Source organism: Solanum dulcamara, chromosome 10 (genome assembly GCF_947179165.1).
Source record: "Solanum dulcamara chromosome 10, daSolDulc1.2, whole genome shotgun sequence".
Classification (NCBI taxonomy): Eukaryota; Viridiplantae; Streptophyta; class Magnoliopsida; order Solanales; family Solanaceae; genus Solanum; species Solanum dulcamara.
Window position 1 is genome coordinate 7,724,651 of NC_077246.1, and position 72,089 is coordinate 7,796,739.

The 72,089-nt window shown below is 37.4% G+C and overlaps 1 protein-coding gene across 2 annotated transcripts; it reads left to right on the plus strand.

The window, feature by feature from the left end:
- Positions 1-5,740: 5,740 nt before the first annotated feature.
- LOC129870217 (protein SEEDLING PLASTID DEVELOPMENT 1-like) lies at positions 5,741-32,532 on the plus strand. 2 transcript variants are annotated; one of them, XM_055944890.1, is made up of 9 exons: positions 5,741-6,346; positions 7,211-7,425; positions 9,119-9,269; positions 9,515-9,706; positions 10,516-10,678; positions 10,813-11,045; positions 11,870-12,046; positions 12,212-12,334; positions 32,320-32,532. In XM_055944890.1, the coding sequence occupies exons 1-9, from the start codon at positions 5,933-5,935 to the stop codon at positions 32,371-32,373; spliced, it is 1,722 nt and encodes a 573-aa protein (XP_055800865.1). In that variant the 5' UTR covers positions 5,741-5,932; the 3' UTR covers positions 32,374-32,532. The 2 variants fall into 2 exon arrangements, with proteins under 2 accessions (XP_055800865.1, XP_055800864.1); XM_055944889.1 differs by lacking the exon at positions 32,320-32,532 and adding an exon at positions 16,306-16,912 and having other exon boundaries at positions 5,751-6,346.
- The last annotated feature ends 39,557 nt before the right edge of the window (positions 32,533-72,089 follow it).

Consider the following 72,089-nt stretch of genomic DNA (forward strand, 5'->3'; position numbering starts at 1 on the left):
TCAAAATGATTATTTATGTCGAGGAAATATTCATGTTTCAAAGTAATAAAACGCTTAAAGACATCAACTTGACTCCTTCTTAATGCATCCTCTTTTAAAACATTCAAAATCATGCTTTCAAACTCAACCAATGCAGTAAATATTAAATGCATTTAAAACATAATTTTAACTCCTCAACTCAATCTCAAAGTAGATGTTTTAGTGTAAAAATGCTCAACTCGTTTATACTCAATATACTTATGCTCAAAATAATAATTAAGAAACTTCTCAAACTCAACTCATGCTTAAACTCTTTCTAAATTAAAAATAAAAATAATCATTCTTTAAACTCAAAATAGTGCATAAATAATTTATGTAAAAACGTTCACAAATCATTTTTAAAACTCTTTTTCAAACAATCATTTATACTCAAAATCCTCATAAGACTCCAATCAAATCAAATTATGCAAATTATATCATGTAGTCACATTAGACTCTAATCCACTCCATCTAAAAACATCATCATCAACATTACCTCTTCATCAATAATTTTACTTTAAAAAAATAAATATCATTTATATCATCATCAAACATCTTGCTTCAAAATCCTCATTTAACTCTATGTTCAATTTCATCAATACTCATTAAAATATGCATCATCTCACTTTGAAAGCAATACTTTATTTATACATGGAAACCATCAATCTCAACCTCAAGACAAATTGTGACAAAAATGAAATCTCATCTTGAGTTCATGTGAATGAATACATGAATGTATACCTCAAAATACTTAACTCAAAGGCATCATCAATACATATGAATTTATATACAAAAACTCAATAGGATTTATAGATAACTCAAGAACTCAACTCATTAAAACCTCAAACTCAATCAACTCAACGAATAAAGATGTAGGGCACGAGGATGAACTCAATCCAATGTTATGAGTATCCTTACATACCTGAAATGAAGATTATCTCACAAAAAATCAAAGACATAGCTTGAAGATCTTGAATACTAGCTCTTCTCCTCCTCTCACATCTCTTTTCTCAAAAGTTCTAGGGGTGAATGAGAAGAAACCACCCCTAGGATACTGATATGGGGCGGATCTTAGCCCTAAAACATAGTGGGTTAGGTTGGAAAAAGTAGGAAAAGACCAAAAAGTACCTCCCAAAAATTAAAAACGGACAGAAATTTGAACTAGGGTGGAACAAGTCTACGTTGCGGAGTTGTCCTGTTACGCTCCGGGAAGGTACCCTAGACGTGGCCGGCACTCGAAAGCTATTTCTGACCTTCAAGCGAACCACTTGGTCCGGTCACACATTCATTCAGTTATATTCTATTAGCGGAAGACTCAATCATAAGGATACTATTCATCATTTAGGGCCAAAGGCCAAACAAATACCCAATCAATAACTAACTAGAATAACACTAGTCAAAACGGACAATTCAACACTTCCACACTCAAGTCTATGAAGCCTTTATCAAAAGTCTAGGAGGTGCAAATGACAAGTCCATGGCTACCAACAATCAAAATAAAGAAAATAAAACAAAGCTATAAAGATAATCTCGGTATCCTCCGAAAACTGGAGGACTCACCAACTAGCTGGAAGTAAGAAGATCTTCAACGGTGCGTCGGTTGATGATCTCTAGGACCTGTCTCTGCATCATAAAACGATGCAGGCCAAATGACGTCAGTATATAAAATATACGAGTATGTAAAATGGCCGAATGAAACAATCATCAAGGAAGAATCAATTCAACTCAAAATCCTAACTCAAGAGAAAGAATAACTCAATCAAGTGTCCTAAGTCTAAATAGGGATATGATTTAGACGGGACCAATCACATACAATTCAACCCAATCCGGCTCAGAGTACTATCAAGACCTATATGAGAGTTTCTCTTATTCGACAACTATCACTTATGAGCCAGTGATAGTACAACAAGCCGACGTTGTTGCCACGCCCTTCCATACCTTGCCAGGGTATGAACGAATCAACCAATCATGGATCCAATCCAACCAATTCCTATCATGTCAGGACAATAAAGTTTGGGGAAGTATCTGACTTTAACGGTTCAATCCCCTCCTATGTTTGGCGACGTAGTTATTGGATTCGAGTTATTTCTTACTCTTACTCAATTCGGTGCTCGATACTCCTCTCAATACTCAATTCTCATAAAACTCCATCCAATCAACTCAATCAAATCATATCGACAAGTCTCATTTGGAACCTTGTCAAATCATCAATTCTATCACAATCAAACCTCTCCCAATCATACTATCCGATCAATCCCAATCATATCTTTTAAGAGTAGTTTAAATATGCATTTATAACAACATACAAACCTATCCGATCATTTCTCTATTTATTTAATAAATCTTTGGGGACTCGTCAAAACTCCAAGATTCTAAATCAACAATTCAAGATGAGCAACATATTTAAGAAAATAAACATATTTAACATAGTTAACATAGTTAAGAAAATCAACAAAATATGTTCAACCTCTCATCTCAATCAATTCATACCAACATGTAGCACATCACTTTCTTGACTCCACAATATCAACATAATAAAAATTAGGTTAATAGATGAAAAAGACCTAGTTGGACATAAATCTTTCAACAAACTCCATTCTTATGAACAATCAATCTCAAAGAAGATGTAGGGCACATGGGTGGAATCAACCCATGCTTTGAGTAGCCTTACATACCTTGGTGAAGACTTTGAAGAAACCTTGATGTTAGGTCTTCAATGGAAGGCTTGAATTCTTGAAGTTCTTGAAGGCAATCCTTGTTGGAGATGGATTTAAAGGAAAAGAGAGTGGATTTTCTAGGGCTTTTAGAGAGAGGAAGGGACTGAAATAATGGTCCAAAACGTGACCAAATCAGTGTATATATAATTAGGGAAAATGTCTAATTTTCCCTTCTTCAAAAATTTGGAAAAACGGGCTAAAATCCTCCTGGCGCTATAGTGGTGCGCCGCGCCACTGCAGCGCCAAGTCGAATATAGGCTTAAAACCTGCACATCTGATAGTGGCGCGTCGCGCCAAGGACCAAACTAATGAGGCTATTTTCTGGCGCTATAGTGGCGCGTCGCGCCCTTACAGCGCCAAGCCTAAATTTTCTAGGTTCTGGAAAATAGGCTTAAAAACCCTGCAGGCCTAATAGTGGCGCGTCGCACCAGGGACCAAACTACTGAGGCTTATTCCTGGCTCTATAATGGCGCATCGCGCCACTGCGGCGCCAAGCCCAGGTTTCTTGCAGTTATAGCCCAGGCCTGAAATTCCTGCAGTGCTAGTCCGTCTTAAGATAGTCATAACTTTTGACTCCGAACTCCAAAGAATGCAATCTTGGTGGCGTTGGAAAGAAGACTCAAAGACCTTTAATTTAATAGGAAATGGGCCATCCAAATCGTCACATTCAAAAAGATATGGTCATTGGAAGTCGACCTTTATACGAACTCATTGGAAAACTTAGCCAAGACGAATTCTTTTTGACTTAGCTTGGTTTTAGGGATCCCTTATGACCCTAAATCACCTCTAACACTCTTCAATTACTTAGGAACTTATCCTAACTCATGCATACACTTCACAATAGTCGAGTTCGATCCTACCCATACCCGAAGAACAGTACGAATCTTAGTAAAAATTTTTGGGGGTGTTACATGTCCCCCATAGTTCATTTTTTTCGATATTTTAAGTTGAACCAAAATTGGCCAAGTCCGCGGGGCGGACTGGTCGCGTACCCTTCTGGTTAACTGGACATAACGTTTACTCCGAACTCCAAAAAATGCAATCTTGGTGGCGTTGGAAAGAAGACTCAAAGACATTTAATTTGATAGGTCATGAGCCACCCAATTCGTTATAATCTAGGAGATATGGTCGTTTGAAGTTGACCCTTATACGGTCACATACGAAAACTTAGCCGATAGAAATTCTTTGGGCTTGACTTGATGTTAGAGATCCCATACTTAGGAATTGATCCTAACTCATATATACAATTAGAAGTCATTCAGTTCGAGTCTATACGCATATGAAGAATGGTTCGAGTATTGATAAACAAAATTTGGAGTGTTACATTACTTTCACCAGTGACTTTGTTACTGCAGAAAAATTTAGCAAAGATTCTATGAAGTTCTTTTAGAACACATATTGGAGGAACAATAGCACATAGGATGTGGACAGGAACACTTTGCAAAACACTACTAATCAAAACTTCCTTTACTTCCATAGGCTAGTAGATTTCATTTTCAAGCCTGTAGTTTTGCTTTAACTCTTCTAATAAAATCAAGATAGTGTTTTTTTTCCTTTTCTGGAATGTGTAATAGGGCATACTACTAGCCTATGTTAAAACCTGTACACTCTTCCCACCAGTGAACTGTTAACACTACTTTCATTATGGTGAAGATAATAGGCACTCTTGTCTCTATTGATTTTTTGACCTGATTGAGTCTCATAGTTCTGCAAAACTTTCATAATATTCTTCAAGAAATATTTATGAACTGATGCAAATATGATAGTTTCATCTAGGTAGAGCAGATGATTTATTTTAGCACTCTATTTTAGCATCCCATAGATATCCCTGGAATTGATTATCCTCAAATAAGCATTTAGGGCCCTAGATAAACTTCAGCTGACAGTATAAAAAGTGCAGGGGATAATGGGTCTCCTTGTTTCACTCCTCTGGTATAGTGAAAGAAATCATGGGATTGGCCATTAATTAAAAATGAATACCAGTTATTAGCCAGTAGTCTCCATATCAGATCAACAAAATTTTCCTTATACATTAAAAAAGGATTCTGATTCCCATCTGATAATTAGTTTTGTCTCAGCACTTCCATAAAATCAACATTTTCAGCCTAGAAATTCAGAAACCTAAAAGCTTTTCTATGTCTACTCACCTCCTCTTTCATATGTAATAATATAAAAGCATGATCAGACCCTATTCTAGCAAGATGTTCAACCTTCATGTGATTGGAACAATTTTGCATCAGTTGATTGGATAAGATTCTATCTAATTTCTCAAAAATGCAGTCACTTTCAGTTCTTCCATTCCACCAGGTGAATGGACTTCCTTTAAATTGAACTTCTTCTTAATCACAACTTTGGATACAAATATCAAGATCTTCATGGTCGACATCTTGGACCGGACGACCACCAATTTTCTCTTCACCATTTAACACCACATTAAAATCACCACCTAGTAATCATGGACTGTCCATTTCTGCTGATAATTGATATATGTCTTCCCACGGTGTTAGTCCTTCCTCAGCATTACATTTAGTATAGACTAATGTAACAATAAGTCTGTGAGTCCGCTGTTGATGCTTTAAACATATTGTTAATTGTTGTTCCGTATCCTTGATCATTGTACAATCAAAATCTGAGTTTGACAAAACATCATATTTTGCCATTACAGTTTGCCTTTACCATAGGCTTCTTCATACTTCTTCTATAGCAGTTAATATGCCTCGTATGTTGAAAGGATTCCAACAAATTAATGAAAGAAAATTTATGAAAATTATGAAACATTTGCACTCTTTGGAAAGCTTGTTGCGATTTCACTGATCTAATGTTCCAAATAAGTGTTTTTATATTCTAACTTTTGGTTTATTCCTCTTTGGCAATACCTTGATAATACTCTCCACCCCATTTTCTTGAGTTTTTTGGTAGCTTTGTGGACGGATCAGCCTCAATATAGATAAATAATTCACTTCCTCTATAGGAAGTTCAACCTTTGGAACAGCTTGGCTTGATTTTCCTCTGAAACCACCACTAAATTGGGACGGAGGAAATATATAGTTTGAATCTAAAAAAAATATATAAAAAAGGGAATAAACAAAAAGAAAAAAAGAGGATAAGCAAAGGTAAACCGCTCATTTGCAGTCAAATTTCTGAATTTGCTAAAACATAGAGAACACCCTAAAGCAAGTTTTAGCGCCAAGAAAGCAATGCTCTCATTTGCTTTATACCATTCAGCTTCTTCTTCTTCACCAAACCCACAATTCCATTTTCCCCACCAAAATCAAATACCTCCATTTCAATCCCTCCCCTTTTCACCCTTTACTGTAATACCCACAAAATTGCTGAGTAAACCCCCGTTTTTCTTGCGCTTATCATCATCATCTTCGGCATCATCATCTTCTTTGATTGCTGATGATGAATTTCAAGTGGAATTGGGTCGGTTACTGTCTTTGCTGCCGGAGGAGATGCGGCGAGGAGTTGGCGAACACCCGGAGTTTTCCAATTTAATTGAGGTGGTTATGGACTTGGGTCGTAAGCCACTTGCTCGATTCCCTTCTGGAGATTTCATCTTGTCGGATCATCCGATAACTTTGGATGACCTTCACCAAGCTACCTCGCAGGTTAAAATTGAATAAATGTAGTTCCCAATTCAGCTTGAGCTATATACATGAGCGGAGCTAGGGTATCAGAAGGGGTTTGAAATCCTCTTCATCAAAAAATTACAGTGTATACATAAGGTTACAATAGATGTTGAATCCAACTTAGTAAAAATTCTGGCTCTACGATTTACTATATAATACTCACTCCGTGCCAATTTAGTGATGCGGTTTTAGCTGGAGATAAAGTTTAAGAAAGAAAGAAAGATGGACTTTTGAATATTTGTATGACTACAAATGTATTTCATTTAAGTGTAAAATGTGAAGTATAAAGTTAGGTTGTTTCTAATTATAGAAAGGTAATTCTTTTTGGACGGGCTAAAAGAGAAAGTGCATCACATAAATTGGGGAGGAGAGAGTAGAATGATTTGAAAAATACCATATACTTATGCTAAGTTCATAACCAGAGGAATTGTGGGTGTGATGATACTTGATACTTCCCATCCATGATTTTAAAATCCTGTATTGCTTCTTCCTGTAGGAGTAGTTTGATTTAAAGTTGCAATGGTAGCTTCAATTGAATTAGGAAGGTTTTGGTTCTGATCAGGGTCGGCCTTGGCCAACTCTCTTATACACGCACACACACTGAACCTTTAATTGAGTGGAAATGTTGAGGTTGTGCCTGATTGATTAACAAGTTTCTTTTTTTCAGTTGGTGTCTTAATGTGCTCAAAGACACTAGTGATTTAGTTTCAGACTCAATAGTAATTATGACCCTGGAAATGCAGTAACATAGCCGTTGATAACAATTTACCCGGGTTCAAGGCAAAAAGGTAGTGCTAGCAATAATTTGGTTAGCACTGTATTTAATGATTTCTCATGTTACAGGTTGGTGACTTTGCAGTTGACAATAGAGCTGGCATTAGCAGAACTTTACACCGAATTAGTGCTATTAGAAACCGGAAAGGTGCAATTATTGGTTTGACTTGTCGAGTTGGTCGTGCAATATCTGGAAGTGCAAACTCATTGCGAGATCTAGTTAAAGATGGTTCTTCTTTGTTGCTCATTGGTCCTCCTGGAGTAGGGAAAACAACTATTATCAGGTTGGTCATTAGATGTATTCTCATGTCATGCCCTCCGATCTTTGATGTGCAATAGCATGAAAGTAGAGGACATTTCTGCTGTTTATCCGTGATTAGTCTTCTCCTCCTTAAAGTTAATAATTGCCATTACATTTCTGGTTATGACATTAGAAAGATAGAAGTTTTCTTGTTGCTTCTCCGTTCGCCTCAATTTTGAGAATAGGAGTGAATAAACCTAATAACAAAGACACATAGAAGTCATACTTCAAATATGTCCAATTCCAATGCAAACTTGGTTTTATATTTTGGTAAGCTATACCACAGAGATGCTACCTAGCTCCTTCAAGGTTGGAAACAGGCAGTGGCTTTTCGTTGTGTGATGCATAGCTTGAAACCAGTGAGTAGTTTTTTTTATCAGGTCTTTGCCAACTCTCTGAAATTTTATTATTGGCGCTGTTAATTTGGTATCTAGACATGGCTTCCTGATGTCTTTTTCATTGAGAAATAAGCCGAGACCTCTTACTTATCTTTAAACTCAATTTTGTACATGTTTAATAGCCTCTATTTATTTGAGTCCGCAGCTTTCATGAAGTCATGGTTCATGGAACAAAACAGGTTTCTTGCAATTTGTGAAGACAACATCATACCCCAATATCAGTTTTTTTTGTTGGTAAAATTGCAAATCCTGGACATAGTCTATAATATTAAAGTTTTCTAGTTTCCTCGTGATGTAATTCTATTGCTTCAACTCTTCCTTTTTTTGGTCCTGTTCTTTTCTGAAGTCTTTGTGGGCTTATTTAGCTAAAAAATTGTCCCAGACTAGTTTAGACATTGCTGTTTGTTACTGTATCTAATGGAATGATGTTTATGAAGTGGTGGGGAAATTTTGTGGATTGGGCTCTTAGTTGGGGGTCGGTCTTGCATACTGGGCTCTTACAATTATTCAGTATGTCGTATACATCTATTGTATTTACTGCAAGAAGTGTATTTGTTAACATTTCTTATTCAGGGTATCCTTAGTTATGTATTTTGGCTGTTCCTTTTAGATGTTTGTTTCTTGCATTTCCTCCTCATTGTCCCTCATTATTGGTTACCAATGTGATGGAAATCTGTCTAACGTTTGATCACTTGATGTATGCCTGGCTTTATATTGTCTGTTATATGCCTGGCTTTACTGACCTATGTCTTGTTTTTCCTTGTTTCTCCTCCCTTGTTCTTCTCTCTTAAGCCGAGGGTCTTTCGGAAACAGCCGCCCTACCTTTTAAGGTGGGGGTTAGGTCTGCGTACACTCTACCCTCCCCAGACCCCACATGGTGGGACCACACTGGGTTCGTTGTTGTTGTTGTTTGATCACTTGATGTATCAAGGGTTCAGCTGTCTGTATGTGCTTATCGTTGTATCCCACACCATTACACATGCTTTCTCTTCTCATTTCTCCTTACACTAGGAAATAGGCTATGTTGCTCGGACTCTATAAAATGGCAACGAGTGTGTGTCGGACTCTTCAAAAGTAGTGCATTTTCGGAGAATTCGATACAGATGCGGCAACATTTTTAGAGAGTCCGAGCTACATATGATACACTTACAAAATCCTACAGTTAGAACATGGCATAAATAATTCCTCTACAATGTGCATGTATCTCCTACTATCACAATCAAGCTATTTCCATGAGATTTCGCAGACGAGTATATAAGGATTCATTTTTTGTCCTAGGGACATAGCCAGGATGCTTGCAAATGATTATGGGAAGCGTGTAATGATTGTTGACACCTCTAATGAAATTGGTGGGGATGGTGATATACCTCACGCAGGAATAGGTAATGCTCGGCGGATGCAAGTTCCACATAATGATATGCAACACAAGGTAGGGGCTTGACTTCCACTCTGTTAGCAAGATGAAAATAAAATTACTGTTTTGAAAAGGTGCTTCTATCTTACCCACATTTGTGAAAGCAAAACTGAGACTACATTTACTAGATGAATCGCTTTCCTGAGGATATACCTGTTGCTGGTTTTGGGTGGACCTGTCCTTCCCTTACTAGTGGCTCCAAACATAATCCTATTGATCATCGATCAATGAGGATTGGTATTTACTTTATATTTTTGTAGGTGCTGATGGAAGCAGTGGAAAATCATATGCCACAAGTGATTGTAATAGATGAGATCGGTACTAAACTTGAGGCAATGGCTGCAAGCACCATTGCACAACGAGGAATTCAGTTAGTTGCAACTGCTCATGGTGTAACAATAGAGAATTTAGTCATGAACCCTGCTTTAGAGATGCTGGTTGGAGGAGTACAGGTAGTTCTTGTTTTACAGAACTTTTTCAATAGTCAGTAAATGTTACAGTTATACCATTGGAGTTGATGGTTAGTAAATGTTGAGCAATGCTGTTATACTACAAATGGGTAAGTAAGGGAACTTTGTGATTTCCCAATGAAACTTCTCTTGTTTCTTCACATTTGTAGGTAATAGGACGTCTATTTCCAAAGAAGCTAGTAAAATGTCTAGGCCTCTATGGGCATCCCACCTTTCCTAGGTGTACCATAAGTGACTTCGTCTCTTTTTTCCTTTCACATCTCAGAAGTAGTATGCAAAACTAGTATCACTGCAATAAAGTGAACTAATGCACTACATAATCTATTCAATTGCAACACGAGCCGTGCATAAAGGGTGAAAAATAAAAATAATTTAATTAAAGGGAATCAATGCATTCTCTTTATTTTCTATGTAATTGCAACATGAGCTGTGCATGGAGGGACAAACGGTGAACAAAAAACAAAAATAAGCGAGAAACTGAAGATTAAAATAAGTAGTGCTTAAGGGAACCTAACTTGCTATAATGATGTTAATAGCTTATTTTAGTATCACATTCAACATCAATAAAACTTGGGAATCTTCTTAATTGCCTAAATATTTAGTCGTGGAGGTGTCTTGACATTGATATCTATAAGTGGAGAAGTTCTTAAAAGATGATATCAGGTCTAACTCTACTGTTCTAAAATGCGACTCTCTACTCTCGTGCACCATTGGACGACTAGCTATTTTTTGTTTTTGTTTTGAGGTTTATAACATAGATTTCATAATTTATTTAATTTATTTCTTGACAGAGTGTAACTCTTGGTGATGAAGAGGCAAGCAGGAGAGGCGTTCAGAAATCTGTACTGGAGAGGAAAGGTCCATCATCTTTTAGCTGTGGGGTTGAGATAATCTCCAAGGCAGAATTGAGAGTTCACCCTGATTTAGAAGCAACAGTAGATACTATTCTTGCAGGTCTTTTACTAGTTCTCCCTCCTAAGTCCTAGCAAATTGATTCTGCTGACAAATCATTTGCATATCATCCTGTTGGAAAGCTAATTGGATGTTGTTTAATTGTCTGCCATGGTGTTAATTTTCGTGTTGAGAAGGACGTTACCCGAAATATGAAATTCGCAAGATAAATCCAGGATCGCAAGATGGAATAATGGAAAGTTCATCCATCCAAGCACCATTTGATGAGAGAAATGAAGTTTTGGTTGAAGATATTATCCAGATGAATGGAGGTATACCTGATTCTACTGAGCTCATCTCAGCAAAAGATCCGCGCATGGAAGGAGGTTCCGGTGAAAGTGAGGATACCCTTTGCATTTTTCTTTATGGGGTAAGATGATATTGCCATTTAACTTATTCGGAAGGAAAAAAGAACGACATCACTACATTGAATATCTATTAAAATCCGAGTCTCAGAATCTATTTTCTTAGTTCAGATTTATCGCCGAGCTTTTATTCATATTGTTGAAGAGCGTTCAAAAGAGAATCAATTTCCAAAAGAGTGAATTACCTCCTAGTAGATGATGGTTCTGCATTCGCATGTTATTGTTATTTAACTTGCTGCAAAGCTTACTATCTTTTAATTGTGGATCTAATAAACCTAATTTGATGCTTCTCCAGTATCCTTAATTGTCCCCTCCTTTGCCTTTTCTCATGTTAAGGTCCCATAAACCCCCTCCCTCTGTAAAGTGCTTGGTGGCCCCAAAAATGAAGAGTAGAAGTATCAAGCAGGAATGATTTTTTTCTTTTGGCTGACTATTCAGATTCAAGCCCAGCAAATTTTAAAGTATTGCTGGATAAAAAAAGAACTTCTACTTGAGTCTTGTCACTCCTTGTATAGGTGGAAAAGAGGAGATTCTTCTTTGCTTTAGCTCATTAAGATTTTCCACATTAAAGTAATTGTCAAAGACTCAGTTTACAATTACAGAGCCTCCTCCTCGAACTTTATATCATTTTGATGAAGCATTTGAGTTAATCCACTCTCTGTTCCTTTTAGTGCTTTAAGGTTTTTAACTACCATGAGGGAAAGTAAGGCATAGAATAAGAGATTCTTGTGAAGGGAAAAAAAGAAGAGAGGAAAAAACACGATAAACCTTCCATCAGCTTCTATAGGAAAACATCTACGTGGAACTCATATTTGAGCAGGTATTGTAGATCTCAGAGGCAAGCGTGATGCAAGGGATAAAACAGCTAAACATTGACGATGCTGTTGAGTTTACTGATAATATCAGTGAAGCAGATGTTCTACTTGCTCTGCAGTCCAAGCTTAAGAAAAATTCTCGGATTCAAGCAGCTGCAAGATCTCACGGCATTCCTATTTATGTTACAAAGGTATTCTTCTGAGATAACTTGCAATATCTCCCCATTTGAATGGAAGTTCTGAAGAAAGAAGGGAAAAACAAGATGGTATTTTTTATGCATTATCTGCTGTCTTTGCGGAGTCCAAATTCACTATTCTTGTGCGACTTATGTGAAAAGTATCTTTTTTTTTTGCAGACAAACTCCTCAACGCAGTTGACAAAGGCTATGCAGGCATTAATCAGTGATTTTGCTGATGGTTTTGAGTTTCTCGAATCTGAAGCCAAGACAAATGAGACTGAAAAGATTGATGCCTTAGAGGTAATTTCCTCTTTTATTCTTTTTTCTACTATCTTTTTGGAAAATACAATTTCGAAGACTCTAGCCGTTGACTTCCATCAAGATGATAATGGGCTTTGCATGATAAAATGGGTTTTAACTATTCTTAAGGGTGACTACCCTTAAGTTGGCTTTAGCTTTATGATGAAATGCTAATTTTCACTATCTGGAAAACATGGACGTTCCGATGAAGTCATTGGCATGAAACATATCTGCTACATTTTGTCATGCTGTGTGAGAACATCTGATGTTTGCAATAAAACAAAACATAAAGTGAACTTCAACTTAGGATTCACCTCTCTGGTTAAAAATATTGTGGTTTCATTTTAGTCTAAGAAGAGGAGCCATGGCGCAACGGTAAAAGTTGTCGCCATGTGACTATGAGATCACAGATTCAAACCGTAGAGATAACCTCTTGCAGAAATGCAAAGTAATGCAGCCTATATGAGACCCAATGTGGTCCCGCCCTTTCCTAGTTTGTGCATAGGGGGAGCTTAGTGCACATGATGTCCTTTTCTCTTTTTTCATTTTGGACTAGGGCATCAGCTATTTACAATGAAAAAGAGATAAAAATTTCATTTCAGACTAATGTTTCAAATGTTGTGTGAAGTGGCTTGTTGCCTAAGGTCTCATCTGAAGGTGGAGCATTCAGATGAGATTAAGGTCATAGGGTGCTCTATCATACTTTGTTAATTTTCCAGAGGAATGCTCCTTTGCAAAATAGACAAGCTTAGTTAACCAATCCAGAGGAATTCTCCTTTGCAAATTAGACAAGCTTAATTAGCCAATAGATTGAAAAACACACACATCAACTCGCTAATATTCGTCCAAAAAAATCAACTAACTGATGCACAAGCCTTTTCTTTTTTCTTTCAGGATGTAGAACGTCACCATTTACTATTTGTGCTCGAGTTACTAAAACTTTATTACTGTTAAACTTAAAAAAACTCAATTTTAATACTTCTGGATGTGGTTCTTAATGGGTATGAGGCTTGAGGGTAGTGTCTACATCTAATGTTTAGTTCAGGATAATTATTTCTTTCACCGAAATTGAATTGATATTTGTTAACTCAACTAAATAATAGAAGAAACAAATGAGAGAAAGAAAAAGAACTAATCAACAAAGGAAAAGAATAATTGCCACCATAGTGGATCTAGTTGTATTTAAAATTAACATAAAACTATGTCCCTTATGGGAAAAATACGATAAATAATTAAAATTAACAGAAAACTATGTCCCTTATGGGAAAATTCCGATAAAGTTGGAAGGACGCAGAAATTAACATAAAACTATTGATACAGTTTGAAAAATTATAAACATCTTTATGGAGAAAGCTAATTGAGTGTCTGAGATTTTTTTTTATGACCGTGGTGTTTAGATTAGCTTTCACGCACCTCGACTAATTCCACAAATTTGACATGTCAGCATTAGGTGCTCATGAGATGCATGCATGTCAAGTAAACGTGTCTATATGGTCACCAGATAAGTTTAAATGTCTAATTTACAAATTATGCCAAGTTTGAGAGACTCTCTTGGTATTTAGACTAAATTATTTATATGGTCAACTTTAAATATGCTCATAAGCCAGTAAAAGATACTATATAAATAGACTTTAAGGGGTAAGTGATATCAACATTAGAGCTTCAATTAAAAAATCTACCAAAAGAGTTAAGTGTTTCTGTGACAATTTCAGCCTTTTATATAACAAATTAATTTCTTATATCTCTTTATTGTTATGTATGAAGAAAAAAAATTCTCAAATTGTTGAAGGAATGGATAATTCAATGTAAACTCCTTTTTAATTGTCTCCTCCAACTCTATGTCATTCTAGGCCAGATGACAAAGCACATTTTTTTCTACAAAAAGACTAAGAGTAAAACACATGTGTAAGTTGATTAAATAATTAGAATTAACATAAAACTATGTCTCTTATGGGGAAAAAATCTGATAAAATTAGAACGACACAAAAATTAACATAAAACTATCTATCCCCTTTGAACAATCTTTATGGAGAAAGTTAATCGAGTGTGTGATATGCTTATAGCAATAAAGAATCTAATTAAATTCTTTATAACCACACAAAACTCGTTTATTAACTTGTAAAACAACATAAACAAGCATAGAAATAGTGTTATGATAACAATGAAAAGAGAAATTCAAGATTTACAAGATAAATGAAATTTAAAAAGAGACAATTTTAAATCATAAATGAGATGCCGAGCATCATATCTATTAAATCTCTATATAATAAAAAGGAAATCACACATAATTTTGTTATATCAAAGAAACAAAGATTATAAGTTCTAGGGATGTCACCTTTATATTCATAAAATTTTAGCAAATCAATCATATAATCAATAGTAAATTCTTTGTCATGATCTATCAGTAACACACAAACTTCTTCTCTCATACCCATAAAAAGGAGCTTTCATTGGATTATCTATTCCTTCAACATGAGTTTGAGAATTTTTTTCTTCAGACATGACATAACAATAAGGAGATATAAGAAACTAATTGTTATATAAAAGATTGAATTTGTCAGAGAAACATTTAACGCTTTTGGTAGATTTGCTAATTGAAGCTCTAACGTAGAGTTCACTTACCCCTTAAAGTGTATTTATACAGTATCCTTTACTACTGACTATATAAATAATTTAGTTTAAATACTTAAATAGTCCCTCAAACTTGACACAATTTGTAAATTAGACACTTAAACTTATTTGGTGACCAGATAGACACTTTTATTTGACATACATGCATCTCATGAGCACCTAATGCTGGCATGTCAAATTTGTGTGTATTGCACTCCACATTGGCACGTGAACAAATTAAATTTGTCAATTTCTTCTTTTTCCCCCTCAATTTTTTCATTGTATTTCTTTTTATATTTTCGTTGGAAATATTAGCTAAGTATGTTTATCTCATTAAGAAGGTGAATTGATCCTAAGTTAAAACTTATAACCCTAGTTATGATTCCAAAATTATAATTCTGGAATATCGTGATTTTAAACTAAATGATCCTAAAGATTGGTATAAGTGATTGTTTTGTTTATTTTAAACAGAACACAACATATTAAACAACTTATAAATTACGTCATGTTCACCCTTTGTTTATGCCAATAAAAATCACAAATATTGCAAATGCTTGAGTTTTTACACTATTGAATCACAATAAAAAAAAATATTAATTGAGTATTCTAAATTTTTGACCAACTTTTATCCTCTTAATAATCAAATTATACAATTTCGAGGTTCATTAACTATTCCTATGCATATCAAAATGTAAAATTGATGATCGGATGTGATTTAAAGTTATTGTGGATGGGACTACATTTATTAAGTATCAATTACACTTCTTGAGACTAACCTAACACTTAATGCTAGTCTTAGTTGACTAAAGATTCTTTCCCACGTGCCCATAATATTATTTTTTCAATAGTTCAGATGATGAATATCATGTCGCAAGTAATGGCTAATGGTCTTAGATTTAGGCCTCATTTGTTTTTGTTGGGATAAATCAGCCCAAAGACACTGTTAACATGGTGTGATATTGTATGCTTTTGCCAAGCCCACACGGTTTTTTCTCAAAAGGCCTCACGCCATTAAGAGATCCTTCACCTTATATGTAGGTTCCCAAATGTGGAACTTCGTTCACATCCAACAATCTTCCCCTCAAACTAAGTTCCACATGACCCATCACCATGATCCACGGGTCAATTCCTAAGATTCACTGCGTGTCACCTACATCATCTGAGTATTTTATGGCAACCGAAGCCCAAAATTAGCTTCTTTTTATATGTGTGCATCTAGCATTGTATTTACATAATCTACTATTGATAGTTCTCATTTATCCTGGTTTGTTATCTGTGTTTCCTGATATATCACCAAACAATATCGTTGATGTAGTTACTTTAAAAGCTTTGAGTGGATTTTGTGCATCTACTTTTTGCAGGAGGCTAGAATAGCCATGGAGCGAGTGGTAATTCCAAAAGGGGAACCTGTTGAGCTACTCCCTAGGCCATCAAATATTATACTTCTTCAGAAGGATCTTGTTAGAAAGTACAAGCTAAAGTCAGAGCGAATTGTAACAGGAATGGATATAAGACTTCGAATTCTCCCTTTCAACAGTGCATCTGATGAAGACGGTCAGAATAGTGAAGAAATTGATGATGAGAGCGAAGTTGATCAAGTATTATTCAGGCCCAATGCTGAATCAAATGGATCTGCCTACACTGTGAATAGGTTACCTCTACTACCTGAATAAGAAAGTAGATTGTTGGTTTCAACACCAGTTGCCTCTATCAGAGTGCGTTATCTTTGTTTCTGAAGTTTATTCAGCACACCTGGCATAGTGTATCATTCAAAATCTATTGAACATACTCTGAATCCATTGAGTATAAATACAAAATGGTAAACTAAAAATTGGTGTTTTTTTTTCCAAATTCGCAGTCTTTTAGGGTAGCATGATGTATGGTATCAGCCTATCGGGGCCCTTAAAGTCCTTTATGGATATTGAGTTGGCAATAAAGCAATGGCTTATTTGGAGTTGTATAACAATTCATTCTCGGGCATAGTTATTCAAAAATGTGGCATGTGATATTCGTCAGTGGAGTCATAGCAAGAAAGAAGGCTAGGAGAGGCAGGGTACTTCCCCTTTTTAGGATTTCTACCGGTGAATGCCTTTCCTTTCTGAACTAAACTGTAATGACTCTCGCTAATCGCATTGGATTCTTTGAATTAAAAAAGAACGTGATATTCTACGAGAATAGCTATTTCACCTTCTATGTGAGATAACTAATTCCACTATTTAAGTACATCCTTTGTGATTGTTATTCCATATTCCACCAACCAAACGCAGGACAAAATAATCTTGCATTTTATTTCGGAATTGTAATCCTTTATCGCACCAACCAAACAACCTCTTAAGTGGATTCCTTCCCCAATCTTTTTTGATACTCAAGCTTTGAAGTAACAATGCAAAGATTTAAGCTTGGTGTATAATTCAGTGATAATTCAAATTCAGTAATAATGAATTTGAGCTATCCTAAAGATTTTCCATCATATTATTGTAAACGCTTACTCCCTAAAAGCAAATAAAAGTACAATCAATATCTCTATAACATTATGTTTATGTAACTACACTTCATTGGATTACCAAAAAAAACTACACTTCATTATAAAAGCTAGAGTTTTTTCGATATTAGGCTTTTATGTTATATTTTACCTATAACAATTTTTTTACTTATAAAAGAAACAACCACTTTTATAACAACATGTTTTTTTTGGAAGATTATTCTTTTATAGCAATATTACTTCAATTTAGTGTTTTCCTACATTTGTTGCTTGTCATTGATTTTCATAATAAAGAAAATAAGAAAGCAACACTTGATTTTTTTTATAAAGCCACACAAAAATAGAATGTCTAAGTTGATTAATAATAGGCCTTAGGGATGGGCATAAATACTGAAAATCGAAATGTCAAAGTTTCAATGCTAAAACTTAAATACTGTCATTCTGTTTTGGTAAAACTTAAATAAAAGTTTGGTTGCTTGTTGTTGGACTGCTGCTGGTGGCACTGGAAAGTAAAGGAATTGCAAATCATCTTATCATCATGTTGGATTATTCATCAGGAAATTTGCTATTCTTGGAAGCTGGATACTCGATGTTGTTGTGATATGCATATGTAGAATGCAACTTTTTAAGATAATATAGACTAGTTGAGTGACTATCTCAGAATTCAACTCTATCAAAATAATATTTCAAATAAATAAAGAGTAGTAAACGAAATGAGATAAAAGCACAAATTTATTGTCATGTTCATTAGGTGGGGTAGCACTTGGAGATTGAGGATTTTGGAGGAGATCATCCATATTATTGAAATTGAAATACACATCACAATCTTCCAACTCATAATCTCTTCCTTCAATATCATTCGCATCTGATGTCCCGATGATACTGTTTGGATCAAACATGTTTTGTTCACCAGTATATTGCTGAAAATTAACATTTATTGCGCCCAATCCATTTATTATCGCAGTTCCAACATTTACATCAGACATCATTGCACTATAATCATTTTGAGTATGATGATCCATACCATAAACATGATGATTCCTACTATTAAACGCCAGACTAGATCTATAATTAGTGCTCCCAAAAATTGGGTTTTCAGAACCTAACATTCCAAATAAGTGGTTGTGTTGTTGTATCCCACTGCCAGCAACATTTTGGACCGACAAAAATGGGTTGAGGTAGTGGGGTTACACCTGAAGTTGTGAGTGATGAAGCTGTTGTTGAGTTGAACTTGGCAAAATGTTATTGGTATTAAGTACTGGTGGAAACTCTGGACTTTTTGGATTTGATTTGGAATATTTGTTTGAAGACGAGGTATTCTTCCAAAACTCTTACAACTATTTCTTTTCTTTCTTTCTAATGATGTGTTATAGCTATTTCTTTGTTGAGAACCACTTGAGGATCCTCGACGAATATATCTTCGCTCTTTCTAAGGTCTTGAATTATTACGATATTTCTGAAAGAAGCGAAAAAGCAAAGGAGAGTTGTACTATGGATATAATTATCGTCTCAAAGCATTGTTATTTAAGTGGGTTTGAAATGTATGACACAAGTCAGTTTTAATAAATTTTTTTTTATTGATAATCGACGAACGATAGATTGACAATAATATTATTTCATTAAATAGTCATTACAAGAAAAATAAAAATTAGCAACAAAAAACTCCTATCACTAAACATTTAATAAAAGACTATTACTAATCCTCTTTACTTAGTGTGTGTTTTGATAAAAAATTTGAGGACTAAAGATGAGAATAATTTTCAAACATTTACGGTGGAATTGATGTAAAATTAAATTTTTGTTCTGATAAATGATTTTGATATAGAATTAAAATTAAGATTGTTGTTAAAAAATATAGATGTCAGAAGTGTTTGATGAAATCATTCTACGAAAAATATTTTCTAGTAACTAAGTACTACGAATAACTTAAAAAAATATTTTCTTCCAAAATAATTTTCCCTTTACCAAACATAATTATCACTTTTTTTAAGCATGTATCTGAAGATGGCTAGAAACTTGTTTTTTGGTAAGACCGGGCACCTTCATCACTTTAAGAATATCTATCGGGTAACATTCTGCATGTTTCATTAGAAAGTAACTTTAATTTAATCCCTACTTTAATATTTCTAGATTAAGCCGAGGTACATCTAAATACAATAATCACTATTCATTAATTCTAAACAAGTTAACGTTAGCTATACGTATGAATTCTCACTATTCATATCGTTATGTATATAGAAATGAATTGTAGACAAAATTAATTAATAGTGAGATAAACATACTTCCTTCACCAAGTTGTTCTATAGCTTCTGTGAATTTGAAATGGAGATCATCATTCCATACTATGCGTAACCGTCTTGTTAATAGCACTGCTTTGACTTGTATTTTCCATCTTTTTGTGTCTCAACTTGTATTTTCAATCTTTTTCAGTCATTTGAATATTATTGCTCTGTTCCTCAGTAGTAATAGGCATATTCTCCTCTCTTTCTTGTCCTTTTATCAGTTTCTCTCTTTGTATTTTTTCTCTCAATACAAATTGCCAAAAGTGTTTTACAATTACTTCGTCAAGTCAAAAGCCTTCTTTGCTAAGACTTCATTGTGTTCATCACATATACCTTCATAATTATATCGAGAAGCTAGCAATTAGAATATATGTTATACATTATGCAAATAATTAATTTCACACATGTTCATTGAATTTTATCTATTTTGACAATAATACTGTTAAAAAATAATCGTTTATCATATCACTATAACAAAAAAATAAGATTAACAATGATAACTTTTGTGGCATAAATAACAACAATCCGTTCTATTTAACAACGGATTATCATAGCTACAAATGGCCTATATATAGGAATATTTTGTTGTTGTCGTGTATTGATTAAAAAAACTAATTTTACCCACTGTAACAAGAAAATCATAAAGGATATCCATGCCATATTGATCTAAACATTATATGACTAGTTAATTTCCAGTATGTTAACTGGTTTTTGTTCCTTATAATAACAATAAAGTTACAAAATAACCGCTATTTAAAAATTAAAATAATATTTCCAGTGGATAATTTATGTCACTATAAAATAAAAATGAACGCTAATCTTATTTAACAGTTGATTATATAAATTTTGTTTAGTCATAGACTATTTAACAATAGATTAACTGTAATGACTCTGAAGGTCATTTTTGGAATTTTTTGTGAAATGACCATTTTCCCCCTCCTTCTAGTTTACCCGAGCCGTTTTTGATTTTTGTTGAGTATTGATTTTGAGAAAGAATTCTATGAAAAAGTGGGTTTTGAGAATTTTGAGTTTTCATAAGCTTTAAGAGTTTAAAAATGGCATTTTAGGTCAGCCGGAGCAATGAGTCTCAGAACGGAATTTCATCGATTCCAACAGCTCCAGAATGGGGAAATTGGTATGGGAGAGTTTACATAATCAGAATTGGGGTTGTAACGAAGAGTTGAGGTCTTGAGTTGGCAATTTGATGAATTTTAGGCCAAGGTTTGACTTTGGTCAACTTTTGGAGTTTCGACGCTCGGAATGAAATTTTGATGACTTCGTTGGATTTGGGGGATGGTTTTTGATCTAGAAGATGTGTTAGTTGAATTTTTAGAGGTCTCGAGCCCGCTTTGGTGTTTTGGAAGCCTAAGTTAGTTTATTTACAACATTTCGAGTTTTGGGTCAAGGAGACCTCAAATTTGAATTACGATGGTTTCATTGAGTCCGAAACATTGAAATTAGTATGATAGCATATAAATTTTGTGTGCTCGTAATTACGAACGAATCCCGAGGGTTGATTCTGAGATTAAGACTTAGTGATTTAGCTGTGCTCTGCTAATACCTGGTGCCTGTAATGTTGTTCTTCACGATCACATAGGCTTAGTCGCAATCGCAAAGTGTGAGCTTTATAAGTCATCGCGATCGAGCGGTCTTCTCCGTGAGCACAACAATCAATTAATAAGTTGATCGGAATTCCTCTTCGCGATCGCGAGGAGAGGTGTCGCGATCGCAAAGGGAAATGCCTGGGCAGACTTGAAATTTTCCAAAAATAAGAATTTATCCCATTTCCTCCCTTGTTGAACCCTAGAAGCTCAGCCTAGGTGATTTTGAAAGGGATTTTCGAGGGATATTGGCTGGGTAAGTCCTCTTATCATGATTTCATCTTTTCCCATCAATTATCTACTGATTTTAGCCTCGATTTGGGTTTTTCAAGAGACCAAAATTTTAATGTTCTGATGATTCTTAGTGGTTTTAAGTCCAAATTCAATTCCGTTTTAACTAATAGTTTCCAAATGCTTCAAGGATCGTTTTTATGTAAAAATTTCCAAATTTTCATTTTTTTTTTGAGGGAACAGACCCTACACAAGGCTCCCACCTCTCGTGCACAGTCAGGGGTTGAGCATCACCCCCAAGCCTTAACATAAAATAAAACAGAAAAATACAAGGAGGGGGACATAAACCTTACCTCCGATCCTATGTTGGTTCATAAGTCGGCTAACCTATTAAGGTCGGCTAACTCATCCCCGTAGCAAAAGGAGCTATCTATAACTAGAAAGCAGTAAACCTATGAGAGGACTCCTCCCGATACAAGTCGACTAAGAAAGCATAAATGAGGGAGACTCTCCCCTTCCATGAAAAGACAAGAAAGTAACCTACACTAGTCCTATTCAACTATGCTACGTACCATACATAGCTAAATTGAAGAAGAACAAGTATATGAACCTTCTATCTTGCATGGGGTGAAGAAGCTCTTTTCATCTTTGCCCTTTTTCGACTTGTTGTACCAAGTAAGTCCAAGGGAAGTATGCAACAGCATCGCAATCATGATTATCAGCTAAGGAGGATGAAACGAGAATTTTGCAGCTTCTGATGTTCCAGCAGCCTTGGATATTGGAGGGTTCTTGTGTGCCTGCACAGAATCCAGGAGGGCTGTTGCAGGTGTTGTATCATGGTATCTGTTGGCTGCATCTACAAGTGTAACCATGCACTTTGTAAACAAGCTGGAAGCTCCAAGTAGTGAAGTGCTTCATTTGGAGAGTTAAGTCGGCTAACTTTTTCAAAGTCGATCGACTAACGTCTCCAATTATCCGTTTGAGGTAAAACTTCTTGGGCTTTGCAAATACTGTATTTTCTGTGTTTTTGCAACATTTGGAGGCCTTTTGGACAAGCTGGAAGCTCCAAGTAGTGAAGTGTTCCATTTGGAGACTTAATTCGGCTAACCTTTTCAAGGTCGCTCGACTAACGTCTCCAAATTTCCGTTTGAGCTGAAACTTCTTGGGCTTTGCAACTACTGTATTTTCTGTATTCCTGCCTAGTTTGGAGTCAATTTGATGTTGCATGATGCTTTTGTTGGGGGCTGCAGCTGTGGCCTGTGCTGGAATTTTGATGGCTGTTGCTGCAGCTGTAGTCCATCTGTTGCAGGTATGTCTTGATGTTGCTTTATGTTTTAATGATTTTTTGTATGCTGAAGAACTTGTTCTTGGAGATTGCAGTTGTGTATTGTACCTGCACAAGTAAAAGAACAAGAAAAATTCTGCACAGCAAAAACTGTGCTGTAGTTTCTCCTTGTATGCTGCAATTTGTTGGAATTCCAAGCTCAGTTGCTGACACTCCAGCACCAGCCCCTTGATGTAAGTTCTGGTTGTATGGAGGAATTCCACAAGCTGCAAGCTCCAAATGGTGAAGTGCTCCATCCTGCCACTGCTGTAATATGCAGCACACATAGCTGGCCCTCCAACTGTGGATTGATATGTTGCATGTGTACAAGTTCCTGCACAGTCAAAAAGTAGAAGGAAAGGAAAGAAAAAGAAAAAAGGCTACTCTAATCCTAGGTAGGTAAGATGCAGGGGAGACTCTCCCCTTTACAATGGTCCTAATTGTAGAACCTTCAAAGTGGTTATCACTAGTCATATTGATATCCAATTTGAAGAGTAAGTTAGAACATTGAAGATAAAAATAGTTCAAGGAGGTTGTTTGATCCTTTTTAATCTTTTTCTCCTGAAGCTTGCCATCCCTATCTTGTCCAGCTTGATGTAGCCCTTGGTTTCTTGTGGAAGTTGTTGCATATTATAGAATTGTTGAGTATTTTCAAGCTTATGGCTGTGCTTAGAAAGAGTATCTGCAACAAAATTGGCTTCTCTGAATACATGTTTGCAATAAAAGTAGTCTAGTAACTGGACTAAATTCTGAAGTTCTTCCATGTATTTGTGTATGCTCCATGGAGGCTTGATATCTTGCTTCAACCACATAGTCAAAAGTTCTGAGTCCACCTCCAGTACCACTCTACTATAACCATGTTGAAGACACCAAAGGATGCCCATAGTAGCTGCCTGTACCTCAGCTTGATTGTTGGTTCCATGTCCTAATGGAGTTGCAAATGCATATATCAAGTTACCCTTGTGGTCTCTCAATATTCCCCCTGCTCCAATCTTCCCAGGGTTGTCCAATGCACTCCCATCAGTATTCAACTTTACTATTGAAGGTGGAGGTCTGATCCACACAACTTTGATCACTTTAGTGTCATGTTGGCAATTTTCTACCATCAGAACCAGATCATTCCAACTCTTAGGCCACTTAATGTAAGGATAGACAGTGCTTATCAGCATGTACAGGTCCTTAGTAATGGAGAACTTAACTCTAGTAGAACTAGATTTCTTTCCTCCATATTTGCTTGCATATCTATTCTTCCATATATGCCAGCAAACAAAAATAGGAGTTGCCTGCAACATGAGCTTATGGACTGTATTATTGGGCTTAGAAGTCCACCACTTCATCAGGATGTTTCTTAGAGGCCAGTTGTCTTGCAGGATTCCCCAAGATCTGGAAAATTGCTGCCAAATATGTTTTGCTAAATTTCCAGAGGCAAATATATGGTCAACAGTATCCAATCCAGGCCTGTAGCAACAAGAGCATTCTGCTGGTTCAGCTCCAAATTGAACTAGTTTTTCATTGGTTGGAAGTTTCAATCTGAGTGCTCTCCATAGTAAGAAGGACACCTTGAAAGGGATGTTAGTGTGCCAAGTGCAACTATCAGTCAAGCTCTTACATTTGTGCTTTCTAACTTGTTCCCAAGCAGATTTGGAAGTGAAATTACCATGAGATGTTAGTTTCCAGCATGCTTTATCAGCTATGTTGGGATGATAATATACCTTAGTGTTAAGGATCTAAAACACAAGCTGAGGAGGGGCATATTTTCTGATTTTCTGCACATTCCATTCCCCTTCATAAGGTATTCAGAGACTGTAGTATTATTGAGCCTAGGTAGATAGTTATTGTGATAAGCAAGGGGTCCAATACCCATCCAATCATCCCACCAAAAGCTGCATGTACCTGAATTGATATGCCAATGTATATGAGGCTCAATATTAATTTTATTTGCCATCATATGATTCCACATAAGAGATTGACCTGTGTTCCATTTTTTTATCACCGGATGTGCTCTTTGGCAATACTTAGCCTTTAAGAATTCTCCCCATAAAGTCTTCTTGGATCTAAAAGTCCACCACTGTTTGTATTGTAAGGCCAGACACACATCTTGTATGTTTTTCATACCAATACCCCCTTCCTCCACAGGGTAGCTGAGTGTCTCCCAAGAAGCCCAGTGGTACTTCCTCTTTTCTTTGTCCCATCCCCAGAAAAAATCTGCCATAAGGGCTTTAATTTGTTTGAGGGTAGTGACTGTAGGGATGATTGCTGAAAGCAGGTGAATTGGAAGTGATTGCAACACTGATTTGACAAGAGTAGCTCTTCCCCCATAGCTCAATATTTTGGCCTGCCATCCTCTAATCTTGGAGATCACTTTGGATACCATACTAGTAAAGTAAATGATCCTTTGACGCCCAATATATAAGGGACATCCTAAATATGTAATAGGGCCATGAGTTGATTTGAAACCAGTGATAGAAGTGACCCTCTCATTAGTAGCTGGATCAGTATTCAAAGGGATCATACATTGACTCTTGTCTTTGTTAACAAGCTGTCCTGATGTATGTTCATACAACTGCAGAGTCTTCATGATCAACTTGATAGAATACTTAGAGGTTGAGGTGAAAATAATTACATCATCAGCAAAGCTCAAGTGATTAATTAGAGGACCCTTCTTTTCCATGTGAAAACCTTTGTACAAATAGTGTTGATGAAGGTTGTTGAGAAGTCTTGACAGCACCTCAGCACCTAAAATAAATAGGGCTGGAGACAAAGGATCTCCCTGTTTGAGGCCTCTTGTAGAATGAAAGAAACCATGCCTACCTCCATTCACAATAACTGAGTACCAGTTGTTAGCCATTAACCTCCAAACCATGTCAATGAATACTTCTCCAAAACCCATTCTTCTCATCACTAGACATATAAATGACCAAGACACCCTGTCATAGGCTTTGGCCATGTCTAACTTGATAACAACATTGTCTCCAATCTTTGGTTATTTTATTCCATGAATGATCTCTTGTGCTAACATAATATTCTCAGAGATGCTTCTTCCCTTTACAAAACCAGATTGATTTTCAGAGATTACTTGAGGGAGAATTGAGGCTATTCTGAGGCAAAGGACCTTAGAAATGACTTTATTGGTGAAGTTGCTGAGTAATATAGGCCTGAAATCAGATAGTTTATTAGGATGTTCTACTTTTGGGAGTAGAACCAAACAGGCATGTGTGATGAACTTGGGAATAGACTGTCCACAACAAAAGTACTTCACTAAGTTTAACAAGTATTCACTAATAATATCCCAGTAGGTATGGAAGAATTTGCCATTAAATCCATCAGGACCTGCTGCAGACACATCACTAAGAGAAAATACAGCAGCTTTCAACTCCTTCTTGGTAGGCATAGAATTAAGAATCTGATTTTGCTGATCTGTGATGGAACAGGGAATGCATTTTAGGATATCTTCATTGATCAAATCCTCTTTTCCAGTAAAGATCTTCTCAAAGTAATCACAGGCAGCAGTTGCTATGTTCTGATCACCTTGAATAGTGTTTCCTTGGTCATCAGTGATTTTATGAATGAGTAACCTCCTTCTCCTTCCTCTGATGATAGCATGAAAGTATTTGGAGTTGGCATCTCCATCCTTAAACCACTGAATCTGAGTTTTTTGTTTAAGGATAGAATGCTCAATCTTCAAATATCTAATGTACTCTGCATTCACTTGATGAAGCTTGTTTCTATTTTCCTTAGAATTATCAAGGATGATATCTTCTTCTGCCTGCTGTACTTTCTCTTCAAACTCTTTAACTGTGGTATATATGTCTCCATATTGTTGTCTTGACCACTTGCTAAGAGTGTTAGCTACCCTCTTAAGCTTCTGGTGGAAAATTCTCATAGGATTTCCTTCCATATGCCTATCCCAATAGGTTTTAACAGTATCCAGGAAAGTATCATTCTCTGTCCAGCAGTGAAGAAACTTGAAGTATTTGATGGGATTACTATGATTATCTTGACATTCAACTAAAAGAGGACAGTGATCTGAACCTGTAGAGGCTAGATGAGTCACAGTAGTCATAGGCATTATCTCTAACCACCTATCATTCACCATGGCCCTGTCCAACCCTTCCATATTCTAGCATCATTGTCCCTGTTGTTGCACCAGGTGAAGCTTTGGCCATGAAAACCCAAGTCTGTGAGGCCATATGCTTCAATGACACTTATGAATTCAAGGCTTTTGTTCATATTGTAAGGCAGCCCTCCAAGCTTTTCCTCCACTTCAGTGATTACATTAAAGTCTCCAACAATACACCAAGGCTTATCTATATCAGCCACCTGCAGCATTTTTTCCCAAAGACTTCTTCTCAAGTAATCTTTACACTTGGCATAGACAAATGTAATAGTGTGAGAATTGGGGCTAGACACATGTTTAATATCACAAGTGACCTGTTGTTCATCCTGGTCTCTAATGTGACAGTCCACATCCTGATTCCAGAATAGCCAAATCTTGTTATTAGGATTATGACAGGCATTATTCATTCTAAGCTGATTTTTGTATTGGTTGATCTATGATTGATGAGCAAATGGTTCAAGAATTGCCAACATAGAGAGACTATGATATTCCTTGAGTTTTTAGAGTCTATCCAAAGCACCTTGAGTATCAATACTCCTTGCATTCCAGCATATTGTATTCATCATCAAGGTTTCATGGATTTGGACCTTGTTTTGATGCCACTCTTACAAGTAGCATTATCTGAACTGGTGGAGATGTCTTGTTTCTTTTTCTTCTTGTTCTGATCTTGCTGACCCCTGGGTGATAGACCCTTCTCCTCAGTGACCTGCAGCACCTCCTCCTGTATTGTAGTATCTGTGATATCCTCCAATGCTCTAAAGGGAGAGGCACTAGTTTCCTCATCTTGAGATTGTTCCCTTTGGTCTAGATCCTCTTCATCTTCAGATTGAATAGGTCTGTATTCATCCTCATTGTCATATGATATGGCTTTCTTATCAAGAACACACACTTCAGTAGAACTGGATTGAATTTGAAGAGGTGTCACATGAATCCCTACTTGTTCATCAACCAACACATAGTTCACTCTGTGTTGTGTTTTTCCAGATAGAGATTTTTTTTGTTTCTAAGCTAACTTTTTCTTCATTGTATCCCTCTTCTTCTTACTCAGAGATAGAGTATATTTATTATTCAGGAGCTTAGTAACTGCACCCATATTTCCTTCACATCTATTTGGAGATTCTGCACCTTCCTTATCCATTTCAGTGAGCTGTAACCTGTCTTCTGGAACTTGTTGAATATCATCTTGTTGCCAATGCATAGAGTACCTTATTTCTGCTGGAAGAGTGTTGACAGGGGTTCTAGGATCTTTTCTATGTTCAGCCAAATTTTCCTTCCCCTTGGTTTCCCCTTCCTGCAGATTAGTGGTTTTCTCCTGTATTCCCCCATCCTCACCTCCACAGACTTCATCAGCCACAACAGTAATACCATTTAAGACATTAAAGTAATTAGGGGAGCCATGGGGGTGTGGGAGCATTGAGTCAATACCTGGGATTTTTCCATAGGCATTGTTGCATTCCACATTGTTCACAGCAGTACTTGGTGTACAAATAGCTGTAATATTTTGCTCTTTTTGTTTGTCTGCAGGTCTGCTACTTCCAGTACCATGTAGAACCTGCTGTATAGGCTTATGGGGGATGGGATCTAATGTTGTATGGGGAGTAGGGAGTAAGCTCTGGACTCCAGAGTCTACATTACAAGTTTGGTTAGTACAAGTATTAAATTTAGAGCTATTAACCATACCTGCCTGCTGTGGATTTTTCCCTTCTCTGCTGCTGCTGATATTATGCTGGTGGGGTGCTGAAGTTTCCCCTTTTGTCATGTATACTTGTGTTTTATGTTGTTGTGGTTGTTGTTGGTGGTGTTGTTCTTCTTTTTTACCTTTCCTCCTTTGAATTTGCCAACCTGCATGTTCTTGGTCTCTTTTTTCAGCTGCAGCCCTGCTAGTATTTTGTTGTTCCTTACTTTGTTTGTCTTCTTGGTGCTTTAGCTCATTTTTCTGTTGTTCCTTATTCTTGTCAGTGCTGTCCTTATCTTTGTGTCTTGCTTCTTCTTCTTGAACTTGCTTTTTCTGCTTATCCTCATCCCTTTTTTAACAATACAAATATAAATGGTGTGACCTTGATATTTGCAGTGTTGACAGTAATCTGGCACCCCTTCATATTGAATAGACTGCCACCTTCCTACTCCATTTTTATCTTCACCATAGCCCATCCATACATGCTGTGGTCTTTCTTTTGTAAGGTCAATTTGTACTTTGACTTTGGCAACACTACCCCTTGTTTTCTTGTAGGTTGCCAAATCCAAGTACAACACCTTTCCAATTGGGGACAGTAAAGGGGTTACCACTTCAAGACGATAACAGTGCCAAGGTAATTCTGGTAATATAGCCCATATAGGAACTAGAGAGGTTTCTTCTTCAGGCTTGAAGGTGGGGGTCCATAGCTGAAGTCTCATAAGCTGTCCATTTATGTACATTTTTCCTTTGGACCATACAGTAGAGTGATCATATTCATTGTCCAAGTCTATGTACAGATGCCTAGAGTTAAAATGAGTAATTTTCACTCCTCCTCTGAGCTCTGTTTGCAAGATGAATTCCTTTCTAATGGTTTCTATCTTAGGCATAGTATTAGTGAATTTTCCTATCAGAGTATACTTACAATCACTAGCCAATTTCACCAAGAAATCTTCTTCTGTAAATACTATAGCTGAATAGCCTTGTTTTGTAGTAATTTTGGGGGGTGTAATATCAATAATGGCTGTTTTAATGGCTTCTTGGGCTCTCAACTTAGTAGCCAAGGTCTGATGGATGACAGGATTTGGAGGGGTTGGAATATTAGTATTGGGATGCTTGTTTTGTTTGACATGTAACTGATTAGTAGGGGACACCACATGATTAGTAGAAATAGAAGTATTAAAAGTTGGAGCTCTAAGTTGGTTTGGATATTTGGGACCTAAATTGCTTCCAGTATTCATAGTAGCAGATTTATTATTGGATTTGAAAGCATCAAAGTTATTAGACACTTTCATTGGGTTACTATTAGGAACATAAGGTTTTTGTACATGTTGAAATTTCACATTGAGACCCCTGTTCAACTGGGCAGTTTGTTTGGTTTTTTCAACATTTCCAGGTAATATGTTCCCCTGCTCCTTGTGTTTATCAACAAGATCAACATCAACATTGTGAGTAGAAGTCTTCAGTACTTCATTATTTTTGGACATAACAAGATGTAGATCAGTAGACTTAACAGTAGCTGCATTAGCTACATTTTCTTTTTGAGTATTATTATCAGTTAGACTAACTTCATGAAATTTGACAGTATCAATATGCATTTGATCAACATTGTGATTATGACTAGTATGTTCTATTATATATTGATTGAAATAGTTGGAGGACTTACCTGGAGGAACCACTGTAGGGGCACTGTTCCTTTGCTCAACAAAGAAATTCCCCTTCGAATTTTCTTTGGGGACTTGATCATACTCTTCAATTCCTTCCAATGTTCCCATTCTATTTTTTTGTTGGTCATATGTATCATGATCCATCGCACCAGTTACAAATTCAGATTGAAGAACACTGTCACAGTGTTCTTCATTAAGATGAGTGTCTTTGTGACTTTTTGAGTTTGAGCTTGTTGGTTGTGATTCGAGGCACTCTACATAGCTTGGGAACCTCCTAACACCTTGATGGACCTTTTGGAATTGTTCTTGTGCCAATTGGTTCACCGGAGCTCCGGCACCCCCAAAGTCGTCTTGACGACTTTTTGAATTTGAACTTGTTTGTGGAGATTCGAGACATGTTTTATTGTTAGAATGCCTCTCCACACTGTTACTCACCTTTTGGTATTGGTCTTGGATAAATTCAGTCACCGAATCTCCGGCGACTCCATTGTTGTCAGAACTCAAATGTGAATTCGAAACAATTGGAGTATATTCGAGTTGGCTCTCATGGTTGGGAAGATGGGCAATAGCTTGAGGATCATTTTGGTATTCATCTTGTTCAGTTTTGTTCACTGGAGCTCCGCCGCCGACGCTGAATTGTTCGCCAACGTTGATTTCGCCGGAGATTTTTATTCCCTGAGGGGCGCCATATCCTTGAGAACAAAGCCCAGGTGGTGCGATGGCTCGAAAGTCACCGGAACTTGGTCAAATTTCAAGGCGCACCTCCGGCGACTGTGCATTTTCCAGCGCACTAATTGCAGGATCAGTGCTCACGATTTGTGTAGTATTTTGATCCAATTTTTGGACTATAGGTAGTCCAAATGATAAGGAATCAGATGATACAGGTCTTGTGACTCGAATCAAACCATTGTTCTTCAAATCAATGATTCTTTGAGCACGACGCAGCTCCTCCTCAGAAATATCTACAGTGTTCGCAGGTGTATTTTGCAGATTGGAGGAGCTGTGGGTTTGATTTTGTGATGTTGCAACTTGAATCAATCCTGCCTTACTTGAAATTGCTACTGGTTTGTCAGTATTTTTTTGCAGATTCAAAGTACTCTTAGCTGGATTAAAGGTTGATGCTTCTTCAGCTATATTCTTATTACGGTCCAGTGGTATGTGAAGCTCCACCGGCGGTGGTGAAGCCATTCCGGCAGTCTTCTGCCGATGAAAATGATGAACAGTAGTGTTAGTTACCGTTGGGAAATTGAATTTTTTATCATAAGCATTCAGTTCGGTTTTTTTGTTCATTTCGTTTTTGAAATTGGGTATTTCGGGTTGTTCGGGTCAATTTTGGGTCTGGTGTTACAATATTGAATTGGGTATCATTAGGCTCGTATTCTTATTGGGATTTCTTATTTAAATAGATTATCTTAATTCGGAATGTCGACGTAAAGATAAATCTCAGATTTCAGCGTAGTTCGAGATTCAAATCGAGGCAAATGAATTTTTAAACCTATGTCTATGATTGTAGAATCATGTATTCGTGTTTTTACATGCTTGGAAGTGATGGAAAATAATTTTGAGGATTAGTTGAGGTTAATTGATGTTTAAACAGATTGATATTGAAGTAAGGGGTAATAGATGACAAATGAGAGGATTTATGCATGATGTGTTCGATATGAGTTGATACTTGACTTATTGTGAATACTTGCATTTCATTGCATCATATATCTTTGGCCATTTTGGACTGTTTTAACCCTGATATCCCCTTGATATATATTATTTATTGATGAGACCCTATTTGATACTTGAGTTGTACTATTGTGGAGACTTATATGTATACTTATACTGTGCTGTTAGAACTGTTAGACTGGGTTGATTTCCATGCAGGTTGTATTCTAGGGGTTGGATGGTATGACAAGAGTATGTTTGTTCTATTAGCTTAGCTTAGTCTTAGTTGTTGGCTTGCTAGGTACCGTGTCGATAGTACTCACCCTTGCTATCTACACTTGTGTAGGCTCTGATCCCTAACAGTGATCCATTCTCTCATCTTTCATCCGTGGCTTACTGAGGAAATTCGAGAGGTAGCTGTTGATGCTGGCCATCTTTTCTATTCCTCTTTATCTTTTACTTTGATCTATTTGAGATACAAAGGTTGAGACTTGTAATTACTTCAGTATCTTGTATTAGAAGGATTGTACATATGACAATCAGTCTGTGGGGGATTTTGTGATGAAGTAAGATTTTCCGCTTTTTCATATAAATTGCTTATATTTAGACTATTTCCTTTTTTATTTCCGCATTTAGTGGGTTAGGCTGATTTGTTCGGTGGGAAATGATAAGTGCCATCACACTCGTATTTCGGGTGGTGACATTAACGATAAATTTTATAGATAATTATTTTTTGTAGTGTATTAATTAAAATAACTGCCTTCATCCACTGTAACAGTAATTGAAAGATAGAGTTATAAATACTTACAGAGTGAGACTATATTCAAGGCCGCAGCTTGGACCAAGAGTTCAAAACAATGTGCATCCGGTGAATTGACATTGATTATCATCACATCAATACATGACATATGCAATCTTCATTAGATAAGTTCATGCGAAAAGATATACACTACTAAAAAACTATCAAAAAATGATGCAAAAAAGTGATGAACTGCGTCAATTTTTTGGTCAAACTTGACGAAAAAGTGACGCAGTCACTTCCGTTGCTTTTTAGCTCGATGCTTTTAAAAGATCGATGGACAAGGCCGTAAAAAGCGACAGATTGAGTCGCCCCTAATTTTTTAATTAAAAAATATAAAATATAAAAAACGACAGACTCCGTCTTTTTATTTTTTTTAAAAAGTAATTATTTAATAATAAGCGACGGACTATTAGTCTCCATCTGTCGCTTTGTTTATATTGGCTTCTTAAAAATTTGCAGAAAAGAGACGGACTTTGAGTCTCTGTCCGTCGCTTTTCTGGAAAATATAAAAAAAAATCAGAAAAACGATGGACTAAAGGACCCTGTCTGTCGCTTTTCTGCAATATTTTTGATACCAGAAACCTATCAAAATTTAATTCAATTGTATGTAATTCAGCCCAATCAAACACAAATAACAACAAATAAAATACGCAAAATACATAATAACCAACATAATTAAATACTTAAAATGAATAAAATCACAATTTAGAACTATTTAAAGTGTTTCAAAGTTAACAAAAATATTTCAAAATGTTCATAAACTAACATGTGGAACCCTAAGGACTATTTTCTATATATTCATCATTATCGTCAGAATCATCCGTAGTGAACCCTCTTGAATTGTAACACCCCTCAAAAATTTTCCCCTAAAATTCAAACCCTTCTTGTATACGGGTAGGGTCGAACTCGAGTATTGAGGAGCGTATTCATGAGTTGAGATGAGTCTTTGAGAATTTGAGCAGCGTTAGAGGTGAGGTGGGGTCATGAAGGACCCCTAGGATCAAATTAAATCCAAAAGATTCGTCGTGGCTAAGTTTGGGTAGGAGTTCGCATAAGGGGTCGACTTCTAACAACCCTATATTTTGAAAGACGACAATCTGGGTGGCCCATGACCCATCAAATTAAAGGTCATTGAGTCTTCTTTCCAACGCCACCAAGAATGTAACTTTTGGAGTTCGGAGTCGAAAGGTATGATGATCCTAAGATGAACTAGCACAGCAGAGATTTTCAAGCCTGGGTTGCTATTGCTGGAAAACTGGGCTTGGCACCACAGTGGTGCGACGCGCCACTATCGCGCCAGAAACATGCCTCAGTAGTTTGGGCTCTGGCGCGGCACGCCACTAAAAGTTGTGCAGGGTTTTTCAGGCCAAATCCCCAGAACTCAGAACAATGGCCTTGGCGCTGTAAGGGCGCGACGCGCCACTATCGTGCCAGAAACATGCCTCAATAGTTTGGTCTCTGGTGCGGCGCACCACTACGAGGTGTGCAGGGTTTAGGCGTATTCAGCCTGGCGCTGCAATGGCGCGACGCGCCACTATCGCGCCAGGTGCGTTTTTAGCCTATTTTCAGAACTTTTGAGGAGAGGTAATTTGGGAACTTACCCAAGTTATATATGTATTGCTCTTGGTCATTTTGGGATCAAAATTTCCAGCTCTCTCTCTCTCTCTAAAAGCCTTAGAAGTTCCTCTCTCTCTCTCTTCTTTATCTCCTTCTTCTTCTCCATTCTCAACAAAGATTTGTCCCAAGATCTTCAAGATTTGAGTCCCCCATTGAAGACCCGACATCAAGGTTTTCTCCAAGTCTTCACTAAGGTATGTAAGGCTATCCAAAACATGGGTTGAGTCCACCCATGTGCCCTACTCTTGCTTTGAGGTTAGATGTTCATGAAAAATGGAGTTTTCTTGGTATGGTTATATTTGCATGAGCTTCGTCCCACATTTATTTGACTCTAAATGTGTTGATGTTTTTGAGCTAAAAACTCCTTAAAATGGGCCTTTATGTGAGTATGAGTTGATAAGAATGAGTTGTTAAATATGCTTTATTGACCTTTGAATTTATTTAGATTGTGATAAAGGATGTTACTTTCCTAAAAATATTGTCGATTTTAAAATATTGATTTAAAGTCTTGAAGTTGTAATGAGTCACAAAGATTTCTCAAATGGATGGAGGTAATGATTGATTATATCTATATGTTGCTATAAATGTGCATTTAAATTCCTTTTGAAGAGATGATTGAGATTGATCGGATAGTACGATTGGAAGAGATTTGATTGTGATAGAGTTTATGAGTTGACAAGGTTGTAATGAGACTTGTTGATATGAGTTGATTGAGTTGATTGGATGGAGTCTTATGAGCATTGAGTCTTGGGAGGAGTATCGAGCACCGAATTGGGCAAGAGTATAGTCCATACTCGAGCCCAATACCTATGTTGCCAAACGTAGGGGGGATTGAACCGTTAAAGTCGGATGCTTCCCCGAGAGATTTGTCCTGATATTATAGGACTTGGTTGGATTGGATCCATGATTGGTTGATTCGTTCATACCCTGGCAAAGTATGAACGGGCGCGGCAACAACGTCATTTTGTTGTACTTTCACTAGCTCATAAGTGATGGTTGTCGGTTAAGAGAAACTCCCAAATAGGTCTTGATAGTACTCTTAGTCGGATTGAGTTGAATTATATGTGATTGGTCCCGTCTAAATCATATTCTTGTTTAGACTTAGGGCACTTGATTGAGTTGTTATTTTCCCTTGAGTTGAGATTCCAAGTTGATTTGATTTTCCCTGATGTTCGTTATATTCGGCCATTTTACATACTCGTACATTCCATGTACTGACGCCATTTGGCCTGCATCATTTTATGATGCAGAGACAGGTACTAGAGGTCATCAACCGGCACTCCGTTGAAGACCCACATACGCTTCTAGTTAGTTGGTGAGTCCTCCTAGTTCCCGGAGGATATTGAACCTTCTTTTACAGTTTTGTTGTCATTTCCTTTATTTTGATTGTTGGTAGCCATGGACTTGTCATGGGCACCTTTTAGACTTGGATAGAGGCTTCATAGACTGGAGTATGGGGGAGGTTGAACGGTTATTTTTGAGGAGTCTTATTTTATGTGTTTGTTGAGTTGATATATGTTTGGCCTTTGGCCCATATTGTGAATAACATTTTACTAATTAAGTTTCCGCTAAGAGAATGTGATTGAATGAAGGTGTGATTGGACCAGGTGGTTCGCTCGGAGGTCAGAGATGGCCTTCGAGTGCCGGTTACGTCTAGGGTACCCTCCCGAGGCGTGACATGAATAACGGGGCGGAGGCTGACGGACGAGGTTGAAAACTTGTTCTTTAATTTGCTCAACTTATTCATTCATACTTTTTTGATCCGCGACCCTTCTTTTCTCTGATTCTGCCAATGCGCGTGTAAGTTTTGCAATTTGTTGAGACATTGCAGCTATCTGAGCCCTGTCAATGGCCTCGGCTTGACGCGATGATCCAATACCTTCTAAACTTGATTGGAGTCATCGTACATTATTCCTAGAGCCCATTCCATATATTCGGCCCTTGTGGCTGCCTCTAACCACTTTTTTTGTCCAAATTAGAGTGGACTGTTCAGGCTTTAGCTGAATCGAATCTCCCATCTCACGTATGTGCCACTCATAATCTTGCTCCATATTAGAAAATAAAAGTTATAATATATATATATATATATATATATATAATAAAAATAAAACTTAGAATCAAAATATAATATACATTATATCTTAAATAACTTACATAGGTTCGTTCGGCCCTTTCCTCCACCCACTCATCCGGATCTAACGCATTAGTCTTTTTCTTTACATGAGTCTTTTTAAAACTTCATGACGATAGGGAGTGTGTCCCAATTCTTTTTCCTACAAATAAAAATACAATTAATGAAATAATATTTTGTCAAATAATTTATTTCAGAAAATGAATTTAAACTTAAAATTTAGAAACCTTACCATTTCTCTCTTAATCGTACTAACACTCTTTGCACCTCCGGTGTGTAACGAGTCACCCTTTAGGCTGGATCTTTTTTATTCTTGATCGGACAAAGCCTTGAATTCTTCGGTATCCCAATGCATGTTTCATCTTTCTAAACTCATGGTTCATTAGCAAGAACTGACGATGCCAATCAAACCATGAATTTGTTCTTCCATGCTTTAAGGTGAAGCCATCTGTACACAACCCCAATTGTACATTTCTTGGTTCACTAGCAAAATCAGGATACATGTTATCAAAATATTTCTATGCTTCTCCATCAGATGGATGAGATAAGACACCCGACGGCCTTCTATATTCACGGTGCCATCTCATATGTGGGGAAGACCTCATTGATGCATACAACCTCTTTAATCTGGGAATAAGAGGTAAATAATGCATTGCCTTAATTGGGACCATCTTTCCAATATGATTCCTCTTATAATGAACTTGTCCACAAAACTTACAATTTTCTAATTCACTATCAATCTTGTAGAACAACATGCAACCATTAACACATGTAACATCCCCTAAAAACGTTGTATACGATGTTTCAATTCTCGCCTAAAAATGATATAAACTCTGTATTTTGGGCATAACTTTTTATAGAATTGTCCAAATTGTGTGATTCACATTTTTGAGTAACCACAATATCATTACCTACAACTTTTGTAGATCATATTTTATGTTTTGGAGGTTAGGTAGGTCAAATAAATTAATTGTTGTAAGATAGGATGCTGTGATGAAATGGAGTATTTATAGAAGAAAAATCATATCTCACTGTAGGATTATCCAAATTGGTTGATTCTTAAACGATATGAAACTAGACTTCCATATCTACAATTCTTATGAAGACACGAAATCTTAATAAGGAATTTATGTTATTCAAACACAGCTCCAAAAAAGAGTATTCTGTTAAAAAGAACTCATCTCACCTACCATGGGAAGATCTAGATATATTTGACATCACTCATGACATCAATTGTCCTCCATTTAACATCACCCATGACATCACAATTTTCTATTAAATGTTTAGATTTTTTCTTTATAATTATTTTATTTATTGTTAGGTCCCTCCTCCACACCTATAAATACCTATCTTATTTACTCATTTTATTCATCAAGATTTCTCAAGCAACTCTTCTCTCTATACACTTCTTTACTCATTCTCAAATATAGTTTAGTTCTTAGTAGTGAATAAATACTATTTCGGTAATTCATATACTCCGGGTAGTACACAAAATATTCCAGAGGGGAGAAAAGCTAGGACTCAAGAGTGTTCATTAAGTCCTTCGGTTCCGACTAAAGCTTCAGATTCCAGGTATGTAAGGCTTCAATGAGAGTATTCCTTCCACTCTCATGTGTAAATTATTTTGATTATATGATAAATTATATTTTTTTAAGCTCTACTCTAAGTTATGTGGGTGTTTATCCATGTGTTCTTCCACCCATGTAGTCCAAAAACTCTTTCAATTAAGTCTCTTGATTTCAAGTAATATTTTCTTATGGTAATTCTTATTTTTACTTAATAGTACGAATCATGGTTAAACTAATGATTATTGGTCTATTTTGATGCGACATAATTTCATATGTATGAATTGATGGTTTGCAAGTAATTCCTCTATTTATCTATTTAAAGGTTCTTGAAATTCATGGTGGGTTATTTAAAGCATGATTTTTAATTAATGGATTTCAAAGTATTTATGTATATTTATTTACATACATATTTGCAAGTTAAAGTGATTTGAACCCACTTAGTTTTACCATGTTTTTAATAAAGTTTGACTTGAAAGCCTTGACTCCAAATGAATGTTTGTGAAAGCAATATATGATCAAAAGGGAGTCTTATGAAAATAAAGAATAATGAAATGATATGAATGATGGATTCTTTATGCAATAAGGACAATCCTTGCATATTTGAATTTTCAAATGTTTTAATGAGCTATTCTACCGAATATGATGTTTGAATTCTCAAGTTATATGCTATGAATATTTTAAAGTATTAAAATATTCCGTGGAATTGACCTAGCACCAAATGAGGCATTGAGGTGGAATTCGGTAAGGGAATCCTAGTAGCAACCCCTTGTCTCATTAACTATGTGCCAACATAGGAGCCCTTGTAAGCTTAGGCTAATGGATCCATGAAAGCCCTTAAAGTTAAATTTTAAAAAAAGGAATGAAGTTGATGGAGTTCTACCTGGCAAGTAGTCTCCCCGGCCAACGTAGGGGGTTATGTTAGATTTCATGTAATAGCTCGCATGGTCTTAAATGTCGGTTATGGTCATTTTCCCACAAAATGAATATTTTAAAGGATATCTATATGATTTATTATGCATGTATTACATTATGTTCTATATTACATAAATGTTATAATGTTTCCTCAATGTTCATGCATCCTTACATACTTAGTACATTCAAAGTACTAACGCATACTCTTTTACCTACATGATATCACTATGTAGGGACTGGTGCTCCTCCTCGTTCCCCTCCACGTGGCTAGTTGAGATTTCGTTGAAGACTACTTTTAGTGAGTTCCCATGTTCTGGGAACAATACTCCTTTATCTTTCTAGCTTATGATATGTTGAGATATTTTACTATGACATTTCTTCTATTATGATTGAGGGTGAGATAGGGACTTGTCTTAGCCCTGTTAAATCTAATAATTAGAGGTATTGTTGGACATATGTAAGTTGAAGATTTACTATTATGATTTTCGCTTGTTTATTTATCATCATTACCTATGAAAGGCTAAAAGAATGCTAAGAGGCTTGTTTGAGGTACTTTCGGGTTCCTCATTCGCCATGTCAAGTCTAGGCCTTAGGCTTGGGTCATGACAACACAACAATGAATTCTATCATACGACAATCCTAACTTCAAAACCAGTCTCTTTGCCTAATAGAAGTTCTTAGGTATGTTAAACTCAAGATTAACCAGTTCGCCCAAAAGATCAACCATTGAGTCCATAGCCACATGAGGAACACTCCAATCTGATATAATATTCATTAACCTAACTGCAACTGACAAAGCAGAATGCGGACTCCCTTCATATAGTGGACGACTAGCCTCTTCTAAATGTTGATAAAAGCGTTTTGCTTCTTCATTAGGAGTTTCATCAAAATATTATTCGAGTTCTATCCCACCTTGAACCCCGAAAGCATCATTAACCATTTCATGAACTCTATCATGTTGAAATTTATAATGTTGAACTCTATCATGTAGAACCCTATTATGTTCAACTTTAATTTGAACATGTGGTGCAAGCATATTATATTCATCCACAGGTAGCAGATTATAAAATATATTATTAGATCCATCTATTTCTCCATGATCAACCCATACAAAATATCTAGACTTAAATTCATGTAACACCCCCTAAAATTTTTCACTAGGATTCGAACCCTTCTTCGTATACAAGTAGGATCGAACCCGATGATTGTGAAGTGTATGCATGAGTTATGATGAATTCCCAAGGAATTGAAGAGTGTTAAAGGTGATGTGGGGTCATAAAGGATCCCTAGAACCAAGCTAAGCCCAAAGAACTCGTCTTGGCTAAGTTTTAGAATGAGTTCGTATAAGGGGTCAATTTCTAACGACCATATCTTTTGAAATATGATGATCTGGGTGGCCCATGACCTATTAAATTAAAGGTCTTCGAGTCTTCTTTTCAACGCCGCCAAGATGGTAATTTTTGGAGTTTGAAGTCAAGAGTTATAGCTATCCTAAGATGGACTAGTACTGCAGGAATTTTAGGCCTGGGTGACAACTGCTGGAAACCCGAGCTTGGCGCCGTAGTGGCGCAACACGCCACTATCGCGCCAGGAACAAGCCTCAGTAGTTTGGTCCATGGCACGGTGCGCCACTACGAGATATGCTGGGTTTTCAAGCCTATTTTCTAGAATCTAGAAAACTTGGGCTTGGCGTTGTAAGGGCGCGACGCGCCACTATCGCGCCACAAAACAGCCTCAGTAGTTTGGTCCTTGGCGCGATGCACCACTATCAGATGTGTAGGTTTTAAGCCTAAATTTGGCTTGGCGCTGTAAGGGCGCGACATGCCACTATCGCGCTAGTAGCGTTTTAGTCTGTTTTTCAGATTTTTGGAGAATGGGCAATTTGGGAATTTTCCCAAATTATATATGTATCTGCCTTGGGACGTTTTTGGGACCATTTTCAGTCCCTCTCTCTCTCTCTAAAAGCCCTAACATTTCCCTCTCTTCTTCTTCTTCTTCTCCAAATCCTTCTCCAACAAGGATTTGCTTCAAGAACTTCAAGAATTCAATCCTTCCATTGAAGACCCAACATCAAGGTTTTTTTCAAGGCTTCACTAAGATATGTAAGGCTATTCAAAGCATGGGTTGAGTCCACCCATGTGCCCTATATCTTCTTTGAGATTTATTATCCATAAAAATGAAGTTTATTGATAGAGTTAGGTCCAAATAGGTCCTTTTCATCTATTACCCTAATTTCTATTATATGGATGTCGTGAAGTCAAGAAAGTGATGTGCTTCATGTTGTTATGAGTTGATTGAGATGAGAGGTTGAACATATGTTTTTAATTTCTTAACTATGTTGATTATGATAAAGAATGTTAATTTTCTTAAATATATTGTTTATCTTGAATTGTTGAATTAAAACCTTGGAGTTGGGATAAGTCCCAAAAAATTTGTTAAATGAATAGAGGAACGATTGGATATGTTTATATGCTGTTATAATTGCATATTTAATCTATTCTTAAAAAATGTGATTGGGATTGATCGGATAGTATGATTGGGAGAGATTTGATTGTGATAGAGTTGATGAGTTGACAAAGTTGTAAATGAGGCTTGTCGATATGATTTGATTGAGTTGATTGGATAGAGTTTTATGAGCATTGAGTCTTGGGAGGAGTATTGAGCGCCAAGTGGGTAAGAGTATAGTCCATACTCGAACCCCATAAACTATGCCGCCAACATAGAAAGGGATTAAACCGTTAAAGTCGGATGCTTCCCATGGGATCGAACTGTTAAAGTCAGATGTTTCCCATTTTATTATCCTGAAATGATAGGACTTGACTGATCAATGGGATCCGTGATTGGTTGATTCGTTCATACCCTGGAAAAGTATGAATGGACGTGGCAACAACGTCGGTTTGTTGTACTATCACTGGGTCATAAGTGATGGTTGTCGGATAAGAGAAAATCCCATATAGGTCTTGATAATACTCTGAGTCGGATTAGGTTGAATGGTATGTGATTGGTCACGTCTAAACCATATTCTTGTTTAGACTTAGGACACTGGATTGAGTTGAGATTCCGAGTTGATTTGATTCTTCCTTGATATTTGTTTCATTCAGCCATTTTACATACTCGTACATTCCATGTACTGACGCCATTTGGCCTGCATCATTTCATGATACAGAGACAGGTACTAGAGATTATCAACTGATGCACCATTGAAGATCTCCCTACTTCCCGCTGGTTGGTGAGTCCTCCTAGTCTCTAGAGGATGCCGAGATTATATTTATAGCATTGTTTTGTCTCTTTTATTTTGATTGTTGGTAGCCATGGGCTTGTCATCGGCACCTCCTAGATTATTGATAGAGGCTTCATAGACTAGAGTGTGGAAATATTGGATTGTTCATTTTGTCTAGTTTTATTCTATCTAGTTATTGATTTGATAGTTGTTTGGCCTTTGGCCCTATATTATGGATAGTATTCCTATGATTGAGTCTTCCACCGGTAGAATGTGAATGAATGAAAGTGTGACTGGACCAGGTGGTTCGCTTGGAGGCCAAAAATGGCTTTCGAGTGCCGGCCACGCCTAGGGTACCCTCCCAGGGTGTGACAAACATGGTATCAGAGAACAGAGTTCAAGAGTCCTAAGGAGTCTATGAAGCCGTGTCTAGTAGAGTCTTGCTTATGAGTATGTTATGCACCACACTTATAATCAGGAGGCTATAAGACATTAAGAATTATTTCACTTCTTTCATACTCTAAATTCATGCGATAGAGTTAAACTCTATAAAACTTCCTTTCTAATTCATGCATTTATATGTTATAGATAATGCCTCTTAAGCGTACTGCTAGCCAGAGAAATGCTGATAACGTAGAGATGCCACGGTCAAAGGTACGCCCATCGAGGGCTAGGGGCCGACCTATGAGGTATGCGGAGGCACCTCACATGCCTACTACTTCGCCTGCACCAACTTCAGAAGCAGACTTTAGAGGAGCGATTGCCATGCTCACTCAACTAGTGGCTGCCCAAAATGGTAACCAGAGTTCGCCAACTCTTAGCTCTAGTTCCCAAGAGCCGTCTGCAGCCACCAAAATTAGAGACTTTCTGAGAATGAATCCGCCGGCATTCACGGGTTCCAAGGTCGATGAAGACCCCTAAAATTTTATTGATAAGATGTGGAAAATCTTGAAAGCTATGCATGCTACGGAGATCGAGGGGGTTGAGTTGGTGTCTTATCAACTCAAAGATGTGGCAAACATTTGGTATAACTAATGAGAATAAGGTAGAGGTGAGGATGCTGAACCTGCTATGTGGGATGAATTTGAGGGAGCCTTTCTTGACCATTTCTTTCCCAAAGAATTGAGGAAAGCGAAGGTGGAAGAGTTTGTGAATCTGAAACAAGAAAGTATGACTGTTAAGGACTATAGTCTAAAGTTTATCTAACTATCCAGATATGCTCCAGAGATGATCCTAGATGTGAGGTCGAAGATGAGGAAATTTGTCTCTATCTTGGGAAGACATGTGAAGAAGGAGTGCAAAGTGGCATTGTTAATCTCCGACATGGATATTTAAAGATTAATGGTGTATGCTCAACAGGTGGAGGATGAGAAGAGGAAAGACAGAGAGGAGCATCTGAGCAAGAAGGCAAAATCAGTGGGGCATGAGAATGAACATAGGCAAGACAAGGGCTACAGGTCCTTCTTCCATAAGAGGCCTTCCAACTATGCCTTATCTACCGCCAGTGCACCTATGCCGTAGAACAGGTATGATCGGCAGGGACAGAGTCTCCAAAATTTCAGACCCCAGGTGTAACACCCCCTAAAACGTTGTATGTAGGTATTTCAATTCTCGATGAAAATGATATATCCTCTGTATTTTGGGCATCACTTTTCATAAAATTGTCCAAATTAGGTAATTCAAATTTCTGAGTAACCACAACGTCATTACCTACAACTTCCATGAAGACCATATCTTAAGATTTAGAGTGTAAGTAGATCAAATAAATTAATCTTTGCAAGACATAGTGTTGTGACGGAATGGAGTATTTGTAGAAGAAAATTCATATCTCACTGTAGGTTGATCCAAATTGGATGATTCTTGAACGACATGAAACTATACTTCTATATCTACAATTATTATAAGACACCAAATCCTAAGGAATGTATCTTGTTCAAACGTATCTTCAAAAATGGATATTCCGTTAAACGAGAGTTCATCTCACCTACTATAGAAAGATCTAGATACATTTGACATCACTAATGGCATCAATTGCCCTCCATTTGACATCATCCATGACATCAATATATTCTATTAAATTTTCAGATTTTTGTTTATAATTATTTTATTTATTGTTTGGTCCCTCTTTCCCACCTATAAATATCCACCTTATTTCCTCATTTTATTCATCAAGCTTTCTTAAGCAACTCTTCTCTCTATATACTTCTTTACTCATTCTCAAATATAGTTTTAGTTTTAGTAGTATAAAAATACTACTCCGGTGATTCTTATACTTCGGGTAGTACACAAAATGCTCCGTTGAGAAGAAAAGGCTAGGGGTCCAAGAGTGTTCCAATTAGGAGTAAAGCTTCGGATTTAAGGTATGTAAGGCTTTCATAGCATTGGATTGAGTTCATCCATGCGTCCAATATTTAAATTCATTATAATTGAGTTATAGTTGAGTTTTATCCAAATCTTAAATTCTAAATGAATTAATTCTTCTTCTATTAAGTTAGATATATTTATGTATTAATATTATTATTGTTATCTCTCATATTATTGGAATTATTGTTCATGGCTACTTTCCTATGAATTCTAATTGATTTAATGTTCATGAATATTTTTACACATGTTTTGAGTAAAGATGTTGGCTTTTTAATATTTTCATTGATAAAAAGAGTGATATGAATTAATACTATATATGTATTTTTATTGATTTTTGAAAGAGTAAAAGAGTTGAGTTTAAATGAATTTGAGTAAATAATGTTTTGAGAAAGATGTTTTGATGAGATATAAATAATGTTTTTGAAGTATAATGATTGATGAAGAGGTAATAAGATGAGTTTGATGATTTAAATTAAAGTCCAATGAGACTAGATGATGAGATTAATATAAGCACATATTTTGGGAGTAGTATTGAGCACCGAGTTGGGTAAGAGTTTAATTGATTAAAACCCCAGAACTACATAGACAGCGTAGGATGGAGGCTATGCCTCTTAAGTCCCAAAAAGAGGACTTTGATGAGTTGATCCAAGATGGTGATGTCCTTTACCCTGGCAAGGTATTGGATGGATGTGGCAACGACATCGCTTCATTGTATCATCGCTAGCTCATAAGTGATGGTTGTCGGTTAGAGAAACTCCCAACTGAGTAAGCATTTCTTATTATTATTTTAAATTGCATTACATATTAATGTTGAGATGATGTTGAGTTTTGAGATAAGTTTTCTTAAGAGGAATTTCTTGATATATGTCCTTACCTTCCTGCCATTTTACATACTCGTACATTCCACGTACTGACGTTATTCGACCTGCATCATTTTATGATGCAGATGTAGGTGTTAGAGATTCTCAACAGGTGCATTGTTTAAGATCATTATTTTTCAGCTATTTGGTGAATCGTTCTTGTATTCGGAGGAACTCTCTATCCTTTTATTACTTTTGAGTATTATGTTTCTTTTAAGGTAGCCATGGACATGTCATTAGCACCATCTAAGAGTATTAGAGGCTTCATAGACAGAGTTTGATGATGTAATTGGAGTAGTTCTCCTTAGAAACTACTTCTTCTAAGAATTATCTATTTTTCCTTTGATGTTGATGATGACAAGACCACATTAGTATTCTTAAGTCTTCCGCTGATGAACAAATGAGTAATGAGACCAAGTGGTTCTCTCGGAATCCAGAGATGGTTTTTGAGTGTCGGCCACGCCTAGGGTACCCTCTCAGGGCGTGACAAACTTGGTATCAGAGCATAGAGTTCAAGAGTCCTAGGGTGTCTATGAAGCCGTGTCTAGTAGAGTCTTGCTTATGGGTATGTCGTGCACCACACTTATAATCAGGAGGCTATAGGACATTAGGAATTATTTCACTCCTTTCATAATCTGAGTTCGTGCGATAGAGTTTCACTCTATAAAAACTTCCTTTCTAATTCATGTGTTTACACATTACAGACATGCCTCCTAAACGTTCAACCAGTCAGAGGAACGCCGCCAGCACTGAGGTTCCACAGTCAGAGATGCCTCCACGAAGAACTAGGAGCCGACCTGCAAGGTCTACGGAGGTACCCCAAATACCTACTGCTTAGACCAATCCTACTCTAGAGGAAGATTTTCGAAGAGCGATAGCTATGCTCACCCAGTTGGTGGCTGCCCGAAATAGTAGCCAGAATTCACCAACTCCTAACTCTAGTTATCAAGAGTCGTCTACTGGCACGAGGATTAGAGATTTTCTGAGAATGAATCCACCGATTTTCACGGGTTCCAAGGTTGATGAAGACCCCCAAAATTTCATTTATGAGATGTGGAAGATACTAAAAGTGATGCATGCTACAGAGATCGAGGGGGTTGAGTTGGTGTCTTATCAGCTCAAGGATGTGGCAAATGTTTGGTATAACCAATGGGAAGAAAGTAGAGGTGAGGATGCAGAGCCTGCTCTTTTGGATGAGTTTGAAAGAGCATTCCTTGATAACTTCTTTCCCTAAGAGCTACGTGAAGCAAAAATTGAGGAGTTTGTGAACCTCAAGCAGGAGAGTATGACTGTAAAAGAGTATAGTTTGAAGTTATTCAGTTGTCCAAATATGCCCCAGAAATGATTCCTCATAGGAGGGCCAAGATGAGGAAGTTTGTCTCTGACCTGGGCAAACATGTAAAGAAAGAATGTAAGGCAATGCTAATGATTTCTGACATGGATTTTTCTAGATTGATGGTGTATGCTCAGCAGGTTGAGGAGGACAAGAAAAGGGACCGAGAGGAACACCTAAGCAAGAAGGCTAAGTCTACTAGGCATGAGAACGAGTAGAAGCAAGGGAAGGGTAACAAGTCCTTCTTTCAGAAAAGGTCTTCTAATTATATACCTTCCTCAACAAATGCTTTTACACCTAATACCAGGTATGATCAGAGGTCGCTGAGTCACCAAAACTTCCGAACTTAGGGTTCTCAGTCCCTATTAAGTGTGGCTCAAGGTTCTAGAGGGAAACCACCATGTGCTAGATGTGGGAGGCTCCATTTAGGAGAGTGTCATATGGGCACCAATACTTGCTACGGATGTGGAAAGATAGGTCACTTCCAGAATGAGTGTCCTTTAAAGAGACAGGGAGATGGAAGTAGTAGAGCTCAGGTTTCTTCTGTAGCTCCATAGAATAGAGGTAATCATAGAGGTGCAGCTTCAAGTGCAGGTGGGGGAACCAATCATTGGTATGCTATGGGTAGTCGCCAAGACCAAGAGAATGCACCTGATGTTGTTATTGGTATGCTCCGAGTCTTTTTTTTGATGTGTATGCATTAGTTGATCTGGGTGCTACATTATCTTTTGTGACTCCTTACTTGGCTAGTAAATTTGAGATCCTTCCTGAGTGTCTTCTTGAGCCTTTCAGCGTGTCTACTCCTGTTGGTGAGTCTATCTTAGCTGAGAGGGTCTATAGAGATTGTACTGTGTCAATCTATCACAGGGATACCATGGCTGACTTAGTTGAGTTGGACATGGTTGATTTTGATGTGATTCTTGGCATGGACTGGCTTTATTCTTATTATGCTTCAGTTGATTGTAGGACTCGAATTGTCAAGTTTCAATTTCCAAATGAGCCTATCTTAGAGTGGAAGGGGAGTTCTGTAGTGCCTAGGGGTAAATTTATTTCCTACCTTAAGGCCAGAAAATTAATCTCTAAGGGATGTATATATCATATAGTCCGAGTCAAAAATATTAATGATCAGGCTCCATCTCTTAAGTCAGTTCCCATTGTGAATGAGTTTCCTGAAGTCTTTCTTGAGGATTTACCCAGAATCCCTCCTAATTGATGTCCTTCTTGATACACAACCTATCTCCATTCCTCCTTATCGGATGGCTCCTGCTGAGTTGAAAGAGTTGAAAGAACAACTAAAAGACCTCCTAGATAAGGGGTTTATTAGGCCAGGTGTCTCACCTTGGGGCGCTCCTGTCCTATTCGTGCGAAAGAAAGATGGGTACCTTAGAATGTGCATTGATTACCGGCAACTAAACAAGGTCACCATAGAGAACAAGTATCCTCTCCCCAGAATAGATGATTTATTTGACCAACTTCAGGGTGCCACATACTTCTCTAAGATAGACCTCAAATCAGGCTATCACCAGTTGAACGTGAGAGAATGTGACATCCCAAAGATAGTTTTTTGAACCCGCTATGGTCATTTTGAGTTTCTTGTTATGTCCTTTGGATTGACAAATGCTCCTGCAGCTTTTATGGACCTTATGAACTGGGTATTCAAGCCATACTTGGATACATTTTTAATTGTCTTTATCGATGATATTTTGGTCTACTCTAGAAGTAAGAGTGAGCACGCTAATCACCTTAGGATTGTCCTTCAAACTCTTAAGAAGAGGGAGTTGTATGCTAAGTTTTCGAAGTGTGAGTTTTGGCTTGAGTCTGTAGCTTTCCTAGGCCATATTATATCTGGTGATGGAATTCAAGTTGGTACTCAAAAGATTGAGGCAGTTAAGAACTGGTCCAGACCCACCTCTCCAACCGAGATAAGGAGTTTTTTAGGTTTGGCTGGTTACTACAAGAGGTTTGTTGAGGGATTTTCATCCATATCCTCACCATTGACTAAGCTGACTCAGAAGAAGGCTAAGTTTCAATGGTCTGATGCTTGTGAGAAAAGTTTTCAAGAGTTGAAAGCTAGATTGACTACTGCTCTAGTACTATCCCTACCCGAAGGAACGGATGGTTTTGTAATCTATTGTGATGCTTCCAGAGTTGGGTTGGGATATGTATTGATGCAGAAAGGTAAGGTCATTGCCTATGCCTCCAGACAACTTAAGACTCATGAGAAAAACTACCTTACTCATGACCTTGAGTTGGCAGCTGTGGTATTTGCTCTTAAGATCTGGCGTTACTATCTTTATGGTGTACATGTAGATGTATTCACAGATCATAAGAGCTTGCAGTATGTATTTAGCCAAAAGGAGCTGAACTTGAGGCAGAGGAGATGATTAGAGTTGCTCAAGGATTATGACATGAGCATTCTCTACCACCCAGGTAAAGCAAACGTAGTTGCCGATGCTCTTAGTAGGTTATCCATGGGGAGTACGGCCCATGTGGAAGAAGAAAAGAAGGAGTTGGCAAAGAAAGTACATAGACTTGCACGTTTGGGAGTTCAGCTTATTGACTCTAGTGAGGGTGGTACAATAGTCCAAAATAGAGCTGAATCATCTCTAGTTGCAGAGGTGAAAGAAAAGCAAGATCAGAATCCCATTCTTCTTCAATTGAAGAATGAGGTTCACAAGCAGAAGGTAATGGCTTTTACCAAAGGGGGAGATAGAGTGTTGAGATATCAAAGAAGATTATGTGTTCCAAGTGTTGATGGCATTCGGGAGAGAATCATGAAAGAAGCCTATAATTCTAGGTATTCCATCCATCCTGGTTCAACAAAGATGTATTATGACTTGAGAGAAGTATACTGGTGGAGTAGAATGAAGAGAGATATAGAAGAGTTTGTGTCCAAGTGCCTGAATTGCCAACAAGTTAAAGTTGAGCACCAAAGGCCTTATGGAGTGGCTCCGAATATAGAGATCTCGGAATGGAAATGGGAAATGATCAATATGGACTTCATTACCGGTTTACCACGAACCCACAAACAACATGACTCTATTTGGGTGATTATGGATAGGATGACCAAATCGGCCCATTTTTTACCTGTTAAGACTACAAACACTACAGAGGATTACGCCAAACTATATCTTAGAGAGATTGTTAGACTGCATGGAGTTCCTTTGTCTATCATCTCCGATAGGGGAGCTCAATTCACTGCTCAATTTTGGAAGTCATTTCAGAAGGGTTTGGGTTCAAGAGTGAACCTTAGTACTAATTTTCATCCACAAAAAGACGGCTAGGCAGAGCGTACGATACAGAATTTGGAGGATATGTTAAGAGCCTGTGTCATTAGCTTCAAAGGTAACTGGGATGATCATTTACCTCTTATTGAGTTTGCATACAATAATAGCTTCCATTCAAGTATTTAAATGGCTCCTTATGAAGCTCTGTATGGGAGGAGATATAGATCACCAATTAGTTGATTCAAAGTTGGTGAAGCTGAGTTGATTGGACCAGACTTGGTTCACCAAGCTATGGAGAAGGTGAAAACTATCCAAGAGAAGTTGAGGACTGCTCAGAGTCGCCAGAAATCCTACACTGATGTTAGAAGGAGAGATTTAGAGTTCAAAGTATACGATTGGGTATACTTGAAAGTTTCACCCATGAAGGGTGTGATGAGATTTGGAAAGAAAAAGAAGCTTAGTCCCTGCTACATTGGTCCTTATCAGATATTGAGGAGGGTAGGTAACGTAGCCTATGAATTGGAGTTGCCCTCAGAATTAGCCGCTATTCATCCCGTGTTTCACATCTCTATGCTTAAGAAGTGTTTGGGATATCCTTCACTTGTTGTCCCAGCTAAGAGCATTGGGGTGAAAGAGAGTTTGAGTTATGAAGAGATTCTAGTTCAGATTCTTGATCGTCAGGTTCGCAAATTAAGAACTAAGGAAGTGGCATCTGTCAAATTCCTATAGCGAAATCAATTTGTTGAAGAGGCTACATGGGAAGCGGAAGAATATATGAAGGCTAAATATCCTCATCTATTCGTGCCTTCCGACGACGATGTTCAAGGTAATATTCCTTACTTCTACCTTTGAATCGATGTACATTCTTGAGTTTGAGTCATTGACCATTTGAGTATCGGAGTTTTGAGAAATTAATTTATTAATGATATTCGTTCTTGATGTCTCCTGTTTTCATCTTCATTCGAGGACGAATGATGGGAGATATTGTAACACCCCCTAAAACGTAGTATGTAGGTATTTCAATTCTCGATGAAAATGATACAGCCTCTGTAGTTTGGGCATTACTTTTCATAGAATTGTCCAAATTAGGTGATTCAAATTTATGAGTAACCACAATGTCATTACCTACAACTTCCAGGAAGACCATATCTTAAGATTTGGAGTGTAAGTAGATCAAATAAATTAATCTTTGCAAGACATAATGCTGTGACGGAATGGAGTGTTTGTAGAAGAAAATTCATATCTCACTGTAGGTTGATCCAAATTGGATGATTCTTGAACGACATAAAACTAGACTTCTATATCTACAATTCTTATGAGACACCAAATCCTAAGGAATGTATCTTGTTCAAACGCAGCTTTGAAAATGGATATTCCGTTAAATGAGAGTTTATCTCACCTACCATAGAAAGATCTAGATACATTTGACATCACTAATGACATCAATTTCCCTCCATTTGACATCATCCATGACATCAATATATTCCATTAAATTTTCCGATTTTTGTTTATAATTATTTTATTTATTATTTGGTCCCTCTTTCCCACCTATAAATATCCACCTTATTTCCTCATTTTATTCATCAAGCTTTCTTAAGCAACTCTTCTCTCTATATACTCGTACATTCCATGTACTGACGCCATTTGGCCTGCATCATTTCATGATACAGAGACAGGTACTAGAGATTATCAACCGATGCACCGTTGAAGATCTCCCCACTTCCCGCTGGTTGGTGAGTCCTCCTAGTCTCTAGAGGATGCTGAGATTATATTTATAGCATTGTTTTGTCTCTTTTATTTTGATTGTTGGTAGCCTTGGGCTTGTCATCGGCACCTCCTAGATTATTGATAGAGGCTTCATAGACTAGAGTGTGGAAATATTGGATTGTTCATTTTGTCTAGTTTTATTCTATCTAGTTATTGATTTGATAGTTGTTTGGCCTTTGGCCCTATATTATGGATAGTATTCCTATGATTGAGTCTTCCACCGGTAGAATGTGAATGAATGAAAGTGTGACTGGATCAGGTGGTTCGCTTGGAGGCCAAAAATGGCTTTCGAGTGCCGGCCACGCCTAGGGTACCCTCCCAGGGTGTGACAAACATGGTATCAGAGCACAAAGTTCAAGAGTCCTAAGGAGTCTATGAAGCCGTGTCTAGTAGAGTCTTGCTTATGAGTATGTTATGCACCACACTTATAATCAGGAGGCTATAAGACATTAAGAATTATTTCACTTCTTTCATACTCTAAATTCATGCGATAGTGTTAAACTCTATAAAACTTCCTTTCTAATTCATGCATTTATATGTTATAGATAATGCCTCTTAAGCGTACTGCTAGCCAGAGAAATGCTGATAACGTAGAGATGCCACGGTCAGAGGTACGCCCATCGAGGGCTAGGGGCCGACCTATGAGGTATGCGGAGGCACCTCACATGCCTACTACTTCGCCTGCACCAACTTCAGAAGCAGACTTTAGAGGAGCGATTGCCATGCTCACTCAACTAGTGGCTGCCTAAAATGGTAACCAGAGTTCGCCAACTCTTAGCTCTAGTTCCCAAGAGCCGTCTGCAGCCACCAAAATTAGAGACTTTCTGAGAATGAATCCGCCGGCATTCACGGGTTCCAAGGTCGATGAAGACCCCCAAAATTTTATTGATAAGATTTGGAAAATCTTGAAAGCTATGCATGCTACGGAGATCGAGGGGGTTGAGTTGGTGTCTTATCAACTCAAAGATATGGCAAACATTTGGTATAACTAATGGGAATAAGGTAGAGGTGAGGATGCTGAACCTGCTATGTGGGATGAATTTGAGGGAGCCTTTCTTCACCATTTCTTTCCCAAAGAATTGAGGAAAGCGAAGGTGGAAGAGTTTGTGAATCTGAAACAAGAAAGTATGACTGTTAAGGACTATAGTCTAAAGTTTATCTAACTGTCCAGATATGCTCCAGAGATGATCCTAGATGTGAGGTCGAAGATGAGGAAATTTGTCTCCATCTTGGGAAGACATGTGAAGAAGGAGTGCAAAGTGGCATTGTTAATCTCCGACATGGATATTTAAAGATTAATGGTGTATGCTAAACTAGTGGAGGATGAGAAGAGGAAAGACAGAGAGGAGCATCTGAGCAAGAAGGCAAAATTAGCGGGGCATGAGAATGAACATAGGCAAGACATGGGCTACAGGTCCTTCTTCCAGAAGAGGCCTTCCAACTATGCCTTATCTACCGCCAGTGCACCTATGCCGTAGAACAGGTATGATCGGCAGGGACAGAGTCTCCAAAATTTCAGACCCCAGGTGTAACACCCCCTAAAACGTTGTATGTAGGTATTTCAATTCTCGATGAAAATGATATATCCTCTGTATTTTGGGCATCACTTTTCATAAAATTGTCCAAATTAGGTAATTCAAATTTCTGAGTAACCACAACGTCATTACCTACAACTTCCATGAAGACCATATCTTAAGATTTGGAGTGTAAGTAGATCAAATAAATTAATCTTTGCAAGACATAGTGTTGTGACGGAATGGAGTATTTGTAGAAGAAAATTCATATCTCACTGTAGGTTGATCCAAATTGGATGATTCTTGAACGACATGAAACTATACTTCTATATCTACAATTATTATAAGACACCAAATCCTAAGGAATGTATCTTGTTCAAACGTATCTTCAAAAATGGATATTCCATTAACGAGAGTTCATCTCACCTACTATAGAAAGATCTAGATACATTTGACATCACTAATGGCATCAATTGCCCTCCATTTGACATCATCCATGACATCAATATATTCTATTAAATTTTCAGATTTTTGTTTATAATTATTTTATTTATTGTTTGGTCCCTCTTTCCCACCTATAAATATCCACCTTATTTCCTCATTTTATTCATCAAGCTTTCTTAAGCAACTCTTCTCTCTATATACTTCTTTACTCATTCTCAAATATAGTTTTAGTTTTAGTAGTATAAAAATACTACTCCGGTGATTCTTATAATCCGGGTAGTACACAAAATGCTCCGTTGAGAAGAAAAGGCTAGGGGTCCAAGAGTGTTCCAATTCGGAGTAAAGCTTCGGATTTAAGGTATATAAGGCTTTCATAGCATTGGATTGAGTTCGTCCATGCGTCCAATATTTAAATTCATTATAATTGAGTTATAGTTGAGTTTTATCCAAATCTTAAATTCTAAATGAATTAATTCTTCTTCTATTAAGTTAGATATATTTATGTATTAATATTATTATTGTTATCTCTCATATTATTGGAATTATTGTTCATGGCTACTTTCCTATGAATTCTAATTGATTTAATGTTCATGAATATTTTTACACATGTTTTGAGTAAAGATGTTGGCTTTTTAATATTTTCATTGATAAAAAGAGTGATATGAATTAATACTATATATGTATTTTTATTGAGTTTTGAAAGAGTAAAAGAGTTGAGTTTAAATGAATTTGAGTAAATGATGTTTTGAGAAAGATATTTTGATGAGATATAAATAATGTTTTTGAAGTATAATGATTGATGAAGAGGTAATGAGATGAGTTTGATGATTTAAATTAAAGTCCAATGAGACTAGATGATGAGATTAATATGAGCACATATTTTGGGAGTAGTATTGAGCATCGAGTTGGGTAAGAGTTTAATTGACTAAAACCCCAGAACTACGTAGCCAGCGTAGGATGGAGGCTATGCCTCTTAAGTCTCAAAAGGAGGACTTTGATGAGTGGATCCAAGATGGTGATGTCCTTTACCCTGGCAAGGTATTGAATGGATATGGCAACGACATCGCTTCGTTGTATCATCGCTAGCTCATAAGTGATGGTTGTCGGTTAGAAAAACTCCCATCTGAGTAAGCATTTCTTATTGTTATTTTAAATTGCATTACATATTAATGTTGAGATGATGTTGAGTTTTGAGATGAGTTTTCCTACGAGGAATTTCTTTATATATGTCCTTACCTTCCTGCCATTTTACATACTCGTACATTCCACGTACTACGTCATTCGACCTGCATCATTTTATGATGCAGATGTAGGTGTTAGAGATTCTCAACAGGTGCATTGTGGAAGATCATTATTTTTCAGCTATTTGGTGAATCGTTCTTGTATTCGGAGGAACTCTCTATCCTTTTATTACTTTTGAGTATTATGTTTCTTTTAAGGTAGCCATGGATATGTCATTAGCACCATCTAAGAGTATTAGAGGCTTCATAGACAGAGTTTGATAATGTAATTAGAGTAGTTCTCCTTAGAAACTACTTCTTCTAAGAATTATCTAGTTTTCCTTTGATGTTGATGATGACAAGACCAAATTAGTATTCTTAAGTCTTTCGCTGATGAACAAATGAGTAATGTGACCAAGTGGTTCTTTCGAAAGCCAGATATGGTTTCTGAGTGCCGGCCACGCCTAGGGTACCCTCTCGGGGTATGACACCAGGGTTCTCAATCTCAGGTTAGCGTGGGTCAAGGTTCGAAAGGGAAGCCACTATGCGGCAAGTGCGGTAAGCTCCACTTGGGAGAGTGCAGAGCGGGAAGGGTTGATTGTTATAAATGTAGCCAAATAGACCATTTTCAGAGGGAGTGTCCAACAGAGGGGAGCATAGCCCAGTATCCTACCACCGCACCACCTGCTAGAGGTAATCAGAGGGGCACTACTTCAGGTTCGAGCAGAGGTACAAACCGTCTATATGTCATGGGTAGTCGCCAAGATCAGGAAGACTCGCCAAACGTCGTGACGGGTATGATTCGAGTCCTTTCTCTTGACTATTATGTTTTGATAGATCCGAGTGCCACACTATCTTTTGTAACTCCTTACGTTGTAAGTAAATTCAATAGAATTCCTGAATGTCTTCATGAGCCTTTCTGCGTAGCTACTCTTATCGGTGATTCTGTCTTAGCTGAGAGAGTCTATAGAGAATGCACTGTATCAATCCATCATAGGGATACCTTGGCTGACTTAGTTGAGTTAGACATGGTCGATTTTGATGTGATCCTTGGCATTGACTGACTTTATGTCTGTTATGCCTCTATTGATTGTAGGGCTCAGATTGTTAAGTTTAAATTCCCGAATGAGGCTATCATAGAGTGGAAGGGTAGTCCTGTCGTGCCTAAGGGTAAGTTTATTTTATACCTTAGGGCCAGAAAGCTAATCTCAAAAGGGTTTATTTATCACATTGTCCGAGTGAAATATGACAAGGTTGAGTCTCCATTCCTTGAGTCGGTTCCGATTGTCAATGAGTTTCCCAAAGTCTTTCCTGAAGACCTGGCCGGAGTCCCTCCTGATAGGGAGATCGACTTTGGGATTGATATTCTTCCTAATACCCATCCTATCTCAATCCCTCCATATAGAATGGCTCCGGCTAAGTTGAAAGAGTTGAAAGAACAGTTGAAGGACTTGTTAGATAAGGGATTCATTAGGCCGAGTGTCTCACCATGGGGTGCTCCGATCCTATTCGTGCAAAAGAAAGATGGGTCCCTTAGAATGTGTATTGACTACAGGCAGCTGAACAAGGTCACCATAAAGAACAAATACCCTCTCCCTAGAATAGATGACTTGTTTGATCAACTTCAGGGTGCCACCTATTTCTCAAAGATAGACCTAAGATCGGGCTACCATCAGTTGAAGGTGAGGGAGTGTGATATCCTAAAGACAACTTTTCGGACCCGCTATGGCCACTTTGAATTCAGGTTTCAAACCACCACCAACTTCATAATTCATGTTATACATCCACAAACGATGATCCATCTACAAAATTACATATATTCAAGCTTAATTAATTAGTTTATAATGACTACAATTCATCGAGACTACAAATTCTAATTAATTCAATTTATAATTAATTAATTCATATAATTAAAGTTCAAGTTCAAGTTATGATTAATTCAATTTATAATTAATTAATTCATATAATAATTAAGTTCAAGTTATGATTAATTCAATTTATAATTAATTAATTCATATAATAATTAAGTTCAACTTATAATTTAAGTTCATGACTTCGAATATCGTCTAACTCTAATTAGCTTAATTAGTTCATAAGTACTACAATTCAACAAGATTTCTAAAGTCAACAAAATTTCAAATTCAAAATTCAAGTTCTATATTATATTCACGTATCCTAAAATTCAAGTATCTAAGTTCTAATTAGTTCCAAAGTCTAAAGTTCACAATTTATACAAACCAAAAAAAATATTCTAAGTTCAAAAATCCTAAAGTCCAAGTCATAACTTGAATATCTTCCAAACATCAAAAATCATTCAACCCAATGTTTTTCTAACTTGAATATCTTCCAAACATAAAAAATCCTAAATTCTAATTTCTAATTACTTCATATTCTAACCGTAATTTTATCTTCAAAAATACTTCAACTCCAACTAACACAGAACCCAATTCACAATCTAATTAAAAAAAACAATTCAAACTAAAGCCCTAAAATTTTCATTCACATTCTACCTTCAAGAACTAACCAACTTAACATAACATTTGAACATCAACAACACTTTAATTCCAACTCCAAAAAATATTCAATTCACAATTTAATTCAAAAAAAAAACCTCAACTCAAAGAAAAGACTTAAAATCTAATTTCTAACATTCACCAATTCAAAATCACATATACAAATTAATTATGTTAATGTAACACCCCTCAAAAATTTTCCCTAAGATTCGGACCCTTCTTGTATTCGGGTAGGGTCGAACTCGAGTATTGTGGAGCATTTGCATGAGTTAAGATGAGTCCTTGAGAAATTGAGAAGTGCTAGAGGTGATGTGGGGTCACGAAGGACCCCTAGGACCAAGCTAAGTCCAAAAGATTCATCGTGGCTAAGTTTTAGGATGAGTTCATATGAGGGGTCAACTTCTAATGATCCTATCTTTTGAAAGACGACAATCTAGGTGGCCCATGACCCATCAAATTAAAGGTCGTCGAGTCTTCTTTCCAACTCCACCAAGAATGTAATTTTTAGAGTTCGGAGTCAAAAGATATGAAGATCTTAAGAAGAACTAGCACAGTAGAGATTTTCAGGCCTGGGTTGCAATTGGTGGAAAACTGGGCTTGGCGCCACAGTGGAGCGATGCGCCACTATCACACCAGAAACATGCCTTAGTAGTTTGGGCTCTGGCGCGGCGCGCCACTAAAAGGTGTGTAGGATTTTTCAAGCTAATTTCCAAAACCCAGAAAATATTAGCCTTGGCGCTGTAAGGGCGCGATGCGCCACTATCACGCCAGAAACATGTCTCAGTAGTTTGGTGTCTGGCGCGATGCGCCACTGCGATGTGTGCAGGTTTTAGGCGTAATCAGCCTGGCGCTGCAATGGCGCGATGCGCCACTATCGCGCCAAGTGCATTTTTGCCTATTTTTCAGAACTTTTGAGAAAGGGCAATTTGGGAACTTACCCAAATTATATATGTATCACCCTAGACTATTTTGAGATCATATTTTCAGCCCCCACTCTCTCTCTAAAAAGTCCTAGGAGTTCTTCTCTCTCTCTCTCTCTTCTTTTTCCTCTCCAAATCCTCCTCCAACAAGAAGAGTTCCAAGAGCTTCAAGGTTTGAGTTCTCTACTGAAGACCCAACCACAAGGTTTTCTTCAAGTCTTCACTAAGGTATGTAAGGCTATCCAAAACATGGGTTGAGTCCACCCATGTTCCCTACTCTTGCTTTGAGGTTAGATGTCCATGAAAATGGAGTTTCTCGGTATGGTTTATGGTTGAATGAGTTTTGTCCCCAATTTATTTGATTCTATATGTGTTGATGTTGTTGAGTAGGAAGTTCCTAAAATGAGCCCTTATATGAGTATGAGTTGATGGAAATGAGTTATTAAAATGTGGTTTATTAATCTTCTTAACTATGTGGATTATGATAAAAGATGTTATTTTCTTAAGAAGTGTTGCCTATTTTAAAGTGTGATTTAAAGTCTTGAAGTTGTGATGAGTCTCAAGGATTTCTCAAATGGATGGAGTAAATGATTGGTTATGTCTATATGTTGCTATAAATGAGCTTTTAAATTTCTTTTGAAAGATATGATTGAGATTGATCGGATAGTATTATTGAGAGAGATTTGAGCGTGATAGAGTTGATGAGTTGACAAGGTTGTAATGAGACTTGTCGATATGATTTGATTGAGTTGATTGGATGGAGTTTTATGAGCATTGAGTCTTGGGAGGAGTATCGAGCACCGAATTGGGCAATGGTATAGTCCATACTCGAACCCAATAACTACGTCGCCAAACATAAGGGGATTTAACCGTTAAAGTCGGATGCTTCCCCGAGATGTTTGTCCTGACATTATAGGACTTGGTTGGATTGGATCCATGATTGGTTGATTCGTTCATACCCTGGCAAAGTATGAACGGACGTGGAAACAACCTCGGTTTGTTGTACTTTCACTAGCTCATAAGTAATTGGTTGTCGGGTAAGAGAAACTCCCAAATAGGCCTTCCTAGTATTCTGAGTCAGATTGAGTTGAATTGTATGTGATTGGTCCCGTCTAAATCATATCCTTGTTTAGACTTAGGATATGTGATTGAGTTGTTATCCCTTTTAAGTTGGGATTTCGAGTTGATTGATTCTTCCTTGATGTTCATTGCATTCGGCCATTTTACATACTCGTACATTCCATGTACCGACACCATTTGGCCTGCATCGTTTCATGATGCAGAGACAGGTACTAGAGATCATCAACCGGCGCTCCGTTGAATATCCACATACACTCCTAGCTAGTTGGTGAGTCCTCCTTGTTTCTGGAGGATGTTGAGCTTTCTTGTATAGTGGGTTGTCGTTTCCTTTATTTTGATTATTGGTATCCATGGACTTGTCATTGGCACCTCTTAGACTTTGATAGAGACTTCATAGACTGGAGTGTGGAGAGGTTGAACTATTATTTTAAGGAGCCTTATTATATTGTTTTGTTGGGTTGAAAATGCTTGGCCTTCGGCCCCCATATATATATGAACAGTATTTCATTAATTGAGTTTTCTGCTAAGAGAACATGATTGAATAAATATGTGACTGGACCAGGTGGTTCGCTCGGAGGTCAAAAATAGCCTTCGAGTGTCGGCCACGCCTAGGGTACCCTCCCGGGGCGTGACAAATATGGTATCAGAGCCCAGAGTTCAAGAGTCCTAGAGAGTCTATGAAACCGTGTCTAGTAGAGTCTTGCTTATGGGCGTGTTGTGCACCACACTTATAAGCAGGAGGCTATAGGACATTAGAAATTGTTTTACTTCTTTCATACTCTGAATTTGTGCGATGGAGTTAAACTCTATGAAGCTTCCCTTCTAATTCGTGCGTTTATATGTTATAGATAATGCCTCCAAAATGTACTTCCAGCCAGAGAAATGCCGAAAATGAAGAGATGCCTCAGTCTGAGGTACGCCCGGCAAGGGCTAGAGGCCGGCTTGCGAGGTATGCAGAGGTGTCTCAAGTGCTTGCTACCCCGCCTGCACCCATATCAGAGGCGGAATTTCGAGGGGCGATTGCCATGCTCACTCAATTAATGGCTGCCCGGAATGATAACCAGAGTTTGCCCACTCTTAGCTCTAGTCCCCAAAAGCCGTCTGCTGCCGCCAAAATTTGAGACTTTCTGAGAATGAATCCGCCAACATTCACGGGTTTGAAGGTTGATGAGGACCCCCAAAATTTTATTGATGAGATGTGGAAAATTTTGAAAGCTATGCATGCTACAGAAATTGAGGGGGTTGAGTTGGTGTCTTATCAACTCAAGGATGTGGCAAACATCTGGTATAACCAATGGGAGCAAGGTAGGGGTGAGGATGCTGAACCTGCTAGGTGGGATGAATTTGAAGGAGCTTTTCTTGACGACTTCTTTCCCCGAGAATTAAGGGAAGTGAAAGTGGAGGAATTTGTGAATCTGAGACAAGAGGGTATGACTGTTAAGGAGTATGGCCTGAAGTTCATCCAGCTGTCCAGGTATGCTCCAGAAATGATCCCAGATATGAGGTCAAAGATGAGGAAGTTCATCTCCGGATTAGGGAGGCATGTGAAGAAGGAGTGCAAAGCAGCATTGTTGATCTCGGATATGGATATTTCCAAATTAATGGTGTATGCTCAACAGGTAGAGGATGAGAAAAGAAGAGACAGAGAAGAACACCTAAGCAAGAAGGTAAAATCAGTGGGCTATGAGAGTGAACAGAGGCAAAACAAGGGCAACAGGTCCTTCTTCCAGAAGAGGCCTTCCAACTATGCCTTATCTACCGCCAGTGCACCTATGCCGCAGAACAGGTACGATCGGCAGGGTCAGAGTCGCCAGAATTTCAGACCCCAGGGTTCTCAATCACAAGATAGCATGGGTCAAGGTTCGCAAGGGAAGACACCATGCATCAAGTGTGGTAACTCCATTTGGGAGAGTGCAGAGCGGAGAGGGCCGGTTGTTATAAATGCGGCCAAATGAACCATTTTCAGAAGGAGTGTCTAGCATAGGGAGACAGGGCCCAGTTCTCTACTACCGTACCACCGACTAGGGGTGAGCAGAGGGGCACTACTTCAGGCATGAGGGGAGGTACAAACCATTTATATGCCATGGGTAGTCGCCAAGATCAAGAGGACTCTCCAAATGTCGTGATGGGTATGATTCGAGTCTCATCTCTTGATTGTTATGTATTGATGGATCTGGGTGCCACCCTATCCTTTGTGACTCCTTACGTGGCTAGTAAATTCAATAAAATTCCTGAATGTCTTCTTGAAACTTTCAGTGTAACCACTCCTGTGGGTGATTCTGTCTTAGCTGAGAGAGTCTATAGAGATTGCACTGTGTCAATTCATCACAGGGATACCTTGGCTGACTTGGTTGAGTTGGACATGGTTGATTTCGATATGATCTTTGGCATGGACTGGCTTTATGTCTGTTATGCCTCTATTGATTGTAGGACTCAGGTGGTTAAGTTCAAATTCCCGAACGAAGCTGTCATAGAGTGGAGGGGTAGTCACGTTATGCCTAAAGGTAAGTTTATTTCTTACCTTAGGGATGGGAAGCTAATCTCAAAAGGATGTATCTATCACATTGTTCGAGTGAAAGATGGCAATGTTGAGTCTCCATCTCTCGAGTCGGTCCCGATTGTCAATGAGTTTCTCGACGTCTTTCCCAAGGATCTGCCTAGATTCCCTCCTGATAAGGAGATCGACTTCAAGATTGATGTTCTTCCTGACACCCAGCCTATCTCAATCCCTCAATATAGAATGGCTCTAGCCGAGTTGAAGGAGTTGAAAGAACAGTTGAAGGACTTGTTAGATAAGGGATTCATTAGGCCGAGTGTCTCACCATGGGGTGCTCCGGTCCTATTCGTGCGAAAGAAGGATGGGTCCCTTAGAATGTGTATTGACTATAGGCAGCTAAACAAGGTCACCGTAAATAACAAATACCCTCTCCCTAGAATAGATGATTTATTTGATCAACTTCAGGGTGCCACGTGTTTCTCAAAGATAGACTTGAGATCTAGTTACCACCAGTTAAAGGTGAGAGAATGTGATATTCCGAAGACTGCTTTCCGGACTCGTTATGGCCACTTTGAATTTTTGGTCATATTCTTTGGATTGACAAATTCCCCCACAGTTTTTATGGATCTCATGAATTGAGTATTTAAACCATATCTTGATATGTTTGTGATTGTATTCATAGATGATATTCTGGTCTACTCCAAGAATGAAAACGAGTGGCGCCAAATTTTAAGTGCAAACACCTCAGATGATTAAAGCAGCAAAGAATTGTCCCAGACCCACATCTTCGACAGAGATAAGAAGCTTCTTGGGTTTGGCTGGCTATTATTGAAGGTTTGTAGAGGGATTATCATCCATATCATCACCATTGACTAAGCTGACTCAAAAAAAGGATAAGTTCCAATGGTCCGATGCTTGTGAGGAGAGTTTCCAGAAATTGAAGACCAAGCTAACCACTACTCCTGTCCTGACCTTGACCGATGGAACAGAGGGCTTTGTGGTCTACTGTGATGCATCCAGAAGTGGTTTGGGTTGTGTGTTGATGCAAAGGGGGAAGGTGATAGCCTATGCTTCAAGACAGCTTAAGGTCCATGAGAGGAACTACCCAACTCATGACCTCGAGCTGGCAGCTGTGGTGTTTGCACTTAAAATCTGGCGCCACTACTTGTATGGAGTGCATGTTGACGTATTCACCGGTCACAAGAGCTTACAATATGTCTTCAGCTAGAAGGAACTCAATCTGAGGCAAAGGAGATGGCTCGAGCTACTCAAGGACTACGACATGAGCATCCTCTATCATCCAGGTAAAGCTAATGTTGTTGCTGATGCTCTTAGCAGGTTGTCTATGGGTAGCACTGCCCATATGGAGGAGGGAATGAGGGAATTGGTGAAGGAGGTACATCGATTAGCCCAATTGGGAGTTCGAATCGAAGAGAACAATGAAGGTGGAGTAAACATTCGAGATGGGGCTACGTCCTTACTTGTAGCAGAGGTAAAAGAGAAACAAGATCAGGATCCTATACTCCTCCAGTTGAAAGAAGTTATTCACAAATAAGGGGTGATGGTTTTCACCAAAGGGGGAGATGGTGTGTTGATGTTGATTATGTTCGAGAGAGGATTATAGCCGAAGCGCATAGTTATAGATACTCTATTCATCTAGGCTCCACAAAAATGTACCATGACTTGAGGGAAATCTATTGGTGGAGTGGGATGAAGAGGGATATTGCAGAATTTGTTTCCAAGTGCCCGAATTTCCAACAGGTAAAGGTTGAGCATCAAAGGCCATGTGGTTTAGCCCAAAACATAGAAATTCCAGAATGGAAGTGGGAGATGATCAAATGGACTTTATTACAGGCTTGCCGAAGTCCCTAAAGCAACACGATTCTATTTGGGTGATTGTGGATAGAATGATGAAATTAGCTCACTTCTTGGCGGTTAAGACTACTGACACTGCAGAAGATTATGCAAAGTTGTACATTTAGGAGATCGTCAGGTTGTATGGGGTCCCTTTGTCTATTATCTCAGACAGAGGAGCTCAATTCACTTCCCAATTTTGGAAATCCTTTCAGAAGGGACTGGGTTCGAGGGTGAACTTGAGTACAACCTTCCATCCCCAAAAAGATGGCTAGGCAGAGTGCACCATCCAGACATTGGAAGATATGTTGAGGGCATGTGTGCTTGACTTCAAGGGAAATTGGGATGACCGATTACCTCTCATAGAGTTTGCGTACAACAATAGCTATCATACAAGCATCTAAATGGCTCCGTATGAAGCTTTGTATGGGAGGAGGTGTAGATCGCCCATCAGGTGCTTTGAAGTTGGTTAGATTGAGTTGATTGGGCCTGACTTTGTTCACCAAGCCATGGAGAAGGTGAGAGTTATCCAAGATAGGCTAAAGACAGCCCAAAGCTGCCAAAAATCTTACACCGATGTGAGGAGGAGAGACTTGGAGTTTGAGGTGGGTGATTGGGTGTATTTGAAAGTGTCACCCATGAAGGGTGTCATGAGGTTTGGAAGGAAAGGGAAGCTCAGTCCTCGATATATTGGTCCTTACCAGATTTCGAGGTGGATTGGGAGTGTTGCCTATGAGTTGGAGTTACCTTCAGAGCTAACCTCTGTTCATCCGGTGTTCCACGTTTCAATGTTAAAGAAGTGCTTGGGCGATCCCTCATTGGTAGTCCCCATTGATAGCATTTGAATTAAGGATAGCTTGTCTTATGAAGAGGTTACGGTCCAAATTCTTGATCGCCAAATTCGCAAGTTGAGGAACAAAGAGGTCGCCTCAGGCAAAGTCCTGTGGAGGAACCAATTTGTTGAGGAAGCCATATGGGAAGCGGAGGAAGACATGAAATCTAAATATCCACATCTATTCGTGGCTACCGACGAGAATGTTGAAGGTAATGCCCATTTCCTTGACTTGAATTCATTTGTGCATTTTGAGTCTTGATTGATAATTATTTAAGAATTTGATTGATTGAATGACTGAACTCTTGATTGTGATTTGCGCCTCGAGTCCATTCTTGGTTACTCGTCATTCGAGGACGAATGATCCCAAGGGGGAGATAATGTAACACCCCTCAAAATTTTTCCGTAAGATTCGGACCCTTCTTGTATTTGGGTAGGGTCAAACTCAAGTATTGTGGAGCATTTGCAGGAGTTAAGACAAGTCCTTGAGAAATTGAGAAGTGCTAGAGGTGATGTGGGGTCACGAAGGACCCCTAGGACCAAGCTAAGTCTAAAAGATTTGTCGTGGCTAAGTTTTAGGATGAGTTCATATGAGGGGTCGACTTCTAATGATCCTATCTTTTGAAAGACGACAATCTGGGTGGCCCACAACCCATCAAATTAAAGGTCATCGATTCTTCTTTCCAATGCCACCAAGATTGTAATTTTTGGAGTTCGGAGTTAAAAGATATGACGATCCTAAAATGAACTAGCATAGTAGAGATTTTCAGGCCTGGGTTGCAATTGGTGGAAAATTGGGCCTGGCGCCGCAGTGGCGCAATGCACCACTATCGCACCAGAAATATGCCTCAGTAGTTTGGGCTCTGGCGCGGCACGCCAATAAAAGGTGTGCAGGGTTTTTCAAGCCAATTTCCAGAACCCAGAAAATATTGGCCTTGGCGCTGTAAGGGCGCGATGCGCCACTATCACGCCAGAAACATGCCTCAGTAGTTTGGTGTCTGGCGCGACGCGCCACTGCGATGTGTGTAGGTTTTAGGCGTAATCAGCCTGGCGCTGCAATGGCGCGATGCGCCACTATCGCGCCAAGTGCATTTTTGCCTATTTTTCAGAACTTTTGAGAAGGGGCAATTTGGGAACTTACCCAAATTATATATGTATCACCCTAGACTATTTTGAGATCATATTTTCAGCCCCCACTCTCTCTCTAAAAAGTCCTAGGAGTTCTTCCCTCTCTCTCTCTCTTCTTCTTCCTCTCCAAATCCTCCTCCAACAAGAAAAGTTCCAAGAGCTTCAAGGTTTGAGTTCTCTACTGAAGACCTAACCACAAGGTTTTCTTCAAGTCTTCACTAAGGTATGTAAGGCTATCCAAAATATGGGTTGAGTCCACCCATGTTCCCTACTCTTGCTTTGAGGTTAGATGTCCATGAAAATGGAGTTTCTCGGTATGGTTTATGGTTGAATGAGTTTTGTCCCCAATTTATTTGATTCTATATGTGTTGATGTTGTTGAGTAGGAAGTTCCTAAAATGAGCCCTTATGTGAGTATGAGTTGATGGAAATGAGTTGTTAAAATGTGGTTTATTGATCTTCTTAACTATGTGGATTATGATAAAAGATGTTATTTTCTTAAGAAGTGTTGCCTATTTTAAAGTGTGATTTAAAGTCTTGAAGTTGTGATGAGTTTCAAGGATTTCTCAAATGGATGGAGTAAATGATTGGTTATGTCTATATGTTGCTATAAATGAGCTTTTAAATTTCTTTTGAAAGATATGATTGAGATTGATCGGATAGTATGATTGAGAGAGATTTGAGCGTGATAGAGTTGATGAGTTGACAAGGTTGTAATGAGACTTGTCGATATGATTTGATTGAGTTGATTGGATGGAGTTTTATGAGCATTGAGTCTTGGGAGGAGTATCGAGCACCGAATTGGGCAATGGTATAGTCCATACTCGAACCCAATAACTACGTCGCCAAACGTAAGGGGATTTAACCGTTAAAGTCGGATGCTTCCCCGAGATGTTTGTCCTGACATTATAGGACTTGGTTGGATTGGATCCATGATTGGTTGATTCGTTCATACCCTGGCAAAGTATGAACGGACGTGGAAACAACCTCGGTTTGTTGTACTTTCACTAGCTCATAAGTAATTGGTTGTCGGGTAAGAGAAACTCCCAAATAGGCCTTGCTAGTATTCTGAGTCAGATTGAGTTGAATTGTATGTGATTGGTCCCGTCTAAATCATATCCTTGTTTAGACTTAGGACATGTGATTGAGTTGTTATCCCTTTTGAGTTGGGATTTCGATTTGATTGATTCTTCCTTGATGTTCATTGCATTCGGCCATTTTACATACTCGTACATTCCACGTACCGACGTCATTTGGCCTGCATCGTTTCATGATGCAGAGACAGGTACTAGAGATCATCAACCGGCGCTCCGTTGAATATCCACATACACTCCTAGCTAGTTGGTGAGTCCTCCTCGTTTCCGGAGGATGTTGAGCTTTCTTGTATAGTGGGTTGTCGTTTCCTTTATTTTGATTATTGGTATCCATGGACTTGTCATTGGCACCTCTTAGACTTTGATAGTGACTTCATAGACTGGAGTGTGGGAAGGTTGAACTGTTATTTTGAGGAGCCTTATTATATTGTTTTGTTGGGTTGAAAATGCTTGGCCTTCGGCCCCCATATATATATGAACAGTATTTCATTAATTGAGTTTTCTGCTAAGAGAACATGATTGAATGAATGTGTGACTGGACCAGGTGGTTCGCTCAGAGGTCAGAAATGGCCTTCGAATGCCGGCCACGCCTAGGGTACCCTCTAGGGGCGTGGCAGTTAATAACATACATTAAACAAATTAAATGAAATAAATTAACTAAGAAATCAACAAATTATTTTTTTTTCAAAATTAAAACCCTAAAACTAACTAACCTTATTAACAATACAGAGAGAGAGACTGACGGTGGGGAGTGGCAGAGGCAACAACGGCGATGGCGGAGGGCGTGGCGGTGGCGAACGACGACGAAGGGGTGGGGGTTAGAATTTTTAGAGAGAAGGGGGAGGGTTTAGAGAGAGAGAGAGAGAACGCAGAAAATAAGAAAATGTCGGGCCTGATTTCAAATATTTCAGAAAGAGCGACGGACAGTGTCACCCTGTCCGTCGCTTTTTTTAAGTTGTTGACTGCCATTTTAACCAAAAAAGTGATGGACTAGGAGACACTGTCCGTCGCTTAATTAAAAAAAAATGATAAATAAAATGTAATAAAAAACTACGGACGGAGACACCATTTTTAAATAACATTTAATTATTTTCAATTAAAAGCGACGTACTTCGTCATTATTTTTATTTTATAATTAATTTTTAAATATATTTATATATGACGCAAAAATCCGCCAACAAAAGCGACTGACATATAGTCCCTATCCGTCGCTTCTAATTAAAAAAATTTAAAAATATAAAAAAACGAAGGAAAGAGTCTCAAATTCCGTTGCTTTTTAGCGACGCAGTCCGTCGCTGTTTTTTCTGTCGTTTTTTGGACTGTTTTTAGTAGTGATATGGAGTATTATTTTAGAGTAAATAATTGGATTAATATAGAATAGAGAAGATTCTATAGAATTTTTTTTATAAAAAAAAACTATTCCAATTTATTCAATAACTTGTCAAAATAAATAAACACCAAATATAAATAATATACTATAAAGTGAGAAATAATAGGATAACAAACTATGAGGTAATTTTTATTTCATAAATATGTAACGAGAGTTTAGAAGATTTAACAAATTATAAAAAATGAGTTACCCATAAACTCTAATATTCTGATATTACTTATCTATTGTCCTAGCAGTGATATTTTATGTTTTTGACATCGATAAGATAACTAATTCAATTAAATATGAAGATATTAATAGAAAGTTATATATGAAATCTGTGTTATTACATGTGTCATATATGTGGTTATAGTATCATTTAATTGAATTCAAGAATCTTAGTTGTGCATGACAACAAAAGTATTAACGACTAAAAGATAATAAGCCAACAAAAGAATCATAAATTGTTATAGAATATTGATCAATTTATATGATTCACTTTTCTCTTTAGTCAGTTTAAAAAGAATGATATATTTTTATTTAATAACAATTTGACTTTAAAATGTCAATTTACCCTTAATGAAATGAGTTATAGTCACACAAATATCTATCATTTATGTTGGACCACAAGTTTCGAAATGTTTCTTTCTTTCTTAAATTTCGTGGTAAGAGAAACTACATCATATAAAATGGGTTGGAGGAAGTATTACCTATTATAATAGTATAATACCTATTATAATAGTACTTAATGAATTGCAATGAGGGTGCATTTTTATCTTTACTATCTAATAAAATGAAATCCTAATCAATCATTTAGGCATTGATTTTGAGTTTCAAGTGTTTCTAAAAGAAGAAAAAGGATTATAAACTTCCTTTTTCGATCAGATTTTGCTCTATATGTTCTTTAAGCTAATCAAGAAGTGCAAAATTAAATTTAATTCCTACAAAGTATTTTGTTCTATGTATGTGTACTACATGGTACCTAAAAAATATCTAAAAAGGAAAAAAAATCTAAAAAAGAAATCTAAGTCAAAAAAATTTAGCACATCTTGAATAGGAACAATCAATAGATACTAACAAAGTAATTGAGAAACCAAAAGAAAAAAACAAATAAGAAAAAACCACAATTTTTTTTCTTCACGAAAATCAAGTCTTCCAAATTTTTTTTGTATAATAAAAGGAAAAAAATAGAAAGATAAATGTTTTTTTGTCATGAAATTCAGATGTACCCAATTTTTTTTTACATCCAATAAAAGACATAAAAGATTATCTAAACTAATAATGATAGCCAGATCATCTCTTATTATGTCCTTCTCTTGTTTTTTTCTCTTTCCTCCCTTGCCCTAGTTTAGCGCCTCCACCACCCAAGTGAATTTATCTTTTTCTACAATGAATGATAAATTTATAAAAATTAAAGATCTACAATTTCAAATATTATTTTTGAGGGATTTAATTAATTTTTCTCCACCAACTCCTTGTCACTCTAGGCCAGTTGACAAAGAACAATTTTTTTTTTCTACAAAACGATGAAGAGTAAAACACATGTAAGTTGATTAAATAATAAAAATTAATGTAAAATTATGTCTCTTATGGGGAAAAAATCTGATAAATTAGAACACAAAATTAACATAGAACTATCTATCCCCTTGGAAAAATCATATACATCTTTATGAAGAAAGTTAATCAAGTGTGCGATATGCTTGTAACAGAAGAGAACCTAATTTGATTTTATAACCACATAAAACACAATTATTAACTTGTAAAATAGCATAAACAAGTATAGAAATATTGTTATCATAACAAAGAAAACATAAATTCAAGATTTACAATAAATAAAATTTAAAAAGAGACGATGTTAAAATAACAAATAAGAAAATGAACATTATATCAATTAAATTTCTATATAATAAAAAAGAAATCATATGGAATTTAGTATATCAAAGAAACAAAGGGTATACGTTCTAGGGATGTCACCTTTATATTTGTGAGATTGTAGCAAAATCAATCATTTGATCAGTAATAAAATCTTTGTCCTGATCTATCAGTAACACACGAATTTCTTCTGGCATATCACCAAAAGGGTCTTCCATTGGATAACTACCTTCAACACTTGGAGAATTATTTTTCATCAGACTGTCTTATAAACATTTTTAAAGTTGACAATATAATAATTTTATCTAAATACCAAAATAGTCCCTCTAACTTGTCACAATATGTAAATTAGATACTTAAACTTATTTAGTGAGCATATAAACACTTTTACTTGACATATATGCATCTTATGAACATCTAATGCAGGCATTCAAATTTGTGTGTATTGCACTCTACATTGGCGTGTAAAGAAGTTAAATTGGTCAATTTCTTCTCTTTTTCCTCCTTAATTTTTGCAATGTATTTCTTTTTCATTTCAGTTGAAAATATTAGTTAAGTATAATTAATCCATTAAGAAGTTGAATTGATCCTGATTTATAAGCCTAGTAATCACAATTTCAAAATTATACTTCTGGAATATCCTGATTTTAAAAGAAATGATCCTAAAAAATGACATATGTGATTATTTTATTTATTTTAAATATAGAAAAACATATAAAAACAACTTATAAGTTACTAACCTTTTGCTTACATCAATAAAAATCACAAGGAATAATTCAAAGACCTCCCTCCAAATTTTCCTTCATAACACTTAGTTTCCTCGTAGTTTGAGCTACTACACATACCTCTCTTATTTTGATGTATTTGTAACCAAACTATTTTATATAGTAAAAATTCTATATAATTCCAAATTTACCCTTTTATAACTGTAATGACCTCCAAGGTCATTTTTGTGCTTTTTCATATATTTACAGTTTTACCCCTTCCCGTAGCTTCTTCATAGCTCTTATGTGATGTCAGGATGGGTGGCACGCTCCCTAAGGTATTTGGTTGAGTTTTGAGGTGGTTTGGAAATTTCTAAGGCTTAAGGCTTGAAAGAGTTGACTTTAGTCAACATTCAGAGATTCTAATGTTGGATGATGATTCTGACGGTTTCATCAGTTCCGAAAGGTCCATTTTGGTCTAGAAGAAAGGTTGGTTTGGGTTTTGGAGTCTTCATTTTGAGTTTGTGGGGTTTTGTCGTCTTAACTTTAAGTCTTGGCCAAGTTTGATTTCGGTCAACATTTTGAGTAAACGCACTAGAATAAATATTTTGTCAGCTTGATTAACTCCGGACGGGGCCCCCGTAGGAGGAAATTCAATTCCCCAAAGTTCTGCACTAGCTGAACTGCTAGTGCAGAAAACTTTGGTCTTTCGTATTCTAGAGTCTTGGGTCGTGATCATGAAGGGTTGGGTTCTTGGGCATCGCGATTGTGGGGATGGGTGCCACAATCGCGAAGGGAATTTTGGTCAGGCCTCGTGATTGTGGACATGGGTCCTGCAATCGCGAAGATCAATTTCACTGGCTTCAATGAAATTTAATGCCCGTTTCTAGCAGCTAAGTCCCATTTTGGGATTTAGTAACTTTCAATTTTTGAGAGCTCTTCTTGGTTTTATTGCGATGATTCTTGTTTCAATGAGTTGCATATTCTTGTGGGGACATTTAAGGACCCTTTCTCATCTTAAAAACCTCGTAAGTTTTGCATAATTTTGTTGTTCCTTGCATTTTTGACTATTCTAGGGCTTGAAATTGGTGGGGTTGTTTTGAGCTCTTCCAGTGCTCGAAATGTGTCCATTTTTGGGGCACAAGTTCCTTAAGCTATTTGGACCTTTTGACGGAGTTGGTATTTCAATTTTGTACGCGGTTCCTAATGTCAAACCTTGACCCGATTTTGGTTTCATTTTTAAATATAGTAATATGGATATCGTTCAATTTGTTT

What these genes read in the sequence shown, in the direction of transcription:
- LOC129870217 (XM_055944889.1), top strand. Translation starts at nt 5,933, where the DNA reads ATGCTCTCATTTGCTTTATACCATTCAGCTTCTTCTTCTTCACCAAAC. An exon ending in GGGAAAACAACTATTATCAG is followed by an intron (nt 7,426 to 9,118) that starts GTTGGTCATTAG and finishes TTTTTGTCCTAG; the next exon opens with GGACATAGCCAGGATGCTTG. An exon ending in ATAATGATATGCAACACAAG is followed by an intron (nt 9,270 to 9,514) that starts GTAGGGGCTTGA and finishes ATATTTTTGTAG; the next exon opens with GTGCTGATGGAAGCAGTGGA.